Below are 72,089 nucleotides of genomic sequence, written 5' to 3'. Positions count from 1 at the left end.
TTGTTGTGAAGGACATCGGGATGATGCCTTTTTCCTAGTGGGGAAGGATGTCATGTCTCCCCTAAAATCTTTTGTTTTCTTGCTTATGTGGCCATGTTGACTTGGTCAAATGGATTAAAGTTAATCAACTAAAAATGAAAGTTAATATTTAGAATTCCAAAATTGAAATGATTTAGTTTCTATGGATGTGCATGAGATATTCTTTTTGATGATGATGTCATTGATATATGTTTACATGTCATATTTATATCAGTGATTTAGTTATGATGACTACTTAATGATGATGTAATTAAGTTGTGATGCATTAATTTCGACTGATACTGACTCTTTGTTATGGTTGCAAGTGTCTAAGTGGATGCAGGGATCGTTACGACGGAAGTGTGGTTGAGGTAGAGAAGGCTAGCCTCGTGGAAGGGGATGTGTCGGATGACCATGCGACCACACACACACATCACTTAGGATTCATATGGTTGCTTATTTTGCACTACGTTATTAATATTAACCTTGAAATATTGGAATGAATTTAGAGGTATCATTTGATTTATAATGATATATTTTCTAAAAAAAGTGCAAATAGAATGTGAAAATGCTAACTTGTTGACGGAAGAGTTTTTGTTTATACGTTGATTTTGTATATATATGAAAAAGCCTTATTGATGAATATTGGTCAATAGGACCTTATAAGAGCAATTTTTATTTAGTATTCTTCACAACCATATATACAAATGCTTACATAATGAATTATTAAAAAATGTTCTTTGAAAAGAAACTTTGGCAAAACAAATTAGGTATATGAAATAGTAATGGAAGCTATGGAGAAGGAGAAAAATTAGGTCAATTATCATTTTAGGGGTTGTTAAAAAGAAAGAGGGATAGGAGCACAAAGAGGAGTGGCGGAAGCACCTAAGAGGAAGATTGAACAGAGGAGCTCGGGCATTAGCATCGCAACATTTTACCAGGTTCATGAATTATTTCATTGCTTTCATCTTAATGGAATGCTAAGTTGGGTTTGAATTATTTTGGGTATAATGCAGGAATGAAGTCACAGTTCATGTGTGGTGTTCTTATCATTCTCCCGTTTAGTTGCAAATCCATACGCATTCATATGTTCTTTTATCTCCATGTGATAACAAAACCAATATGTTTTAAAACCCTATAGTGTATGCAGCTAGATAATACATGAGAAGGTTTATTACCTACTGAGACTGCCTTGCCTTCAACGCTAAAAAATCCCTTGTTGTGGCTTTTTCCTCTCACCACTGTTAACTGTAAGAAAGGAACTTCAGATAACAGTATAGATGTCGCTAGGTTAAATGAAATGCATCATAAAAGAGTAAAAACAAGTGTAACCATCTGAAATGCAATTTAAAGAATTGAAAGGGATTAGATAATATATTTATTTACTCCACTTAATTTACTGTTATACATTACATCTTTAACGTTGGAACAAGAACCCCAGAAACAAAAAATACATCTTCTTTTGAAACTTTTTGAATTCTCAGAGCATTACTCAATTGTTTGAATAAGTATTTAAATTTGGACTTGGAAAGTTTTCCATCATAGGTATTTTGTTGTAATCTTTATAACTATTGTTTGTGCATGAACCAACTGCCCAGGATGCTTTGAATTTAGGTCATCCTTTTGTGCTGATAGGTGTTTTATCCAAGTGTTTAAACAGAACATTGAGCTGTTCTTTCTGGCTATTTAGTTATGCTGGTTGTTGTTATGAACTATGATTAAACTGAATCAATAAGTTGATCTCCTAAATCAATCCAAAGAAAATGTTTCTTAAATAGGAAAACTCTTCTTTAAATACATAAAAAATTAGTTTCTTTCAGGTATTATAAACAATATTCATTGCTTTCCTTGATGAAATATGACATGTGATTATAAAATACTGCTAAGGTTGAAATACCTAGTAACTAGCAGTGAGAACAAAACTTATGTCTTGAAACTAGTGGAAACCAAATTACATCTTATGGTATCAATGCTAATCCAACAAATACAACATGTCTTATATGTTTGAATGCATTTCTGTTGAGCTTTAAATTGCTGGCTTAAAATAGGTGGCAAGAACTTGACTTAACTGAGATAGATGTTCTCTTATACACTATGACATTGACTTTTTATTTAAAATTCTGAACTCAACCTCAGCTAATAACTTAAATGTTGTGGGTTTCATATAAGCCTTGTATTTGGTGAAGACAATTAAAACTTTTACAACATTTTACTCACCAGCAGTTTGTGATTGATTTTTACATTTAAGAATGATCATATGCATGTTCAGTTATGAGACAGATTATTGAATGTCTCGTTGTTGATAGCATTTAGAATGTATATCCCCCCATGGTTGGGTGTAATATAGTGATTATGGGACAGATAGATGAATATCTTCATGTTCAGTTTCTCTATCTACCAGTTTTGTAGAATGGTTACATGTTGTTTTTGTTTCTTCTACAGGTAATTCTAGATTTTAAAAGTGCTTGGCCAAGCCATTTTGTTTTCCAAATATTGCATATGTGTACATGGTTATGCTTATTTGGTTTTACTACATATGTGTAGATGTGTAGTTTATTTTTATTTCTCAGCTACATTTTGTGTTTAGACTATTAGGCACATGGTTGCAATGTAGAAATGTTACATGGTCGCACCAGATCCTTCCGATCCATCCTGTTCTGGGAAGCTAGGTTTCTCGTGCCAGGGTTGGGGAATTCTTTGTGTTAGGAAGAATCCCAAGGGAGTACATCACTCCGTGGTTGGCAAGGTTAAAGCACCTGGGCCACACTTTCATCTTAGGAAGCAGGTGGGAGACATCCTACATCTTTAGAGACTAGATTCGCAAAAGAACACAATGGAAAAATGTCATATCAGTTTGATTGTTTTGCTCATCATTTGAGATGTACTTAATTATGTCATTGTAACTCAAGTTATGAATAGCTGGAAAGCTAATGTTTAAATTGTAAATACATGTAAATGTTGTATGTTCGATTAGCAAATTATAAATTATATGTAACTATTGTAATGTTGTAAGTTGGATCAGTAATTTGTAATGATGTATGTCATAACATGGATGTATGTAAGAGGAATTGATGATCAACATTGTAATGATGTATTCATAATTTTTGTTAATAATTAGTTTTGACTTTTCCACTTTAATGTTATTGGTTCTTTTTTGCATTTTTTGGTTAATGATGATGTGGCAAAATTAGTCTAGAACTATATCTTTATAGTCTCACTCTACCTGCTCCCGCAACCCATGGATCTCACACTCCTAGTCCGCAATTCGGGCATCCCTCGTAGCTACTTGGATCTCTAGCTCTCCAAGCTATCGGTACGTGACTCATATCCTCTCTCTGGCCCTCCTCAAACCATCTTGAGTCTATATAAGGAGATCTTCGCCTTAAGCTCCCATAGTAGGCTAGTCCTACATCTCCTCATCCCCTTGCTTTGCTGGCTACTCGGTTGACTACTACTCCTCTATGCAAGCTCTCTGCATTCATCTCTAACTTTTTCCACTCCCACCAACATCCAAGTCTAATCCCATCTACCTAGGAGGGATTTGCACTTGTCTAGTCCTATGTCTCACCTACTATGGTTGCTCTGGCTATTGTGGTGGTGCCTGCACTGGTAGTCCAGGAGTTGCCATCCCCATTGGATCTATAAAGCGTGGGAAGGGATGACTCACAAAATATGCCTTTTAAGATAGCTCATCCCTCCATCTACTATTGCAGACAAGAAGTCCCACTGTGTCACAACCAAGTTGCACACATCTATCATGGATCTCCCTGGATCTAATCTCGCAGACCATCCACAATCCAAATCTGTACCTAGTCGTGCATAGGAGCAGTACTCTTGTGAGATATCTTGTAGTCTCCCATAATGTCTCCACACATGTGTCAAAGGAAATCTCTCCATCGTCTACACGGATTGACCTATTAATGGTCATGAAGTAAACATATGACTCAGCTCCCAGGGCGCATCATCCTAGTCCTTAGTCTCTTTGTAAGGCCGCCATACTACGGACACCAAGTCATTGAGACAAGCCCTCCACTTATCAGTCTTCCCTAGAGCTATTTTGGTAAGCTAACCTCTCTATCTGCATATATAAGGCTCCATATGCTACCTGTCATCCTCAAAAATGGGCCTCGTGATTGGCAGATGCTCCCATGTCCAAATTTGGAGAACATAGACCCCGGGGACCATGCTCTTCCTCTCATGATACACTATCTTGTGCATCTCATGATAAATATGTGCGAGCATGTACTGACCCCACCCATATCTCTTCGGGGTCTTTAACATAATCTGGAGCATCTTGTCCCATCCGCACTCTAGTCTGTGTTGGCTCTATTTGGCATCAAGAAGTAGTTGATAAATATTCCCAAAATTGATGCCAACCTATGAGTGGGACCATAGGTATGCACAAGCTCATCCCACGTGATCACTCTGCCCATAATCAAGTCCTCTTAGAAGATGGCTCTTAGTGCCTTTGTACCTACTCATGGAACTATGTCATAAACCACTCTCGGTCTATGGAATGGTATGCGAAGAATCTTGTAGATGTCCTCTAATGTCACTGTCATCTCCCCCTAAGGCAAGTGCAAAGTGTTTGTCTCTAAATGGAAACACTCCACTAGTGTTGTCAGAAGCCTGTGATTCACCAACGCTGGTGGAATCTAGCAAAGATATGATAGACCCAATCTATCTATGTGAGCCATGTCGGCATCATCGAGCTGTTGTAATAGAGTCCCGTAAGGTGGATAGTGTGATCAAAATTTGATATCTAAAAATGTAGCCTACGCACACAACCACAAAAGGAAAACAATTAGCCTCTGCTAAACAAGCACAATGAAATAAAGTACAAAATTGCAACGAAAAAATCAAATTTCAAACTTTTAAACTTGCAATTAAAACTCGTGCAGAATCTCATGTCCTCATGCGAGATTGCACATCTTCACACGAGGAATGATCAAGCACTCAGCGAAGAACACACAAAATCTAGCATTCCTCGCGTGACATGTGAGCATATCCCATGTGAGAATCCTCACTAAACTAGGCGATGAAGTACAAGCCTAGTGCTTCTTCGCGCGAGAAGAGACTGGATTCGCATGAGGAGAGACATCCTCGTGTGAGAACTAACACGACAACAATTAACAAGCCCTAAAACATGCTAAACTACCTCGAAATATGTGAAAAATTAAATGCAAAGCAAGATTATCAACTACTCACTAAAGGTCCATACTCTGCCGGCCGACTATGTCATCAGGAGCGCTCAAATTGATGAGAAGACAAGGGGACCACCATTTTTGCCTCAGAGCTCTATCCTCCACAAAAGACAAAAGCACAAATGATTTGAAAATGACCCATTGGGCCCTTATATAGGTTTTGACCTAATTCTTCAAAGTGCTCTAATTTGTGCAAAAATCACCCCTGGCTAATTTGACTACTCTGAATCCATTTTCAGGATCGAATTTGAAATCTGACACACTTAACTAGCTCAAAATCGCATTTTAAAATTTTGGGACCAACGCGATCGAACACTTGTGTAGTCCATTTTTCTAATATTTTGTGAATCTTAGAATCTATTCAAATCACACTTTCTTCAAATTTTTGAAATTTTTTGGAAATAGTCAAATCTAGTCAAATTTGGTCAAACTTGGTCTTTTGGACCTTGAAATCACTTCAAATTGGCTTCAAAATTTCGTCTGATCAGTATAATCTCTTCTATATTCTTCCAAACCTTGGATTTCTTCAATATCTCTTAACATACTGCAGTACATCACATTTTTGGTCTATCATATTTCGAGTTCGTCCCTAAGGGGCAAGATGATTACATCATTAAATCTGACTTTCAATCAATCTGAATCTTATGTCCTCATCAATCAAGGCATCTTATCACTTGAGGCATCTCGCTCCCCTCTATTTGACATCTATGTCATCTATCTCATCTTTTGATCAGTTGATCACATCTTATAACATTTATGGTCAAAGTTCAATGGATAGGTATTGGGATAGTCTAAACCTTGACTCCTGGGGATCAAGCCTCGTTCTAGGGATGATTCTATGACTCATGATTAGATCTTATTATTTTGTATGGACCAGTATTCAAGTGTTCTATTTGGACTTTGGGTAATTAAGCTTTGTTCTGGAGATAGTTCCAAATTCTTGCTAAGGATTAAGCTTCGTTCTAGATATAATCCTAACTTTTACTGAGAATTAAGCCTTGTTCTGGGGATAATTCTATGAATCGTGATCAAATCTTTGTCATCTTTTAATGGACAGGTATTAGGACAGTCTAAACCCTGACTCCTAAGGATTGAGTCTTGTTCTAGGAACAATTCTATGAAATTTGACAATCTCTATGCTTATCAATCTCGATATCTAGGTGTTCTATCTGGATTCCCTAAGGTTAAGCTTCGTTCTGGAGATAACCTTTAAAAGCTTATCAATCTCGATATCTAGGTGTTCTATTTGGATTCTCGAAGGTTAAGCTTCATTCTGGAGATAACCTTTAAAAGCTTATCAATTGGTCTCTATGTCATCAATTTCAGAACCAATCTCATGTCTTGATTTGTGTATCATACTTTCTGATTTCTTTGAGTTGAATGTGCTACTCACACATTAATTCAAAGAGGGGCAAATGTAATACCCCAAAATTGGCACCATGTTAACCAATTTTGGTCTATCCAATCATTCCTAAGTCCTATTTTACTAGGCAATTTTGATTATGATACTTGCTACTTGACCTAATTGTCAGATGTAGAAAACCCTAATCTACACTAATCACACTCTATTTAATTCCTAAAATTATTGACTCAAATTAGTTACATTAAACCTATTGATTAAATTGAATTGAATTATAAGTGTTCGTACTTTAATTCAATTAAATTACTTCTTTAGCTAATAATGCAAAGGAATTAAATCTATTTAATTTAATAATGTCCTCATTTTAATTATTAAATTTAATTATCCAATTGATTAAAGTTTATGCATTTATGAGGTCATATTTCACTTTATTAAATTAAATAATCTCTTCAAATCTTCTCTTTGGTTCCGAAATGAAAACTTTGAGTGAACTATCTCTCAAAATTAAAATTATATTAGTTAACTTGTTCTCACACTCATGTGAAACTCAGTTAACTCTTCATCACACTCAGATCGGAGATAGTTGACTTCATCTGCACAAGGAAGTTTCCATTTCAACTGAATCTTCTCTTCAATCTTGACTGTTCATTCTGATTAATCTTGACCATCGATTGATTCTAGAACTCTATTTAAGAGGCCTCCAATTCCTCATTACAGAGGTTGGAATTGAATTGCATCAAATTACTATTGAAATACTTACTCACTTGCTTAATATTTTCATAGCTTTCATTTCTTAGCATTAATCTCATATAGATTAAAAATGCAATCATATAGCTTAATTTTATTTTATCTATTATTATAATAAATTACATTCTCATCTAGATTAATTGCACCATCATATAGCTGCATAAATCCTTCATACTAAAAGTTTTGGTTGCCCGCTTCTCAGTCTGAGAGCAAAGACAAAATCCTTCTAGTTAGAAGGCAAAAGGTCACTCTATTGGATTTCTCAGATGAACAATTCAATGTTCATTCCTGGATGATCTCTTAGCTAATGACCATGTTGAAGTGTGTGTGAGGATCTGAGGCCTGTAATTCACATATATAGATTGGGCAAGAAATGTTGATGGCATAAAGAGTATTAGCAGTGGACCTTTCTTTTTGGGAGAAAGATTGGTGACATGGATAAGTAAGAAACATAGTTGTATCTCACAATCTACTACTAAAGCTGAATATGTAACTATTGCAATCATTTGTTCAAATATTGTATGGATCAAACAATTGTTGGAAGGAATGCAAGAAGACATGTAACAATCTATTGTGAAAATACTAGTGTTATCAACATATCAAAGAACCCTATGATGCATGCAAAGACAAGGCACACATATATTAAGTATCACTACTTTAGAGAGAAAGTTCAAGAAAAATAAGTCAAATTGGAGTATTTGAAGTCAAAGGAACAAATTATAGATATATTGACTAAGCCATTACCTAAGGATGCTTTTGAGTATCTAAAAGGTAAACTATGGGCCCCTTCGCTATCTAATATTCACTAAGTGAAGATGCATGTTGCATCAATTTATGGTATATCAAAATATCTTTATGGAGTTGATGCAAGAGTTCACTCTTTAGAAACTGTCCTAGTAATGTGAAAATGATTGTAATGAAGTAGATTTAATAAGTACATGCAAGGTACATGGTATTACTACAAGGTTTTATAAATTTCTACTTGAAGCTTATAGTTACCTTTGGCATTGTTGTCAAAGGGGGAGAAAATCAATAAGGGGGAGTGATGTAAAGAATGGGAAAATGAGGAGATGATACATATGAAACAAAAATGGAGAGAATCGTAAAAAGAGAGAATTTGTAAAATAAGAAAAATTTACTAACAACAGAAGATGTTGTTGAACATGGAATGAACTATATCCTAAGGGAGATTATATGGAGATCATGAATGGACTTACATGTTGTTGATGCAGTGAACCATTCAATACTAGACATGGATTATTTAATAATATGATAGTATGTTGCCACCAATGCCAAAGGGAGAGATTGTTAGCCCCAACTGATAATATTACAGATAAGGGAGATAATGTACATGAAAGAGTCATATCACTTGTTATTTTATCATTAATGTTAAGCCTAAATAGGTAAGACATTTTACTAATTCAGTAAAGTGTTAAATCATTTGAAGGATGTAGTGTTGATTTATGAAGAGGATTTGTAAAGGAAATAGAAGACAATATTGATAAGTATGTGGATTTCAATGGGCACTTAATGAGTTAGACTATGATAGTATAACGTTGATTTTATTATTTTACATAGTTGATTAAGTGTTGAGATTATGTATAAGTAAGGTATGTTAGTTGGAAAAGAAGGAAATAAGTTATGAAGTGTAAAGACAAGGAAATTGTAAGTTTCACTAAGCTAAACAAGTGAGGCCAGTATAAGGACTAATAATTACCAAGTGATCACAGTTGTAACTGAGTACAAGATAAGTAAGTAACAAATGACCAATATTAACCAAGCAAGAATAGTGGTAACCGAGCACAATATTGATCGAGCAAGTATAGTGTTAGCTGAGAAAGGGAAATATGAATAGTTTCTAGAAGAATCAATTCAAGGCAGATATTTGATGAAAATATGGATTGATCAAGAAGTTTCTAAAATAAGGACAAAGTTTGTTATGAGATCTATAGCTAGAAAAACTCAAAGATCCGATGACGAAGATTTAATGATCAAGAAAATAATCTCAAAATTCAAGGAGAAAGCATGATACCCGAGTTTCTAGATTCAACGAACTTAAGCTAGATGAAGATCGAATAATTATGATTAAGTGGCAAAACATTGTAGAATTTGGTGAAGCGACAATAAACTATCGATTTAAGGGATGAACAAGATGTTCATTGTTGCTAATCAATTTATTGTTGAAGTTGATAGCCAAGGGGTCATTAGACAAAAATGTATTGCTAGATAAAACAAGTGAAGTGTAAAATTGATGTGTATGTGAGTGGATCAACCAAAAGGAAGAACAAAAGAGGAAAGATGAGTGAAATAGAGATCTAAAACAAAAAAGGTAGTTGCATAACTTATCAGATCATTTCACTATTACTCTCTAAAAAATGTAGAAGAAAATATCTTAACCGAGTGGACTTAATAGTCTTATTTGTAATTTTTTTTAAAGTGACATTTCATTGAATGTTTGTAAGCCCTTCAGAGTAGGCCACTCAAATGAGGAGTGATAAGGTCTAGATGATACTTTTGTAAATCCCCTAAGAGAGTCACATTTTAATTGGTGTATGTAACTTTTAACAAGGTAGACTCCTAATAGAGCTCACTTCAAAAGAGTGAAGTTTTTGGGTTGTTGGTTCCCAAGTGTTCCCCCCCCCCCCTCCTTAATAGGGTTTCCACATTAAAGTACTTATGTCAAAATATGTGGATGAATTTGTTGCATGTTATTTCATGTTTTACTATTTATTTCCATAACTCGGTATATAGTGTTAAAAATTATTCTGATACTCGATATACAAGTTGATAGTTTACCAGTAAAGATTAAAGTGGATATAATTGTGAAGTTTAGATATGTTACCAAGTTTTTAAAGTAAACGTTTAAGTTATTCAATTTCTAAAATTTATCAAGGACCTAAGGATAACTGATTCACCCCTCCCCTCTCAGTTATCTAACAAAATCCTCTTAAGGCCCTCAATTATGGGTGTTCCTTTTAATACTTTTATCTCCTTAATTTAAAATTAGTCCAACCTTAGTTTTTAATTGAAAACAAATTTAACACACATTTAGTAGTCATATAATTTTGCATACTATAATTTTATACACATAGGTTGTATTATTTTTCTTCCTCTAGAATTTTGGTAATTTTGGGGAGGAGTGGGTTGGGTGGGGCAACTGGCTCTTGAGGTTTTTTCCCAAAATTTAATGGGTGGGATTTGATACTCCTATACTCCCTAAAAAGTTACTTGACGTGAATTCACTATTTTTCTAAGTTGACTAGAAGGTGATTTACCTTTAAGATTTAGCATCTCACAATAAAAACTTCAAGAACACATCCAATTTAATGAGAAACAAAATACTTTAAGAAATCTTCAAGTATTTTTTTAATTTGTGATGTCATAATGTTTGAACATTTTATTACATCAATTCATGGAGAAACTATCCTAAGAGCATTGGGCCAATAATCGTTTCAATTCAAATATTTGCTTTTAGGCATTTCAAATTTATATCTCAATGTATAGTTGAGTTCACTTTGATGTTTGCCGAAGGCAAGCCCTTATATAGCCCCAAATACCATTATTCTCTTCTTGTATGTAGAGCTAGGTTTAGTTGCAATTTTAGAGAGGTATGTTAGAAATAAATTAGATCAATACATAGTTAAAGGTCTAAATTATCAATTTCATTAGATCACCTAGGGTGACCTAGTCCTAGGATTTGGTTGCCTCTAGTCCTTAGAAATTGTTGCTAGGGGTGACAATGTCCTCCTTGAATTGATAAAATATGGTAGGAAACATGTATAGACCTCCATGAGCCAAATTTAGTTCCTAGTGTTCATAACTCATTTGGAAGGTTTAAAAAATCCAAGACAACATTAGTCATCCTATGTTGGCTCAATTTCAGGTGCACCAAATAATTATCCTTTCATTTATGAATTTTGTACTTTCTAGACCAATAAGATAATTTGTTTAAACTTAGTCTCAATCACCTTGTGTGTCAAACTACTACATCAACCACTTTATAAACAACAAATAAATAAAATCCCTAAGAGTATGATATTGAAGTGACTCTCTCGAGAAAAGTGCTCATTTATCATACTTAATTCTTGGTTGCTTTATATCCTAAATGTAATCCGAATGTGACATAGGCCTAGTTTCCTAGTTTAGACAAATAAGCTAGTGAACCCTATATTTCCCTACATCATATAAAGAAAAATCCCAAGTGGACAAAACAAAATGATGTTGCAAAAGGTAACTAAGTCACAATCCGACATGAGCACAAAGAATCAAATACTACAATAGAGATAGAGGACAAGTTTTTTAAGACCATTTAATGTGGATAGGAAAAACCTTCAAATGTTAAGAAGGGATTCTTTTCCAACCACTTAGTCCTTTCAACAACCCTACACATAAATGAGGTCCTTATTTTTCCAGGTGGTGTAAATGGGGGATGAGAGCAAGCCACAACCTGATTGACTTGAACAACAAGCTTATTTGAGGAACTTGTAGCAAGAAGAGAGCATTGAAAACTTTGAGAACACTTATTTCCATTCAAAAAGACACAAATAAGTAGAACTATGGGATTGGAAATCTATGTAGGTTATTTTCAGCTATTAATAATTCAAGTAACACTAAATGGGTGTGAAAGATGGGTTTAAAACATATCAAGTACCAAATAAAGGTAGATAGAGATAATCTCAAAATGTATGATAAAAAACAAATACAATTAGAAACTTTAGCCCCTAAGGAGATTGTATTAGCCTAAACATGTATAATTCTTATTAGATCCATTATTGTGGTGAGTATCTTGAGATATTTGGAAAAAAATAAAGAAAGTTGGAGACAGATAGATGGTTCAAAGTTGTGTGTAATGAGATTTCAAGTGAGGGAAAGAGCCACAAATGATGCAAATCAATAGGTGAAAAGAGAAATGACCCATTCACTAGAGTTTGTGTCCTAACAATAATAAATAAATAAATCCATTTATTGTAAAAAACTTGTTAGGGAGAAAGAAAAAATATCGCCTTGAGGAATTTTAACACACTTTTGTACATTAAAAAAAAAAGACCTTTCAGGGAATAAGTTCATGTCTTTTGTATAGATAAAACAATGAAAATGTAATCAATTTATTTTTGAATGAAAAAATTACAATATTGTTTAAGTACACATATAGTCTAGTAACAACCTCACTACAAAATCTATTCATGAGAAGATAATTAAGAAAATAACAATATTCTTTAACAATTAGAAAACTAAAAGATTAACATTTTAAAAATAAAAAAAGGTAATGAGTTCTTATTTATTTTTCTAAAGTGAGTTTAGATTTTTATACTTTTAATTAGTCATTATATACCACTTATTAGTACTATTGTGATACTTTTCGAATTTTATATTTTAACTAGTGATTAATTTTTTTGGTTTGAGTTAGAATTAATCATTTTAAAATTTTCTTATTAAACTAATACTTGTGCATAGCATAGATGCAATATTTTTAACTTTACATTTTTCTCAAAATATTTTTCTAAGATTTGATTAAGTGAATTCATTTAAAGTTGTCAAATTTGATGGATTGTAAAACTAATACTTTTTATTTTTTATTAAGCTGATTGTAATTCATTAATGTTTAATATTTTTTTATTTTAGGCAAAAGTGGCAAGCCACTATAATATTTATATAAATCTGATTCAAAATAGGTTAACTAGGAAAGAATTAGTAAGAAAACCCAACATCATCCCTTATAATTACATCAATATATTTTCCAAAGTTACAATTTTGAACACCATTAAAAGTGTATCAAAAATACATTAAGGAGTATCAACTACCTCCCAAGATTACGCTTTCAATTTACAAAAACTAATTACCATCACATCCGATGTTCAAATTTATAAATTAACCAGCAAAAAACAAAAAACCATAACTCCTTTCATAGTTCACTCCTCCATATCATCATAGCCTCAAAGACCCCTTTGTCCACCCTATCTTGGTGATGTCCACACTCTGAGACACCTTACACTCTTGAATGTGTGCATTCTGTTGAAGCCCAACCCCAACCATGAGCACCCACAGGGTCCCAATCAGAACACACCACCTCTGATAATTTTGGACACCAGGCGGACCTAGCTTGTATTGTGTTATGTGATGATGATATTTCTAGTGCAACTAGAGAGTCCCAAGCATTCCATTCGTCAACCTAATAATTTGTTGTCCTCGTGTTTGGACCCTGATTGTGAAGCAAATTAGAAAACCTTTGCAAGTCTAAGAGAGTATACCCAACTTTCTTTACTCTCTCTTTTAATTGAAAATGTAATGCATGGGAATGGTCTACAATGCAACTTTCATTTGGGAGGAGTTGCGCTTATCAATTGCCTTTTTAAGGGCTTCAAACATAACAAAAAATTCATGCTTGTGATGCAATTGTTAATGCAAAAATAAACCCCCCACTAGAGCCAATCCACTCCAAAGATCATAGTTTTGCATAGCCACAAATAATTCATTTTATCAACAATAAAATGAGGCCATATTACCTTGTGAGCCAGTGACTGAAGAAGTAGAGGAGATTGCATTAGAGAGGAAGATGGATACCATGTTCGAAGGATATAAGAAATGCGACACTGAGGAAACCATAAGTTCTTCTCCAATAACTTGTCTGATAGCTCTTCAAACTGTAGGGGAATGGATAATAAACATCAAATCTAGCACTGTATCATCCACATCAAATGGCAACACAATTTCATCAAATCTCAGAGGAATCCATATGCGATAATTCTTTGGCAACAAAACACAATGTTGTTTGTGACAAACTTCACAGGAAGCAGAGACATCAATCACTTTTGACATGTTCATAACAAATGAATAAAGTGCAGACTGGAGCCAAATTAATAACTAGGAAAAGTATGCTATGTTGAAAGCACTTATTAGTGGATATGGCAAATCCCTAATTGTATAAAACTAATGTGAAGTGACACTCTGCCTTTAACTTTGCACCTGAGAGGCCATGTGAATATCGCATGAAATGTGTCCTTGGAAAAGTCTACAACCTTTACTTCTAGATGTAAACATTATTGTCCAAATATTCCATACAAAACACTGACGACATTCCCATTGAATAATTATTTTAGCATATAATGACTAAACCAAATCGTGCTCATATTAATGATGCGAACAATCTTTTAAGAACACCATACTTTCCAATCATAGAATATGGTTGTAATGATGAAAATAACAACCCATCACAACCCAAACTTGAGAGATAATCGACTACTTGGTTACCTTCCTGAAATGTATGAGAAATGCTAACATCTTAACATTCATCTAGGAGCCTCTAGAGTTGATTGAAGATATAGTTTAGTTTCCATGAGTATGCTTTTCTATGTATACAAGCATCTATAATTATTGATGAATCTCCTTCAAGATGCAACATTTGATAATTACCTTTCTTAGCAAGAATGAGGCCAACGAGTGGAACTTGAACTTCTGCCATGTTATTTGTACTAGTAGGTAAAGGGGAAGTTGTAATAGCCACTACTGTTCCATGGGAGTCCTTGATACACACCCCCAAACCAAATCTTCTTGTGTTTCCTTTAGATGCCCCATCAAAATTCAATTTCCAATATCGCTCAGATGGGGATCTCCAATAAACCTTCATTCGAGACATAGAAGATGATGTTATATTATTAATTTTCCAAACATTGGGAATGATTAACTGCCTCCAATTCTGAATCACTTTAGAATCCCATGAAGTAACAAGAGGATTAAATTTGTAATTTCTCTGACTCATATTAGTCACTTCTGATATTGCTCTCTCAATTCCCTCTTGAACTTTGTCTATTGCAGATACCTCATTTCTGAAAATGCGATTATTTCATTCCCACTATATAACCCACACAATTGATGCCAGTATACACTTCCAAAGATTTGCAAATAAAGAATTTGGGTAGAGGATTGGCCAAGATTGAAACAAGTTCCATATATTATTTTGGAGTGGAGTACTATAATTTAACTTATTCATTATGTAACTCCAACATTGACTAGCAAATGGACATGTAAGAAGGAGGTGATCCACTATTTCTTCACATTCATTACAAAAAATGTAGTTAAATGACGGGGCAATGTGAAATCTGCTCAATCTGTCACTAGTCAAGATCCTATAATTTAATGCAAGCCATGTGAAGAAACCTACCTTTGGAAGAACAACATGATTCCAAAAAAATGAAAATGCTTTACTAGAAACTTTATCTATTTCATTTTGCTGCAAGATTTTATATCCCTCTTTTATTGAAAAGTGGCCATCCTTAGTTGGAGCCCAAATGATTTTATCTACAGACCCAGATATGAAGACTTGTTTAGAGGCCAAAATTTCTTTGAATTGATTAATTTCCTGAGATGTCAATGGTAACTTATCTAGACTTTTCCAATTCACTTTACCTGAATTTTCACATACATTAGCTACATATTGATTGAGTTATGTGCCCCAATGATTTTCTAAAACCATGATAATGTTATGAGATACCCTAGTTTTTGATAAAGGAGGTTGACCATTCCAAGAGTCCCTCCAAAAGCTTACCCTACTGCCATTATTCACTTTCCAAGTAACATATTTTACTACAATATCTTGTGAAGCCATCATAAAATCCCAAATAATGGAACCTTTTGGAGGATCCAAGATATAGATAACTCTTGTGGAGTCATTATTGTCCAAATATTTTTGTTGCATAATCTTGCAACATGTGGAATGAGGCTTACTGTACATTTTCCAAACTAGTTTACACCAAAAGCTTCATTTCTTTTAGTTAAATCATGAACTCCTACCCCTCTGATTGCCAGGATATGTGCCATATCTTGAATGGAAACAAGTGGTATTTTTCATGAATAATTCATATTACCTATCTAGAGAAAACCCTTAATCATCTTTTGAATTTGAAGTAATATTTTAGGGGGGCTTTGAGAACTACAAGAAAATAATTTGGAATTGTTGCTAATACTGACTTAATCAACAAAATTATTCTTGCTAATGATAACCATCTACCTTTCCAAGCAACTATTCTACTCTGAATACGTTGAAGGACTAAAGACCAATAACTAGATTTATTTGACCCCATAAAAAAAGGAATTCCCAAGTATATGGATGGTAAGAAATCCACTGTGAAGCCTAAAATCTGAATTATTTTGTCAGATATCACTTTGTTAGTATTAAAGAAATAGATTTTTGACTTTTGCACATTGATAGCTTGCCCTGACACCTCTGAATAAAGTTGCAGTACATGTTTTATTTGCCAGGCCTCCTGAACTTTTGACAATCCAAATAACAAAGTATCATTCACAAATAATGAGTGAGTGATAGATATATTTGTACTCGAGATATTTGCACCATGCCACTTACTTATCTCATGCTGAAATTTTATAGTCCTATTGAATGCTTCAGCCGTGATGATGAAAAGTACTAAATATAGTGGATCTCCCTGCCTAATTCCTTGGGTTGATGGAAAAAAACCCAGTGGTTTTGCATTTACTAGGACCAAGAACCAAGCACTCGAAATACATGCCTTAACCCATTTACACCATCCTTTAGAAAAACCCATTTTTTTAACACTTGAAACAAAAATTTCCAACAAACTCTGTCATATGCTTTCATCATGTCTAATTTGATTACAAAATTTGATGTTTGGTTTGAGTTTATAGAATGAAGAACCTCATGTGCCACTAATGCTCCTTCCATAGTTTCTCTTCCCAGGACAAATCCACCTTGCTTTGATGAAATGATGAATGGGATAAGATGCTGCAATCTTAAGCATATAGCCTTAGTTATGATCTTATATGTCAGATTACATAAAGAGATTGGCCTAAAATCAACAAATGTTTGTGGATCCTTGATCTTTGGAATTATTAAGATATTTGTAGTATTAAACTACTTAAGCATACTCTTGTTCTTTCTAGACTCCTCCACAACAACTAATAGATCCCAACCAATGATATCCCAACAAATTTGATAAAATAGAGCAGAAAATCCATCCAGCCCAGGAGCTTTATCTAGAGGAAAGGAAAAAATCACCTTCAAATTTCTTGGATGGTGAAAGGTGCCATCAACATGTCATTTTCTTGAGATGATACCATGTTTGGTATAGACTCTAGAATCTCATTGACTTGTGAATCACTAGGAGAAGGCGAAATATCAGTTGCAAGTAGATTCTTAAAGAATTTTACCGCTTCATTTTGAATGAGGTTTTCATTTGTGATAAGATTTCCTGTAATAGCATCTTTGATTTGAAAAATCACTTTAGAGACTCTCTTTTGTTTGGTTGATGCATGAAAAGATTTTGTGTTTCTATCTCCTTCTTGGAGCCATAACTCTCTTGACTTTTGTCTCTAATAAGTTTCCTTTCTACTACACAGTTCCTCCCATTCTTGTTGAAGATTTATCTGTTGTACATAAGTATCTTCATTCAGATACTTATATTTTAATATTTTAATATTATATTTTTTATAATATAATTTTTGTCATTCAATTAAAAATATTTTAAAAATGATATATTTTTTGGATCGATAAAAGGCAAATGCTCTATATATTATTATAATTTTTTTTTACAAAATTTTTTAGGGGAAAAAGAATAGGGCTAAGAAAACCCCCGCATTAAAAAATGATATTAGTTATATTTCATAGTTACACCACCTTGGAGGACGGGGGAATGACAAAATGGGTGGACAAGTTTCTAGGACAGAGGGACCTTAATTTGGGGATGGTGGGGGGATGACGTGGGGATAGGAGGGGGTGTGAAGTTATGAAAAGATGTATTGCAATATAAGATATAAAGATGTAAAAGAGTAAATACTTGAACATTGGATGGAATTGGAGCATCAAACATTGAACATAAATAGTTGAATCAACAAATAGTCAACATCTAGACGTCCCCCATCCTCGGCAGAGGTGGCAGAATTTGCTGGCGCCGCTAGGGACGGGGGACGAAGTCCCCAAGTTCTCGATGCGTCCAAATCTCCCAAACGTGGGACAAAAAAGAAGGGACGCATCTCCGTGTTACTAGTTAATATATTTTATAATCATTTAAGAAATATTGTTATATATTATTATTTTTTCAAATTATAATTTATTTATAATATAATAGTATATATGATATATATGCAATAGAACATATCAATAATTATATTTATAAATAAAATTTAAATTTAAATTAATATCATTATAGAAAACTATAATATGTAACAATTCTATTAATTAAAACATTTTATACACTAGAATAAATTTATTAAATTAAAACTACATTTATATAAAAACGAAAGGCAAGTGTCAAGTAGTAAAATATGGAATTTTAAATTTTTTAATGAAAACACTAAACTAAGGGACGACAGTGCCATAGGCTATTTTTAACCAAATGGCATTAAGAAATCTTCCACTCTCTAATATTCTCGTTTCTTCTATAATTATCATTTTGTAAAACAAAAACTATGCATAAAGTAAGATCGGAGGTTTCGTGTTAGGTCTGGTGAATGTGTCCATGCGAGCGTGGATGCTTGCGTTGGTTTTATTCCCTTGGAGCCCAAACAACACAATTGCTATGAAAGCCAAAGCGTTGACAGAATTGTTGAGATATTAAACAGAACAAGAACGCATCTTTAAAACTGTATATTGTGTAACTTGTGCCTGTGCCATCGTCTGTCAGAGATGGAATTAGCGGAGCTGTGGGCGATGTTCGGGCCAGGGCTATCAGGGGCAGTTTTTGGTGCAGGATGGTGGATCTGGGTGGACGCCGTCGTCTGCAGCTCCTCCAAAGTATCGTTTCTTCATTATTTACCGGGCATATTCGCTTCATTTGCAGCGCTCATGTTCAATTGCGTTAGCAGAAACGACCTCCATGATTACTCGCCCTACGACGACGAAGCCTGCAGGTCATTCTTCTTTTTCTTCTCAATTTTCCATTTTATTTTGTTTAATTGCCCTATATTCTTCTTCTCAAAATTTTAAAGCTTATTCTATAAATTTCCCATCTAATTACCGTCCTCAGACGGAGAGTAGCATTTCTTAAGACTTACATTTCGAATCTACATTTTCCCCGGGGGTAATGTTCAGGTTATATAGCTCCAATTGAGTGTTATCTTTTCCGTCAAGTTAGCTTGTTGTCACACTTATTGTGGGTATGAATACAACTAGCTGGATGTCTCATTTCAATCTTATTGAACCGTCTCATCTTGTTTGCTGGGATGACTCTCCTGCGAAAGATTGATTTGAATGTGGTGTTTTTCCTGATTGCAACACTTAATTATGTGTACCGTGAATTTGCAATTAATTTTAGAAAGCCTCTTTATCTTGCCTCATCGCTCTCGCTACATTTACCAGCCTGCAGGTCCATATTACGCTTTTTCTCCTCTATATATATTAAAAAATTACTTCTTTGTGGGAAATCTTTTATAGCGGCCCCGTGATTAAGCGGAATCCATATTATAAAATTCACAGAGCACAAGAACTACACTTTTGTGGTGTGGTTCATAATTCCCGAAGTATGATATGTTTCGCCCAATTTGACACATGAACAATTTTTCTTTTTGTAACTGAAGCTGGGACTCCTTACCAGAGCACCAAAAATAATTACCCGAGCTCATCCCCTTACATCCGAAACCAGGCGTTGAAATTGAATGAGGTATGGTACACCCAGAATTGGATGTGGTACGCTACTGAATTTCCATGCAAACATGTATGATGGGAATTTGAGCGTAGGGCTCCCATATGGAAGCTCTATTATTTTATCAGTTGAGCTTTTCGTATGTCTGAGATGTACAATTAGCTTTGTGGGAATCTTTTTGATTGTTTGTGGAAATCGCATGCATTGAATACGTCTTTATCTGCTGTGCATTGTGGAAGGGGATATATTTACTTGTCTTGTGCACTGCGGTCAGGTATGGTAGGAGAAACCTGAATGGTCATTTTTCTCTCAAGTATATCTATTGGGTTTTCATTTCATAAATGAAGAAAAGAGAAATGTAGAATACGTTTTGTAAGTGAAGCTAGTTGACAGTTAACTCAAGACTGTAATGGCTATGCCAAACGGGTTTTTGGTCACTAGCTGCTCTGGAGGAATTTTATGCAGGCTACAAGCAAGTTTGGGTTTATTCCTCCTGCAATTAGGTTTGATGTCACGTTGGGTAATTTGATTTTCTCCTATTATTGCTGGGATTGCCTAGAACATCAGTTGGATAATCTCCTTACCTGAGATTTGAATCGGGGCATCATGAAAAGTATGGGTGAGCATATAAGGCTGAGCTTTCTGGCTCAGAACTTTAAAATAAAAATCTAGTTCTGATTTCTACTACATCCCAGTTATATGTAGATGTATGATTCCCCAAGTTTTTGGGAAGGGGGATGGGACGTGCTAAAAGTGGGGGGTACCTTTTGTCCATTTTTTAGGTGACGGCTATTAAAACATTAAGGAAAATTTTAAAATATAAGGAAATAATGTTCATACAAGATTACGGATATAGCATTCTTCATAGGCATTAAGAATCATTGTGAACATATGGGTAATTGAATAGGATCTATGATGCTATTTATGTATACATACAAGCATGAGTTAATAAAAGACACGCCTGTCTTGTGTGTATACTCAAGTGAGGGATTAATATGAAAGCTTTCCCAAGGCCTTCAAGACCATATAATTTGTGGTCAAACTCGTTAACAAAGAGGAATGGTTAAGTTGAATGATAATTGATTTTATTTTAGTTTGACCTTAGACAGGATTGTTTTATGCATTATCTGCACAAATTTTTGCATTATGATAATTACACATTTCTTTTTTTTGCCAATTATGACAACTCATTTTCAACAATCTAATGACTATAGCTGCATAGCATGCCAACTTTGTCTGTGACAGTTCTTGTATTAAATGAGTTGTCCAATGTATGAAACAAGATAGTCGTGGATTATGTTTTTTCATTATGAAGATGTAGAGGTTTGCAATATGGGATTCATGTTCTGTAGATTTTGTTATTACGATTGATCTTTGGTCTATTCTGGGTTAGACTTATAGTTTAAAACTTTAATGGAGGTCTATTGGGGTTCACAGGCAGTGCCCCTCACAGTTTCTGTGGGTAGCACCCCCAGCTGTGTTGAGGGATAGCACCCCTCACAGGGTCTAGGGTCAGCTCCCTGGTGCATTACCTAAACACAGCAGGGGAATGGAACCCACCACCAAGCTCAAATTGACACCTTCAAAACCACACATATCTTCATAAGAAAATAAGTCTGGATGAAAGCTATTGAAAAATAAAATTGTGGCAATTTTTTGTCAAAATAAATTGGCACTCAGGAATGAAAGATAATTTTAAATAGCTAGAAAGTAGCATTCCCTGGATTCTCATGTTCTCAAGTATGTGTTGCCTTGATATTTTCTTTTTCACAATTTCTAGGCAGACTTCTCCAGAATATATGCTTGCTTAAATTTACATCCATGTTAAAACAAAGTCCATTATTGGTGCACGCTGCAGATCCTAAAGGTGCAAAATTCTAACTATTCAGATAATGAAGCAGATCCTAAAGTGCTCAATTCTAATAATGCATATAATGAAGCCAAGGGTACACAGGGATGTACCCCTTGCCCTTTTGCAGGCTCCCAATATATGGATGTTCAGAGGACACAGGGATGCCTCAGAGAAATCCTCTGACCATTCTTTTGTTAAATTCTATAAATCATGTTAAATAGATTCACCACTTGATGTTTAATCCTTTAGGAATAAAATTGAATATTAGACCTATTATAAGAAACTTTTCTTAGATGCAAGAATATATTCAACACATACTTTAGAAAATGGTAAACAAATATCAATGAATGATTATCAAATGTTATGACATTTTCCATTAATCTAAATTCTGAACACAAATCTGCTACACAAAATAAATCAAAACTTCTCCTACAAAATCTTACCTCTGCCCTTTCAGTTTACAAATCTGAGAATTGGTGTAAAGAAAAGTTGTGAGTCAAAATCTAGGGAGGCTAGCAGGCTGCCTCCTGCTCCCAAAACTAATCTACCTTCCATAGAACCAATGGTAGGTAGAGCAAAGCAAGCGAAAGTTGAGTGGTGCATTTTTAGATCATAGCCATTAGTTCCAGCTCCAGCTCCAATTTGAGTTGAAGCAGCATCCCGTTCTGCTTTTCCATATTTTCCAACAGCAGCAGAAGCATAGTTAATGTAGGTAGGAGCAGGATAACTTCAAATTAAAGATCTGCATGATCTGCCTGAAGGGATTAGACTGTGTTGCAAGAGGTAGTTAATTGTCTCTTGGAATCTGTGGCCTAACTTAGACTTAAACAAGAGAAAACTAGACGGAAGATACACTTCACTAAATTACGGTGCCTGAGAAACATTTTTTTTAATTTGACTATCTAAAGCTTTTGCTTTAGACTTCAACTCAAGTCTTATTTAACAGCTATCTGAACCTGGTGCTGGGAACTTGAACTCCAAACTTATTTTAATAGCTATCTAAAGCTGGTGCTTGGTACTGGAAATCCAACCTTATATAACAGATGTTGCATCCTATCTGGAATTTCTGTAGAAGACTATCCAAACACATATTCTGACATCCATAATCATTACCTCTGCTTGAAAATGTTAATGCTCCAAACTTCAACGTTTTTTGTCAAACCAGGCACATGGCACCTGCCAATCTTACTCAAAATGGATGCAAAATACATCAAGGCAGTGAACTCCTGATTTTTTGTTAACAAATTTACAGACACAAGATAGTGAAGAGCACATGAATATACTGAGAGTGGGGGGGGGGGAGTGAATCGGTATATTAATAAATTTGTCAATTTGAACTTTTATCCAAACAATTATTTCAAATGCTGATATGAACAATTATTAACATGAGCACAATAACACAAGATTTACGTGGAAAACCAATGCAGGAGAAAACCACAACAATAAATGCTTTTATATAAACTTTGTTCTTTTACAATGTATTGTAGGCTACGACCTACTAGAGGCTCCGACCCCTATGTTATGAGCAGCAATTCATTGGAAGCTCCAACTCCCACACTTCGCAGGCACTGACCTACTGGAAGCACCAACCCCCACTTCTTGTCTTCATGAGCACTGACCCACTGCACACAAACTATTCTTCCACCATGATGATGTTGCTAACTCAATTGATGATGGAATATCAAACCACTCTTTATTTTCATTCTCCTCTATTATATATCTCTATAAATTTATTCACTCTTCAACTTCCTGAAGCTTGTCTTCAATAGAATATACTGTTTATTTTCTCCACATAGATATTTATATATACATATCTCAGATTTTCAATCTGATTATATATATTTGCTTTCTAGTTCTCTCACTTATTCTTCATTCAATATTTTTATTTTTCTCACACTATTCACACTCTTTTATTCTTCATCTGCACAATACTCTTTCTTGTCTTTTCAAATGTATCTTACCGCTCCAATCTGCTTACTTTCTTATTTCGTTTTTTTAATTCATTTTTATCATCCATAAATTTCTGTATTCTGCTTTCTTCTACTCACATATATCTCATATTCATCTCTTTCAAATGATCTATTTATCTTCTTTATATATTTTCCAAATATAAGAGACATAACTTTTTGAATACTAATGAATGTGTCCTTTCATTAAGTTAATAATTATTCATCTGATTAATTCATTTCAAAGATTATTGTTTATTAATACATGAGCTTACTCATTGTTATTTTTTCCTCCTTTTTTAGACCTTCTTCGAAAAATCAAACATACTGAAGTGGTTGTCTCCCAAATAATATTTAATAGGCCTTGACCCCTCTCCATATAATATTTACATAACATATGAATTTCACATATCTTCTGTCCATGTAATTTGTACTCAATCTTTTTATTGAGATACACACTTAAATCCAAACTTGCTTTCTTCTCCGATATTAAATACTTTGAAGACTCTTTTCTGACATGGCTTTCAACTTTATCAGTGAACTGTAACATATTCTTCAACATTCAAATGTCTTTTGAATTATGGTAAATACTTGCTTGATATTAACAGAGATCGAAAGCTCAATATATGCAAAAGAATGAGATGATGTTTCATTAAGAAACGATCGTAAATAATAGAAACATTCTATTCTAGAGAAAGCAAAAAAACAAAACAAACTAAAGCTTAAGATATTTACAATAGATAACCATTAACTAATAATAGACGACTTATCTATTATTGTAATACCCTCCCTTAATGATTAATCTATCTAACACACCAAGCTGTCCTCTGAATTTGACAAACTTATAAGGACCAAGAGGCTTGGTGAGAATCTCTGCAGTTTGATCTGTGGTAGGAATATACTGCAAATCTATAGTCCTGTCTTCAACCAGCTGTTGTATGTAATGATAGTGAACATCCACATGCTTGGTTCATTTATGGAGGACTGGATTTCGTGCTAACTTGATAATGCCTTCGTTATCAACAAACATAGTAGTCGGTCCTGCTGGTGACATCTGCATATCCCTGAGCATTTGACGAAGCCAAACAACTTCACATCTTGCCTTAACAATCCCTCTGTATTCAGCCTCTGTAGAAGAGAGAGAAATTGTCTGCTGTTTCTTATTGGTCCATGTGACTACATCGGATCTCAAACTGAACACATATCCAGATGTTGACGTTTTATCATCAATAGTGCCTGCCCAGTTTGAATTTGTGAACCCACTAAGTTTAGGATTAGAATTTCGAGAGTACAGAAGTCCGTAATCTGAAGTGCCCTTCACATAACGAAGCACACGCTTTGCTGCCATCCAATGATCAGCCTTAGGAGCTGTCATAAAGCGTGAAATATGGCTGACTGCGAAGCTGATATCAGGCCTAGTAGTAGAGAGGTAGATGAGGCTGCCTACTAGTTGCTTGTATATAGTATCATCAACGGAAGGAAAATCAGATTTTGCTGATAACTTCAGACCTTTCTCCATAGCTGTAGATGCAAGTTTGCAATCTTGCATTCCGAATTTGTCTAATAGGGCCCTGGCATATTTGGACTGAGAGATGAATAAACCAAAAGACTGTTGCCAAACTTCAACACCTAAGCAATAATGCATGAGCCCAAGGTCAGTCATATCAAAAGGTTGGCATATACTGAGAGTGGGGGGGGGGGGGGGGGTGAATCAGTATATTAATAAATTTGTCAATTTGAACTTTTATCCAAACAATTATTTCAAATGCTGATATGAACAATTATTAACATGAGCACAATAACACAAGATTTACGTGGAAACCCAATGCAGGAGAAAACCATGACAATAAATGCTTTTATATAAACTTTGTTCTTTTACAATGTATTGTAGGCTACGACCTACTAGAGGCTCCGACCCCTATGTTATGAGCAGCAATTCATTGGAAGCTCCAACTCCCACACTTCGCAGGCACTGACCTACTGGAAGCACCAACCCCCACTTCTTGTCTTCGTGAGCACTGACCCACTGCACACAAACTATTCTTCCACCATGATGATGTTGCTAACTCAATTGATGATGGAATATCAAACCACTCTTTATTTTCATTCTCCTCTATTATATATCTCTATAAATTTATTCACTCTTCAACTTCCTGAAGCTTGTCTTCAATAGAATATACTGTTTATTTTCTCCACATAGATATTTATATATACATATCTCAGATTTTCAATCTGATTATATATATTTGCTTTCTAGTTCTCTCACTTATTCTTCATTCAATATTTTTATTTTTCTCACACTATTCACACTATTTTATTCTTCATTTGCACAATACTCTTTCTTGTCTTTTCAAATGTATCTTACCGCTCCAATCTGCTTACTTTCTTATTTCGTTTTTTTAATTCATTTTTATCATCCATAAATTTCTGTATTCTGCTTTCTTCTACTCACATATATCTCATATTCATCTCTTTCAAATGATCTATTTATCTTCTTTATATATTTTCCAAATATAAGAGACATAACTTTTTGAATACTAATGAATGTGTCCTTTCATTAAGTTAATAATTATTCATCTGATTAATTCATTTCAAAGATTATTGTTTATTAATACATGAGCTTACTCATTGTTATTTTTTTCCTCCTTTTTTAGACCTTCTTCGAAAAATTAAACATACTGAAGTGGTTGTCTCCCAAATAATATTTAATAGGCCTTGACCCCTCTCCATATAATATTTACATAACATATGAATTTCACATATCTTCTGTCCATGTAATTTGTACTCAATCTTTTTATTGAGATACACACTTAAATCCAAACTTGCTTTCTTCTCCGATATTAAATACTTTGAAGACTCTTTTCTGACATGGCTTTCAACTTTATCAGTGAACTGTAACATATTCTTCAACATTCAAATGTCTTTTGTATTATGGTAAATACTTGCTTGATATTAACAGAGATCGAAAGCTCAATATATGCAAAAGAATGAGATGATGTTTCATTAAGAAACGATCGTAAATAATAGAAACATTTTATTCTAGAGAAAGCAAAAAAACAAAACAAACTAAAGCTTAAGATATTTACAATAGATAACCATTAATTAATAATAGACAACTTATCTATTATTGTAATACCCTCCCTTAATGATTAATCTATCTAACACACCAAGCTGTCCTCTAAATTTGACAAACTTATTAGGACCAAGAGGCTTGGTGAGAATCTTTGCAGTCTGATCTGTGGTAGGAATATACTGCAAATCTATAGTCCTGTCTTCAACCAGCTGTTGTATGTAATGATAGTGAACATCCACATGCTTGGTTCATTTATGGAGGACTGGATTTCGTGCTAACTTGATAATGCCTTCGTTATCAACAAACATAGTAGTCGGTCCTGCTGGTGACATCTGCATATCCCTGAGCATTTGACGAAGCCAGACAACTTCACATCTTGCCTTAACAATCCCTCTGTATTCAGCCTCTGTAGAAGAGAGAGAAACTATCTGCTGTTTCTTACTGGTCCATGTGACTACATCGGATCCCAAACCGAACACATATCCAGATGTTGACGTTTTATCATCAATAGTGCCTGCCCAGTTTGAATTTGTGAACCCACTAAGTTTAGGATTAGAACTTCGAGAGTACAGAAGTCCGTAATCTGAAGTGCCCTTCACATAACGAAGCACACGCTTTGCTGCCATCCAATGATCAGCCTTAGGAGCTGTCATAAAGCGTGAAATATGGCTGACTGCGAAGCTGATATCAGGCCTAGTAGTAGAGAGGTAGATGAGGTTGCCTACTAGTTGCTTGTATATAGTATCATCAACGGAAGGGAAATCAGACTTTGCTGATAACTTCAGACCTTTCTCCATAGTTGTAGATGCAAGTTTGCAATCTTGCATTCCGAATTTGTCTAATAGGGCCTTGGCATATTTGGACTGAGAGATGAATAAACCAGAAGACTGTTGCCAAACTTCAACACCTAAGCAATAATGCATGAGCCCAAGGTCAGTCATATCAAAAGGCTAGCATATACTGAGAGTGGGGGGGGGGGGGGTGAATCAGTATATTAATAAATTTGTCAATTTAAACTTTTATTCAAACAATTATTTCAAATGCTGATATGAACAATTATTAACATGAGCACAATAACACAAGATTTACGTGGAAACCCAATGCAGGAGAAAACCATGACAATAAATGCTTTTATATAAACTTTGTTCTTTTACAATGTATTGTAGGCTACGACCTACTAGGGGCTCCGACCCCTATGTTATGAGCACCAATTCATTGGAAGCTCCAACTCCCACACTTCGCAGGCACTGACCTACTGGAAGCACCAACCCCCACTTCTTGTCTTCGTGAGCACTGACCCACTGCACACAAACTATTCTTCCACCATGATGATGTTGCTAACTCAATTGATGATGGAATATCAGACCACTCTTTATTTTCATTCTCCTCTATTATATATCTCTATAAATTTATTCACTCTTCAACTTCCTGAAGCTTGTCTTCAATAGAATATACTGTTTATTTTCTCCACATAGATATTTATATATACATATCTCAGATTTTCAATCTGATTATATATATTTGCTTTCTAGTTCTCTCACTTATTCTTCATTCAATATTTTTATTTTTCTCACACTATTCACACTCTTTTATTCTTCATTTGCACAATACTCTTTCTTGTCTTTTCAAATGTATCTTACCGCTCCAATCTGCTTACTTTCTTATTTCGTTTTTTTAATTCATTTTTATCATCCATAAATTTCTGTATTCTGCTTTCTTCTACTCACATATATCTCATATTCATCTCTTTCAAATGATCTATTTATCTTCTTTATATATTTTCCAAATATAAGAGACATAACTTTTTGAATACTAATGAATGTGTCCTTTCATTAAGTTAATAATTATTCATCTGATTAATTCATTTCAAAGATTATTGTTTATTAATACATGAGCTTACTCATTGTTATTTTTTTCCTCCTTTTTTAGACCTTCTTCGAAAAATCAAACATACTGAAGTGGTTGTCTCCCAAATAATATTTAATAGGCCTTGACCCCTCTCCATATAATATTTACATAACATATGAATTTCACATATCTTCTGTCCATGTAATTTGTACTCAATCTTTTTATTGAGATACACACTTAAATCCAAACTTGCTTTCTTCTCCGATATTAAATACTTTGAAGACTCTTTTCTGACATGGCTTTCAACTTTATCAGTGAACTGTAACATATTCTTCAACATTCAAATGTCTTTTGTATTATGGTAAATACTTGCTTGATATTAACAGAGATCGAAAGCTCATATGCAAAAGAATGAGATGATGTTTCATTAAGAAACGATCGTAAATAATAGAAACATTATATTCTAGAGAAAGCAAAAAAACAAAACAAACTAAAGCTTAAGATATTTACAATAGATAACCATTAACTAATAATAGACAACTTATCTATTATTGTAATACCCTCCCTTAATGATTAATCTATCTAACACACCAAGCTGTCCTCTGAATTTGACAAACTTATTAGGACCAAGAGGCTTGGTGAGAATCTCTGCAGTCTGATCTGTGGTAGGAATATACTGCAAATCTATAGTCCTGTCTTCAACCAGCTGTTGTATGTAATGATAGTGAACATCCACATGCTTGGTTCATTTATGGAGGACTGGATTTCGTGCTAACTTGATAATGCCTTCGTTATCAACAAACATAGTAGTCGGTCCTGCTGGTGACATCTGCATATCCCTGAGCATTTGACGAAGCCAAACAACTTCACATCTTGCCTTAACAATCCCTCTGTATTCAGCCTCTGTAGAAGAGAGAGAAACTGTCTGCTGTTTCTTACTGGTTCATGTGACTACATCGGATCCCAAACTGAACACATATCCAGATGTTGACGTTTTATCATCAATAGTGCCTGCCCAATTTGAATTTGTGAACCCACTAAGTTTAGGATTATAACTTTGAGAGTACAGAAGTCCGTAATCTGAAGTGCCCTTGACATAACGAAGCACACGCTTTGCTGCCATCCAATGATCAGCCTTAGGAGCTGTCATAAAGCGTGAAATATGGCTGACTGCGAAGCTGATATCAGGCCTAGTAGTAGAGAGGTAGATGAGGCTGCCTACTAGTTGCTTGTATATAGTATCATCAACGGAAGGGAAATCAGACTTTGCTGATAACTTCAGACCTTTCTCCATAGCTGTAGATGCAAGTTTGCAATCTTGCATTCCGAATTTGTCTAATAGGGCCTTGGCATATTTGGACTGAGAGATGAATAAACCAGAAGACTGTTGCCAAACTTCAACACCTAAGCAATAATGCATGAGCCCAAGGTCAGTCATATCAAAAGGTTGGCATATACTGAGAGTGGGGGGGGGGAGTGAATCAGTATATTAATAAATTTGTCAATTTGAACTTTTATCCAAACAATTATTTCAAATGCTGATATGAACAATTATTAACATGAGCACAATAACACAAGATTTACGTGGAAACCCAATGCAGGAGAAAACCATGACAATAAATGCTTTTATATAAATTTTGTTCTTTTACAATGTATTGTAGGCTACGACCTACTAGAGGCTCCGACCCCTATGTTATGAGCACCAATTCATTGGAAGCTCCAACTCCCACACTTCGCAGGCACTGACCTACTGGAAGCACCAACCCCCACTTCTTGTCTTCGTGAGCATTGACCCATTGCACACAAACTATTCTTCCACCATGATGATGTTGCTAACTCAATTGATGATGGAATATCAAACCACTCTTTATTTTCATTCTCCTCTATTATATATCTCTATAAATTTATTCACTCTTCAACTTCCTGAAGCTTGTCTTCAATAGAATATACTGTTTATTTTCTCCACATAGATATTTATATATACATATCTCAGATTTTCAATCTGATTATATATATTTGCTTTCTAGTTCTCTCACTTATTCTTCATTCAATATTTTTATTTTTCTCACACTATTCACACTCTTTTATTCTTCATTTGCACAATACTCTTTCTTGTCTTTTCAAATGTATCTTACCGCTCCAATCTGCTTACTTTCTTATTTCGTTTTTTTAATTCATTTTTATCATCCATAAATTTCTGTATTCTGCTTTCTTCTACTCACATATATCTCATATTCATCTCTTTCAAATGATCTATTTATCTTCTTTATATATTTTCCAAATATAAGAGACATAACTTTTTGAATACTAATGAATGTGTCCTTTCATTAAGTTAATAATTATTCATCTGATTAATTCATTTCAAAGATTATTGTTTATTAATACATGAGCTTACTCATTGTTATTTTTTTCCTCCTTTTTTAGACCTTCTTCGAAAAATCAAACATACTGAAGTGGTTGTCTCCCAAATAATATTTAATAGGCCTTGACCCCTCTCCATATAATATTTACATAACATATGAATTTCACATATCTTCTGTCCATGTAATTTGTACTCAATCTTTTTTATTGAGATACACACTTAAATCCAAACTTGCTTTCTTCTCCGATATTAAATACTTTGAAGACTCTTTTCTGACATGGCTTTCAACTTTATCAGTGAACTGTAACATATTCTTCAACATTCAAATGTCTTTTGTATTATGGTAAATACTTGCTTGATATTAACAGAGATCGAAAGCTCAATATATGCAAAAGAATGAGATGATGTTTCATTAAGAAACGATCGTAAATAATAGAAACATTCTATTCTAGAGAAAGCAAAAAAGCAAAACAAACTAAAGCTTAAGATATTTACAATAGATAACCATTAACTAATAATAGACGACTTATCTATTATTGTAATACCCTCCCTTAATGATTAATCTATCTAACACACCAAGCTGTCCTCTGAATTTGACAAACTTATTAGGACCAAGAGGCTTGGTGAGAATCTCTGCAGTCTGATCTGTGGTAGGAATATACTGCAAATCTATAGTCTTGTCTTCAACCAGCTGTTGTATGTAATGATAGTGAACATCCACATGCTTGGTTCGTTTATGGAGGACTGGATTTCGTGCTAACTTGATAATGCCTTCATTATCAACAAACATAGTAGTCGGTCCTGCTGGTGACATCTGCATATCCCTAAGCATTTGACGAAGCCAAACAACTTCACATCTTGCCTTAACAATTCCTCTGTATTCAGCCTCTGTAGAAGAGAGAGAAACTGTCTGCTGTTTCTTACTGGTCCATGTGATTACACCAGATCCCAAATTGAACACATATCCAGATGTTGACGTTTTATCATAAATAATGCCTGCCCAGTTTGAATTTGTGAACCCACTAAGTTTAGGATTAGAACTTCGAGAGTACAGAAGTCCGTAATCTGAAGTGCCCTTCACATAACGAAGCACACGCTTTGCTGCCATCCAATGATCAGCCTTAGGAGCTGTCATAAAGCGTGAAATATGGCTGACTGCGAAGCTGATATCAGGCCTAGTAGTAGAGAGGTAGATGAGGCTGCCTACTAGTTGCTTGTATATAGTATCATCAACGGAAGGAAAATCAGACTTTGCTGATAACTTCAGACCTTTCTCCATAGCTGTAGATGCAAGTTTGCAATCTTGCATTAGAATTTGTCTAATAGGGCCCTGGCATATTTGGACTGAGAGATGAATAAACCAGAAGACTGTTGCCAAACTTCAACACCTAAGCAATAATGCATGAGCCCAAGGTCAGTCATATCAAAAGGCTGGCATAAAATTTGTTTGATTCCCTGAATCAAAGATGCCGAACTGCCAGTAATGATCATATCATCCACATAGATAACCAAAAGGATGATGTCACTGTCAGTAGTTATGATATGTAGATTTGAGTTTGAAGAACTCCTCTTGAAGCCTTGATCACTGAGGTACTTATCAATCTTGATGTACCATGTCCGAGGGGCTTGCTTCAAGCCATAGAGAGCTTTTACCAATTGGAGAACTTGATGGTCTTTACCAAGAACCTTGAAACCAGGACGTTGCGTCATGTAGACCTCTTCATGGAGATCACGATTTAGGAAAGAACTCTTGATGTCGATTTGATGGACCTTCCAGCCAAAGTGTGTTGCCATAGATAGGACCAATCTGATGGTGCTCATCTTTGCAGTAGGAGCAAAGGTCTCCTCATAATCAATGCCCTGTCGTTGAGAAAAGCCCTTTGCCACTAAACGAGCTTTGTACTTATCCAAAGTACCATCCGATTTGTATTTTATTTTGTAGACCCATTTGCAGCAAATGGGTTTTTTCCCTAGTGGAAGATCAGAAAGGACCCAAGTGTTGTTCTTCAGCAGGCTCTGGTGTTTAGATGTCATGGCTTGTTCCCACTTTGGAATTCCTTTAGCCTCAGAATATGTTTGAGGTTCAAACGCACTATGAATGTTGACCATAAGAGCAAAGTTAACAGAATCTGTAGTTTTGCTATTTTTTCGAGGAGTTCTCCCATCAATAAGTTCATCATCACGAAGATCAGCAAGTGTCTTAGCCCACCACTTAGGCTGGATAGGAGAATGACCAACAATAGTATTAGGAGATGCTTGATCAGTAGGATCCTCATCAAAAGAAGCTGGATCAAACTCTGGTGAAGCATTGACAAAGCGAGGTGAACTTGCAGGAGAAGCTAGAGGAGTCTGTACAGGTATCACTGAATAACTAGAGCTGCAAGAGCTACTGAAGCCCTCCCATTAGGTGGACCTAATGGAAGCCAAACTCCCAAATTATGAGCCATCATAGGCTGGTCTGCTGGATTAGGAACAGGAGAAACATGCATGAATGGTCCTCACTGCTCATCAAAGACTACATCACGACTTAAGATGAGATGAGATGTCTCAACATCGATCAGGCGGTAGTAGGCTTTGTGACGATTGCTATATCCAGCAAGCGTCATTTTCTGACTCTTGGCATCCGACTTGGTGAGTGAAGCATCAGGGATCCAAACAAAAGCAAGAGAGCCAAAAACCTTCAGGTGACTGATTCTGGGCTTGTGAGTTGACTAGGCCTCTTCTAGAGTTTTACCTTTGATAGCCACTGTGGGTGACCGGTTCAACAGATAAACTGCAGTGTTAATTGCTTTTGCCCAAAACTGCTTCGGAACATGTCTGTGTGCGAGCATGGAACGAGCCATCTCAGTTATTGTCCAGTTCCGATGTTCAACTACACTGTTTTGTTGTGGCGTGTGGGGTGTAGTTAATTGGCGTTTGATGCCATGTGTATCCAAGAAATTGGAGAAAACATTAGAACAAAATTCCCCCCCATTGTTTGATCTAAGAGTAATAATAGACTTCCCAGACTCTTTTTCAACTAAGGTTTTAAACTTTTGAAATACAGGAAATGCATCTGATTTCTTTTTAAGGAAATACACCCACATTTTTCTACTGAAATCATCAACAAACAACAAAAAATACCTAGACCCAAGAACAGAAGGAGTGGCCATAGGGCCGCAAATATCGGCATGAACAAGCTGAAGTACTTGAGAAGCTCGCCAATAATCGCCATTGGTGAAAGGTGTGCGATGTTGCTTCCCAACCTGGCATGCGTCACAAACTCCTAGGTGTTGAGTCTAAATCTCTGGCAATCCAAGAACAAGCTCATCCCGAGCAAGTTGTGAGAGATAATGCACATTTAAGTGCCCATATTGTTGATGCCTAAGGGTGCAGACAAAAGATTGCCGAGCAGCCATAGCTAAGTCCTAAGAATCACCAAAATCAGTAAGTCTGAAGAGACCATGATCCTCAAGACCCACTGCAACAGTAAACTTAGTTGCCCGATCAGTGATGGTGCATTGATGTGAACTGAAGGTGACTGTCAAGTGTGGAGAATGTCGCAGTAGCTAACTGACTGAGAGTAGATTTGGTTCCATCCCTGGAACATAGTACACATCAAGGAATATGAGATTCCTCCCAATAGACTGAATCTGTATGTTGCCTATACCGACAACCGTGTACTCTTCCCGCCACCAAAGATAACAGAGTCTGAATAAGGTTGGTAGTCACTAAACTAGTCTCTGTGGTGAGTGAAATGACGAGAGGCACTTGAATCAATGTACCAGGCAGATGACTTCACATGATCTGCAGGTCTTTTAGCCATGAAGGCATAAAAGGTAGATTCCGCCTGCTCAGTGTGCTCTACACTATTCGCTTGGGGTTGTGAACCTAATTGCTTAGATTGTGCAGCTAAGCATTTCCAACATTCAACCTTCATGTGACCAAACTTGTGGCAGTAGTTGCATTGAATGTTCTTCTTTCTGGAACCATCGGATGTTGGAGCAAAAGACTTCTACTGAGATGGTTGTTGAAACTTGCCCTTATCCTTTTGAAAGGATTTCGTAGCAAAGGCTTGCTCGGTGGAGGTGGAACTAGAGCTGCTACCGAACTGTTGTTTCCACCGATTTTGTTGAAGCAGTGGGGCGCAGAGATCAGTGAACTTCAAATCAACACCAGAAGATGTGATGTTGAGAGTCTTGATAAAATGCTCATAGGATTTTGGTAAACTCCGAAGAGTGATAACCACAATATCCTCTTCCTCCATCTTGCGACTGATGGCAAGTAATTGATCACGGATTTCCTGAATCCAATTTAGGTGTGCCTGGTGCGAGGTGCACACATCCATGACAATAGAAAACAGAGTTTTTCAAAAAGAAGGCTCTGCTCTTGTCAGAAGTCTCATGAAGACCTTTGAGATGTGTCCAGATTTCGGTAGTTGTCTTGTTGGATGGAATCTGAGAAAGCTGATCATCAGCTACAGATAATTTGAGAAGCATAACTACCTCTCGATTATTCAGATCACATGTATCTTGATCAGGACCCAGAGAAGTCGGACGCTTTGTAACACCCAAAACAAGTTGATCGGTGTTCCAAAATATTCAAAAATTGCGATGATGCGTTGCTTCCAGGGGCCATAATTGCGACCAATGAATTTGGAGTTATGCTTGAGCAGAATATTTGTCAAAGATGCCATGGCACATTTTTCAATGAAAAACTATGAAAATCTGTAAAGGCACATTCTTCGAGTCAAAAATCCGGAACACCCAGTAGAATTAGAGAGTGATCTAGAAGAGAGCTCGAAAAACTCAAAAGGAATATGTTGTCGTTTTTTGGATCCGCTGGCTCGAAAATTGAGACACTTGAAAAAAACGGACGACAACCCAGTTGAGCTCTCGAAAAACCCAACAAGAATTTGCAAACAAAAGTTTTTGCGGACCCAAAAAGTAGGGTTTCGGGCAAAACCCTAGCCGTCAGCTTTGAAGGTCGATTTTGCAAAAAAAATGGAGGTTTTACAGTCAACCAGTGCTGGAAGGAGGTCACTACAAGATGGAGGGAAAAATGCAGAGAAATGCTGAACACCGATGCCTGGATTGCACACGAATGGGCAAAAGAAACGACCAAAAACTGACGGATGTTGGTCCTCCAAAAACACGAAGATGCAGTCTAAAAATGCAGGGTTTTTGCTATGGATTTTCAAGATGTGGATGACGCCTTGAACCAGCAAAGAAAATCGCACAGGATTCCCTATAAAATCGCAATTTGTAGACGAATTCGGCGCCAAATATATCCGTGATTTTCCAAGAAAAAACCTATGATTTTCCAACACACAAAAAAAAGTGAGTTGCAAATAAAATCGTTCACGATTTCCTTCGATTTACAGAAAAGAAACCTTGCTGAATTTCGAAAAATTTGAGCAAATAATCTCGAATGAAATTATAAATTTTTCAAAAAAATTCAAATATTGGCTCTAATACCATATTATGGTAAATACTTGCTTGTTATTAATAGAGACCGAAAGGTCAATATATACAAAGGAATGAGATGTGTTTCATTAGGAAACAATCTAAAGAATAGAAACATTCTATTCAAGAGAAGGCAAAAAAACGAAAGCAAACTAAAGCTTAAGATATTTACAATAGATAACTATTAACTAATAATAGACGACTTATCTATTATTGTAATATTCTGATCGACGGTATATCTCTAACCCATATGGTATGTGGATGTGTTCACATACTTCTCCCGCTTAGTTTTTCTTTGCAAACTCATTGCCGCTGATGTGAGCTGCTTGTTTGTCCACCTACGTCACACGTGTGGCCTATCGCTGCATTCACTATAATTACAAGCTTTGATGAATTTACTTCTATTAATTCCATATGTCATCATTTCTTACATTGTCAACCAAATTTGAACAATACTCGTACTCGTTGATCATGATATAAATGAAACATTTCTCTGTTCGTTAACATCTGATCATGGTATAACCTTTCTTTTACTTCTTTGTATCTGAAGTTTGGATTTCCTCTGCCGTAAGTTATTATATATTTATTTCCTTATGTTTATATTCGTTTCATAATGATTCCATTGATCTTTGCAGTTATGTCATTCACAATGTCTTTACTTCGTCCAACTTCGAGATCCATTTATATTTGGTTGAACTCCACTCTGGATTTGTTTACGAAATTGTTCCATTATTCATAATGATTATACTGTGCAAATTTTATTACAGTATTTGTATCGCAGTATATATCGATCACTGAATATAATAATATATAGCTAATGACTCTGTTTTTACACTTTGCAATCTTTGTTTGAGGGGTGACTCTTCATGTAATTTTTGTATTTGGTGGGTTGTGATGTAGAAATAAATCTTTTGCAGGTCTGATACCTTTTGAACTCTTTATATTATTGCCTTCATTGATATTTATACAATATATATTATTGTGAGTAGATGGTACAATGAACTTGTTATTTTGCAGCTTCTATATAGTTGTATTTCAATCCCTTCAATGAATCCAAACATTATATCCGTTTATATATCTCTGTCATGAATTCTTTGACTTATATTATATTGACACATCTCCTTGATGCTGCTGCATTCATAGGGAATTTGTTACTGTCTCTCTTCTTCATGCTGCATACTTCTTGCTTATTTTTCTCTTCAACACACAATCAGACTATACTTCATATTAATGCTGATAGACAAACTGTTCAATGCTAATAGCTTCCTTGACTTGTGCTGATTATTATTGTCTTCTTGCTCGATTATGTCTTGCTAACATGGATGCTTTAATATTCATATTTGATGTTTCTTTCCATATTATTGCTGCACAGTCCTCAATCATATTAATGAGACCCAAGAGGTCACTCTTCCTTTCTATCATGTGTGTTGCTAAAACATAACATTTGTTCATTTATATGATCTACTTTTTCAATTTATCATTGTATCATGTATCACTTTTAGCCGATACTATACTTCAACCTTTGACATTGATGATGGATACTAACAATCGTGTCCATTCCTGTGAAGCCCTTTGACATCAATGACAATAGGTCCATCAGACATCTCTAACAGTTGAGGCAAAAATTTCAAATTATGTTACAACATATACTGGAATTTTATCAGTGTCCACGCATATGCACAGGAGACAAAGACGAATGTGAGAGATGAATTTTTTTTTTGCATCTAAGCCAATTTGAATCTGTCTAAAGTGTAATATTCCCTTTCTGAAATAGGATTTAATAAATTAGTAAAGTTAAAATGTATAATATAATATAATATACTGTGCTGTGCTGTGCTCTTCTCTACTCTACTCTTAAGTGTAATATAACATAATAAAATATAAGTAAATTAAGTTTAATGAAAGGTCAAAATGCATGCAATGAAGAGCTTTGACTCCCTTAAAGATGAGAGAGAAAAGAGGGAAGACTTCATTTAAAAGGGAGATATGGAGGAATGAAGAATGAAAGATGTGAATCAAGAAATAACTAATTTAAGAGAAAAGAGGAATAAGACGAAAACAGGAACTCAACTCCTCCAAAAAGCAGAAAGGATGAAGGGTTGCGACCCTTCAAAGGGTGGTAATGATGGAAAGCTGTGATTCTTTCAAAGGGCAGAAATGATGAAGGGTTGTGACTTTTCCAAAGGGTGGTAATCATGAAAGGTTGTGACTCTCTCAAATGGCAGCGATGATGAAGGGTTGTGACCCTCTCAAAGGTCAACGGCGATGAAGAATTGTGACTCTTCCAAAGGGTGGTAATAAATAAAGGTATTCCCTCTCTTAAATGGGAGAAATGATGAAGGATTGCAACTCATACAAAGGATTGTAATTATGAAAAGTTGTGACCCTCTCAAAGGGCAACAATGATGAGGGGCTGTGACTCTTCAAAAGGGTGGTAATGAAAGGTTGTGACTTTTTCTAAGAGTAGTAATTATGAAAGGTCGTGACTCTCTCAAAGAGCAGAAATGATGAAGGTTTGTGAGTCTTCTAGAGGGTGGTAATTGTGAAAGGTTGTGACCATTGCAAGGGGCTGACATGATGAAGAGGTATGACTCTCCCTCACATTGGAGGATATAATATGGTAAAGGTTTGATTTGAGAAGGAGATCTAAGGGAGATCAATTTGGGAAATAATATATTATTCTCGAAGGCAACAATGCAAAGCGATGACTTAATTCATATGAAGGGTAGTGACCCTTTCACCAATGAAGTATAAAGTAGATCACTTTAGTCATTCAAGGATCACTATCAGTCATCACTCATGAATTCATCCAAACAAACCCTTCATCCATCAATCATTAATCCCTCAAGAAATCAAGCAAACAATCAATCAGCAAGATCAAGCAAACAATCATCAAATCCACATTAACTATCACTTCATCTTGGGAGCAAGAATCAAACAATTGAGCAATCAGATCAGCATAAAGTAGATCATTCTAGTCATTCAAGGATCACTATCAGTCATCACTCATGAATTCATCCAAACAAACCCTTCATCCATCAATCATTAATCCCTCAAGAGATCAAGTAAACAATCAATCACCAAGATCAAGCAAACGATCATCAAATCCACATTAACTATCACTTCATCTTGGGATCAAGAATCAAACAATTGAGCAATCAGATCAGCATACATTTAATCATTGCTCACCAATATATCAAACCAACATTCATTACATCACAACTTATTAATAATCTAATCAACAAATACTTAATTATAACTCACCAATACCTCGAATCTTCAATCGAGGAAGATCAAACAAGATCAGTACTTATTAGAATATTATAATGTTTTTTTAATGGTCATCTTAGTTAATCTTTAGTTTATTAAGTAGTTTCTATTTTGTCTTTAGTTCATGATTGTTTCTTTTAGAAACATCGTCTTTGTAAATCTATATAAGGTGCTTTCATCTCCTATGTTTAAAATAAGAACTACAGCAACATTGATTTACCATAACTGTATTGAGTTCAAGGGATCAACATTTCTACAACCATCTTGTATTATAGCAAGTATTGTGGTTTGCATTATAAAAATGTTCTGTAACCTGTATTATTTCATGAATTCGGCATAGTTAATGACGTGAAATGCTAGCCAACCAATTTAGATTCTTATTTGTTTATTATATCTACTTTCTATACTACGAACAATCATGTGGAGGTAAGGAAATACAAGGAGGGAAATAGATATGAATTTTCCTTCTTCATGGGGTGGTGTCTTGCCACATGTAGGCCAAGGGGAAGTGTTGCCTCTGCCCTTGGGGCTTAGATAAGTGAAATATTCTGAGTCTCCCTATTGCGCTTTTTTTCCTCCAACCTCTACAATGGCTAATTGTCAGAATTGATTCAAAAGTGGGCGAATAAGGTGACACAAATTGGAGTAGTATGATGCCCCCTTTTAGATAATAAATTTTATTTTATAAATAAATATTATTTAAAAGATTAATAAATAAATATTATATCACAATCTATTATTAATATATTATTTATATAATAATATAATATAATATTAATGAAATAATATATTAATTTCAAGTCAATAAATAAACATGCTGGTCAATGTAATGCAGAGGGAACAATAGATCAGATATGATTAAATAAACAGAACCCATACGTCAAGCACCAATATGTTACTAATTATATATAAGTTGAGTTCATATCAATATGAACGATTAACATCAGTAACAGATGTATATTGACTTATGGAGAAAGCATAGTTGGCATATGAAAAATAATTAGGAAAAAATAATATGAGCCATGATCTTTTGGAGACCCTCCCAATGGCTTTAATAGACACCTTAATTGAAGAGATAAGATCTTTGGGAAGGAGGAGAATATAAAGAACATTTAGCATGAAGGGCAAATTTTCACCAAATAGGCAATAAGAGACTATTATATATATTTGGGAACCATAAAATATAATACACATCAAAGAATGGAAAGGGAGGAAATTAGACAGTTTATACAGGCTTGAATAAGTCAGCAACAGCAAGGATTTCCTTGCATTCAGGAGATGGAGATTATAAAATAATGTTAGATATTGATCGATGGGAAAGGAATTATACAATGGATCATACTTTTGTTGGCTGGCAGGCTACAGTAAGTTAATATTGATTACAATAATTTGAATCCAAAGTATATACATAGAGATTAATACCCACACACACATATATTAATAATAATTAATCAGAATCATTTATATTACGTTAATGTATTCAGATACGTATAACAATAATAATGATAGGAATTATATATGTTAATAAGTGGATATATAATACATACGATATATATATGGGTATATATCTAGTAAATATATATTCAAGAGTCATAATTATAATTATATATAGTTCTATATTATATGATATATGTATGTTTTGTAATAGAAGAGATATTAATATATCTGTAACCTTTTCTTTAATCTCTTGCTATAGTCTTGGGAGATTTATTGGTGTTGTGTAGGGAGAGGCAGAGTAAATCCTCACAAGATAGGTGAATTCCAAGATGGGTAAAGATATGTATTTCCAATGCCTTGAGGGAAAATTCTGAGGTAGGTATGAATATGCAGTCCCAATGCCTTGAGGAAGCCTATTTGTAGGTTAGTGTCAAGCGCCCTACAACAAGTAAACCCATGCTCTCCTTAGGAGAGAAATAAGGAATCGGGTTTCAATATGTTAATTACCAAATGTGTTATGAAACATTTGTCATCGCCTTGAATTAAATTGATTTGATTGCACGGTAATATGTGTAAAACATTGTAAATTGACAACATCCTAGAAGGAGACAGTACAAGTAGAGGCGAGCTTCCCCACTAACTAGGCCACTCCATGTTGGATGGATGGCATCCTGCCACATGTGGGCCAAGGGGGAGTGTTATATATGCCCTTGGGCTTAGTGTGAGGAATGCTTTGGGCAACCTATCACAATTCCCTTGTTCAACCCCTATTATGGTTGAATTCTATAAATATGAACTATAGATATTACATGATTTATCCAAATGGATTAAGATAATAATAAATATATATATATATATATATATATATATATGCACTTATATGTTCCTTAACTGTTAGAGAAATAATTAGTCTTGTGAATTATATTGTCTCACATAATTCTAGGACCTAGGCCAGGATCTATCTTGCTTAAAACATTTTAATTGGTAAGTCATAACTCTAACTATTTTACAATTCTTTCTTTAATTGAATTTGTGATTTTAGGGTAAGATTTAATGCAATCACTAAAGGGGATGTTGAACAGATAAAAATACCCCTTAAAATCGAGATGCTGAGTGCCCTAACTGCTGCAAATTTTATGACCTCTGTCTTAGTTTCTGAAGGCTTTAGAGTTATTATCCTAGGAATTGGTGTATAAGATGACTGAGAAAATGATTTGAAAGTTAATCCAACTGTCATTATTGGAAATTTGGAAAAATAATTAATGTGAAAGAAAGGTTCAGATTTTCTATCAAAGGATCTGTTTTAACATTGTTTTACTTTTCAGTTATTACAATTGTTATTTGGCACCCATAAAAGGCTTGATTTGAATAATCACAATTGAACTGTCAAGTTATTCTTGGAGATCTTTGTTATATTTCCTGTTTATGAGCTAATATTTGTTCAAAAAGGAAATTGAGTTATATTTGATGAATAAAGAATACATGGAAAGTGAAAATTCAATTACTTTTAATGCATAAGAAACACATGGTGTATAATTGGTGGATAAAGTCGAACCTTGCAGAACTAAATAAATAAATAAAGTGGTAGGGATAATCAACTGGAATACATCATAGGGCATGGGATAGGGGACTTTGTGTCACACTAGTTACACACAACTAAAAATTCAGAAGAAACATATAATCATTATGAACTGATTAAGGTACAATAAAAAAAAAAAATTCTTAATATCTTTCAGAAACTCTCAGAGTTAAAACTTATAATGTTTCCATTTGTATGTTGGCTCGTGAATTCTTTATTCAGCTCAAATATTTCATAGAATGGTTGTAGTGCATATGGTGAATGTATTGTATTGACATAATGAAATGCTGAAATTTTCTACATTTTTTAGATTTCTCCTTTTTGTTAACAGTTCTTACCCCAATAATTGTGTTATGCTCCCTGCTGTCCTGGAAACTTGTTTCTGCCTTTCCTGTGTGTAACATACAAAGGTATTTGACATGGAAATAGGGCTATCATGACCAGATAAATCATAAATAGAACATAATTGAATTTGTTTTGTATGGCTTGAACCTCCTTTTTCACCTGGTAAACTGATTGACTCTTATCTATAAAATGTTAAAACTAGAGCTTAGAAATCCATGAAGATAATCAGCAATAAAAAAGAGAGAAAACTGAAACAAAGAACACCAGAAATATCTTGGGAAAACCCTTCGAGAATGAAGGGAAAAAATCCAGCCACACAACACAAATAAATCTTTATTGATAATGAAATGTTCAAGTGTACAATACCTATCGCTTAATGCGATATAAATAACTTAAGGAGAGACTCTTCACATTCCAACTGAAGGTCTCTCCAAATTCCCAAAACAATATTCTTTTATTACAAATACAATAACAACTCTTTGAGTTTCCATGCCTTAATGCATGTCGAATGACATGTCATTACATTTAATATTATAATTTAAACATAAGTGTCCATTTCAGCTGAACGTAACAATAATGGTAATATTCATATTTCTAGAGATAAAGATCTCTATCGCAGCTACCATCTTCAACACTCCCTCTTAGCCAGAGAGAGATCTTTAGCTGAACAAGAACACAAGACTGCAACCAAAATGTTAATGATAAAATCTCATCTCATATATCCTATAAGATTCATGAAAACTTGTAACAAGCAATCGCATTCATGGAATCACTCAACATGTAATCCTGTAACAATTAATCACATTCATGGAACCACTCAACATGAACTGTAACAATTAATCGCATTCATGAAATCACTCAACATGAACTGTAACAATTAATCACATTCATGAAATCACTCAACATAAAATTCTGTAACAATTAATCACATTCATTGAATCACTCAATATGAAAACCTGTAACAATAAATCATATTCATGGAATCACTCATCATGACAGATTTGTAAGACTCACAGCTAAGCCTTTAATCATGATCTCTTGAATTGTCATGGAATCTCTCAACATGACATCCAACTCCCATCATGGAATATCTCAACATGATGACATCATGGACTCTCTCAACATGATGTTCACTATCGCATAGTGAAAGAGTTATCATAGCTGATCTTACAATCTTATTTATTCACACAAGAATAGAAATAGGCATAGTAAATAAGACTTAGTTCCATTTAAGTCTCAAATTTTACAAATAACATAAGCATCACAATCATACATGAGAATTAAGGGAATTCCAAAAAGCCTTTTTAATTATGAAGCCTCCCTCTGAAGCTAAAAAAATTCCCTCTAAGGCTCAACATCTCCCTCTTAATTAAAGCAACCTATTGCCTTTGTTGTTGCATCCTTGCAATGATAAGAGATAAAAGATCAATCACAATTTATAATCAATATTCATAAATACTGAAGGGTAATCACTATTTTTGATTATAACAAAACTTCAAAAAATCATAGGATACTTATCTCTTTTCAAGTGACATCCATAGCCATTGACTGAAACGATGATAACCCCCTTGACAACTGATACCGTGTCATTCTCAGTTAACTTTGCTGGAACTTGTTACTGATCAACTCTAAGCTCTTACTTTAGCAGTGGCATCATAGTCCCATTCCCTTGGGCTTTGACCATACTCCATCAACAAACCCAACCCAATCGTAAACAAAATCCCCACTCTCTGTCTTCAACCTGATAAATGAAGTAACAAGCTGAGATGCTATTTAGGAGCCTAGGTAGGGCCTCGTGCTCTGCTTCAGGCATATTGATTCATATTGCCACGTTAGACCCATCCGCTTACAGAGCCTGCAACTATTTAAACTGAAGATTCTTCTTGCATCAATGAGCAGCCCATGTCTCTGATTTACTTCTTTCCCCATTACTGAATTTTGTCCAATAATCCTTTTCGAATATAATGCTGTTGGAAGAAAACTCAATCTCTGGTGAAAAATCTTTCGTTTGACCCCACATCAAGCATAAATGTATCATGTAATCAATACACACAAAAGTGTTCAATGCTCAAAGAGGAGTTATGCAGATCATGATGATAGTAATAAAATACCACGTGTAGGAGATAGAATGGCACAGTATTAAAATACCACGGAATGATACTCCACGATGCATATAGACGTCCATAGTTTGCAAAATAACTCCATGGTGGATACCCTTCACACATGAAATAAACAAGAAATGACGACAATGTAAAGTTCAAAATGGCAGTCGCAATAACTCCCGATAACCAAGCCACACAAAAAAAACAGGAGATTGATTTTGAACAGTCATGGCAGAAATGTAGAAGAGTGATACAAGCATCAAACTTATAAAAGAATAAGTAACGCTTGACGCCTGAATGGAAACCAATAATGATAAAAGGAAAAAAAATAAAAAATAAAAAATAAAAATCGTAAGTCCTCAAAACTTATAAATACTGACTGCAAGAAACTTATCTGGCAGTGCGGAATGAAAGATATAGATACTGCAGGAAGAGTCACGGATTTGACACAATGTCTTTAATCGCGAGAAATATAAGGCAGATAAGAGCGATTCACATCACACAAGCCGCATGATTCCAACTGCCGCTGAAGAGAAAGCTCAACACTTATATTTCTTTGGACTAGATTAATACCTAACTTTGATCATGGTAACACCAGAACCGCTGAATAGAATAGCAGAACGCATAAGCTAAAGATGAATATTAGAAGAGGATAACCGGTACACAATGAAGAGTCTCCCAGCATGCCAATAGACAGATGTACAGAAAATACTCAGTCACTTGGGATAGGAAACAATGCCTTCATAATAATGACCATAAACGTGAACATGAAAACCGATGATTACAAAATACAAACCACCAACACATACAAAGGTATTACTTGACAGTAATCATTGCCAGCAAAGCACAGATATAGAATGTGTGATACTCTTCAACCACAGCTTAAATAGTTCGATAACAAGAAGTAAATAGAACAACGCACAGCAATAAGAAGACTTCAACAGCTTGGGCCTCAAAGATAGGAGGCTCGTATATATTAAAGAACATATGCAAAAACATAGAAAGAATGGCAGTATCCAAGTTTCCATGAATCTCTTTAATGGGACGATTGCCGCTGGAGAATAAAGAGACCTCTACTTTGAGACACATGACTCCACTGGCTGAAGGAGATCAGGCAAGATGATCTTACATACAAGCTGCTAGTGATATGGAGTAAATGAGTCTTACAAAGATTGATTCACATTTACTTCCATTCGACTACTCAACTACTTCTACTTCACATGTAATAAAATCAATTGTAAGTGAGGATATGCAAAAACCATGCAATACTCAAAAATACTACAAGTAATTCGCCTTGAAGACCAACAATGAATTATGAACAATTTAAGTAGTATTATTGCAACAATCTCAACAAGCATTCCATTTTTACAAATGACAAGACCTTGCCTTTTATTGCTTTGCCAATTACAATGGATGGCCAAGATCAATTCTAGATTATGCCAACAAAGCTCTAATCCAACTAACTACTACAAGCATTAAATGCTGGACCAAATACATGACAGCACCACTTTGTGGGTCCATGAGAAAATTACAATGCTTTGATTGACCAGTCAAAAAATTAGTTAGTTGGAAGTATTATGTGGACTCCACAAGTACACATGGCAGGATCTGATTGAATGAGTTTGGACACATGCAACTAAAGCATTTTGATTGGTTGAAGATGAATGGGCACTACCTTAGCATGCTTGTCTCATATACTTGATCATCTCCTTGGTGATGAGAAAATATCTCTTGATACTCAATGTTGTATAGTCTTTCATCCTTTGAAGTTCTTCACTTTGGAGCCTTCACATTGTCATGCTCTTGAATTTGCTTGCACCAGTACCTCACCTTGATTTTGCTCTTGTAAAAGTGATGTAGTTGAACCATTCCAAGCGAACATGGATTTCTGAAGGACATTCAAGTGTGTAATGATTTCCTTATCTTTGACTTGTTCATTTTCTCTGTGCAACTTTCTCTTCGAATCTCATTTTTGATGCCTTGTACTTGATTTGGGACCTTCAAACTCAAACAATCTTTGTGCTCATCCCTTTGGTAAATAACTCGCTATAGGCAGGTACTCTAAATTTTTCATGTTGTACTTGCTTGAAATCTTGGATTGGAAGCGGCCTTTACCAAGATCACAATCCCTCCCTCTCTAAGCAATCTTAATCTTTCAAAATTGCCTTGCAAAACAAAGGAGCCAATTTTATTAAGTTTGTTAAATGTTGATCATGGACAAGATTAGAGTATTGTGAAGACAATTTCAGCATGATGCTTAGATGAAAGAAACCTCTCTTAAAAACCATCTTAATAGCATTCAATCAGGTTTTTTAATTTCAGACCTGATTTGTGCCCTGATTTTTCTTTCTTTGGATTTTCTTTTTTTCTTAACCACTTTTATATCTGATTTCTTTGTAGGATAGAAGCTTAGTTACAATCAACATGGCAATATTCATCAAGGAAAACATTTTAGATGCAATATTTGACCAAAAACAAAGAACGGGGTTTATTAGAATATTTTTAGTATTCTTAGTATTCTTAGTATCTCACTTGTTCTAGAGCCTTAGTTAATGATTATTTAGGCTTTTTGTATTAGTTTGCTTATTCAGTTATTTATTTAGATGTCTTTATTTGGACAAATTGCCTTTTTATGTTCACACTATTATTAGCATGTGCAAACTTTATTTGAAGAGTTCATTGTTAATACAATTATTATTCTGGTTTTTAACAATTTCATGGCATTAGAGCGATTAAGGTTCTTGGGTAAATTTTCTTGAGGTGAAATATTAGAAAATTATTTTAAAATCATCTTTTGTAGTTTGTGCATAAACTCGATTAGGGTTTTACTATGAAATCAAATTCGTGCACCTTTTCTCAGGATTTTTACTGTAGACGTTGCGATCTTTTTGCATCCCTGATTGTAAGCAAGTTGTGATTAAAAAGTGTGACTTTTGTGCGACATCTGAAAATTGCATGTCAAACTCCATTTGCGGCATTTTTCCCTTGTTATCTGTTGTTGCGGAGTCTATTTTTTTGGTCCATGTAGTTTCCATCCCTTAGGCTTACCGCCTCCCGCACCAGACAAAATGCCCGAATAGGTGAAAAAAGGAACTTGCATTACCACCTATGACCAAATGGATTTTTTGTCAAACCAACAACATTCTTTTTTCTGATGCCTGCGTGATTCTTTTTTGAGTTCTTTTTTTTTGACCTCACACTAAGACAACAATTTTTGTTTCAGGGCTGCTTTTGACTTAGGCGTGATTTGTTCGGTCAAATACAGCTCAAAAAATCTAGCCTTTTTCATCTGATGGAAATTTTGGGATTTTTTATTCCAATATTTTTTGAGTTACTTTTTGAAAACTTTTTTCAAGCAAACCCTAATATGTTTTTTCCGATTCTATGTTTTTGGATTTTTAACCCGAGTTTTTTTATATTTAAAAAATTGCAGATTCATCCAATCTTTTTTTTTTCCAGCGTGTTCTATCTGCCTCGATTTCCATTTTATCACTAGGTTGACTAACAACCTCTGTTTCAGTGAAGGCCTCTTTGATCAAATTTTTGTTGGAAGGGAATCAACAAATGGACGACTACAATTACGACAGTTAAAAGCATCGCATGATGACATTATTTGAATATTGTTGTCTTGCTAAGATCGTTTTGGGTACGAAACCATGTCTTTATGACAGTCCAAACAAATCCAGATAAATAGGATGATCGTACTCGGGAAGCAGTCTGTAATGTCCCCTTCTCCGCATTAAGCTTTATTGGCGCCTTGTTGGTCTATGTTTCCATCCAGATAGGCTAACGACATTAATCTTGAGGATGCCAGCCAGTCACAGGAGTTTATTTGTTTTCGTTGGGGAAATATTTAAGTGGAGAAGCTTTTCTTTTGTTAAGTCACTTTATTTTATAAAGTGGATTTATGAAGTTACTTTATGGACTTAGTCATATAACAAAAGTAATTTAAGTGACTAAAAGACAAAAATGGCTTTTATCCCACATTGCCTAGTTGTTTGTACTTCCCCTCATATTGAGGTTATAAAAGCAATGAGCTTCCTTGGGATTGTCAAAATGAAAAATATGATATTGTTCAAAATACAAAAGGTTGCTTAAATGTGACTGGTTGCTTTGAGGACAAAACCCCTTAAGGCAGTGTGAGGAGTTGGACGTAGCCCTAGCTGCTCTTGGAGACTACATTCAATTTGATGTAGAGATTGGAGGAGTGATACTTTGTTCTTATCGGGTCTGCCTCCAAGAATCAGACTATCATCACATATATGTAGAGGTGGGAGTCCATAGTAATAGCCAAAGTGTGAAGGATAAGTCTGCGGAAGGTGGACAAATATGACAACCGTAGGGAAGGTCGTTTGGACAACATATTACCAGGTTTGCAGGACATCAGTGAAGTGGAACTCCAGATTGCTGTACATGGTTAGGAAGGAGCACTGTTTTATGAGTTGTGGGTTAAGTCTAAGATATCGCGGGTGATCTGCCGGAGTTGGGTGTGTTGAATGACGGTAGCAGTCATAGGTACAGTGCTGGAGTCAGCAAGGAGTCTCACCATTCCCTTATTGCATGAGTAGTAAGCAAGTCACGGGTGCTTAGACAGTCATCCTCCATGGCAAAATGAGGTTTCAATGCTATCCACTTGGGACTTGTTTGCCATTAATTAATGTCTGTATTTCAGGATTGCACATAAGTGTATGGCGTTGCCAGTTTGTTGTGTATCACAAGCTATCTAATAGATAAATCATGGACCTGTTTTCAAAGCAATTTTGAGGGTGATGTGAATTTCTTTCTTCCAAGCATTTCACATTTTATATAGTTTGTTAACCATTGTTTTGCTCTACGAGTTCGGATTATTACAGTCATGCTTCTCAAACTTTCAGTTACAAATGATCAACTCCCGCAAGGTGCCTTTTTGTAAAACATATAAAGAAATCTGGGATCTTTTGAAGGACTGTTATGAGACTTTCGACAAGAATTGTGCTTTCTTTCTAAAGAATTTACTATTTTCTATTTTGATAGATGAGAAGACATCTTTCCAAGCACATTTGCTGAAAATCAAGGATCTATTTGACCAATCAGAGGCTTTTGGCCATAAGATGGAGGAAGAAGATATGGTAGTGATCACGTTGAAAAGATTGCCCCGATCCTACAAGCACTTTATAGAGATGCTTGATATCACTTCTACTAGTGCTGCTTTGACATTTTCTGATCTCTTCAAGAAGCTTTTGCAACAAGATAGATGGAAGAAATAGTTTGAAAGTCATGCCACTTCCTCCTCTTCTGAATAGGTGGCTTTCATAGTTAAAGCCTATGAAAAGAATAAAGGTAAACCTTAGTCCACCGCATAGAAAGGGTCAAGTAAACCTTTGACTTCTAAGAAGAATAGTATTTAGTGTAATTCTTGTTACTAGTTTTGTCACCTAAGATAGATTGCAAGAAATGTTTGGTAGCCACACATTCTTCATAATGAGGGTCTTACCAAAAGGCCCAAATTGCTACACATTCTGATGAGGAGCCTCTCTCCTATGTGTTCATGGCCACATGCCCATTAGATTATGACACATCCTCAACCTGGTACATTTTTTAGTGCCTCTTGACATTTCACACATCATTAGGATTGGTTCACAGAGTTCACACCCTTCTCTGATTCAGCTGTTTTTGGAGAAGGCAAGGACTATATAGTTGTCGATAAAGGAAATATACAAATTTCACTTTGTGGGAGGGCTGTGACATTTCATAATGTGTACTTTTTTTGAGGCATGAAGCTCAATTTACTGTTAGTCAATCAGATTATGCATAATTCTCCTTAGTTGGATGTTGTTTTTAGTGCACACAAGTGTATTATTGTTAATAGGGAGTCTCAATCTATAGCTGCAGTTGGCCATGAGGATCATGGTCTATATAGACTCATTATTACAAGCGATTCTCTTGAGTAGGCCATGTAAGCCAAAAGTACTTCCATCAACAATCTTTGGCATCAACGATATGGGCATCTGAATAGCCACTATCTCTCTCAGTTGATTCAAGATAGTCTAGTTGATGGCTTACCGGAGATTCTGACATAGAATCATGGAATTTGCAGAGCATGTCAATTTGGAAAGCAGCATTAACTCCTTTTTCAAACCACAGTTTGATCGTCAAGTTACATAGTAGGAGGTCAGACTTGGAAAAGAATTTGGAGTTAGTATAAGGCTGTGATCCTGTGGTCCCTTAGACTGTTTGGTCTCATGGACGTCATTAAAATTCTTCATTCATTTAGTGGTGATGCTAGGAGGGCATCAAAGCCCTTGCAGTTGATGCATGCAGAGGTTTGTGGGCCCACGATAACTCAATGAGTCACAGGTAGCAAATATTTCCTCTTGTTTGTTGATAATTTTAGTAGGAAAATGTGTGCGTATTTTCTTCAACAAAAATCAAAGGTGTTCAACATGTTTCAAAAGTTCAAGGCCTTAGTGAAAAAGAGTTTGGTTGTTAGATTGTCACTCTAGGGTTTGCCAATGGTGGGGAATTTTGTTCATTGGAGGTCTCCAACTTATGTGTATCACATGGGATTAAGCATCAATTTACTACGCCTTACACCCCATTGCAGAATGATGTTGCTGAGCACAAGAATTGTATAGTTACTGAGATGGCTCAATCGATGTTGGAGTGTCACAATATTTCAAAGAAGTTTTGTATAGAGAGTCAAAGACAGTCTTTACAGTTGTCTATCTTCTAATTCAATCATCCATATAGGTCATTAAGAAGGCAACTCCAAGGGAAGTTTGGTTTGGATGGAAGCCCTGTTGATGTCATTGATGTCAAGAACATAAAATGATTGAATAATTATAATTGTTGAGGTAATACTATTTTGAACTTATTTTAATTAACTTTGAATATCATCAATCATAGTTCATAACTGCATATTATAACATTCTACATCTTTTTTTTTTTTTTTGTGTTCTAATGAAAACTTGGTGAATGGTTCTATTCCTTGCACTCCATTGCAATACCTTGTTCAAAATAGAAGGCTATGTTTGTGGATTTGGCTTAACTTCCATCCCGTTGCTAGATGACATTGAATCCTCTACCCCATCAATGTCAACAAAAGACAATCCAGTAAACACTTTTGCTACAACCACCTCCTTTATTGCATGCCTCACAAAATCAAGAGCCTTGTTTGCAATAAACTATTGTGTCTACTCATCTTGCCTTTTCTAATCATTTTAAGGATCAATGTTGTCCAAATCAATTAACTCCTTTGATTTTATTACGAAAGTAATTGGTAAAATATTTGCTTGTTATTAACAGAGACCGAGAGGTCATTATATACAAATGAATGGAACAATGTTTCCTTAGGAAATAATCATAAAGAATAGAAACATTCTATTCTGGCTGAAAGAAAGCTAAAAAAGCTAATAGATAACTACAACTAACTAAATATTAAAAACATTCTAATATCTACAATCGATTACAAATAGACTACCATTAACTTATAATAGACGTTTATCTATTATTGTAATACCCTTCCTTAATGGTTAATCTATCCACAACACCAAGTTGTCCTTTGAATTTGACAAACTTACCAAGACCAAGAGGCTTGGTGAAAATGTTTGCAGTCTGATTTGTGGTGGGAACATACTACAAATCTATTGTCACGTCTTCAACCAGCTGTTGTATGTAGTGACAGTGAACATCTGCATGCTTGGTTCGTTCATGGAAGACTGGATTTCAGGCTAACTTGATAACACCTTCGTTATCAACAAACAAAGTAGTTGGTCCTGCTGGTGACATCTGCATATCCCCAAGCATCCGACGAAGCCGAACAACTTCACATCTTGCCATAACAGTCCCTTTGTATTCGGCCTCTATAGAGGAGAGAGAAACTACTTGTTGCTTCTTACTGGTCCATGTGGTGATACTAGATCCCAAATTGAACACATATCTAGAAGTTGACTTTTATCATCAACAGAGCCTGCCCAATCTGAATCTATGAACCCACTGAGTCTAGGAGTAGAACTTCGAGAGTAAAGAAGTCCATACTTTGAAGTGCCCTTAACGTAACGAAGCACACACTTTGCGGCCATCCAATGATCAACCTTGGGAGTTGTCATAAAGTTTGAGATGTAGCTTATTACGAAGCTAATGTCAGGCCTAGTAGCAGAGAGGTAGATGGGGCTGCCTACTAGTTGCCTATATGTAGTATCATCAATGGGAGGAGAATCAAACTTGATAATTTGAGACCTTTCTCCATGGGTGTAGATGCAGGCTTGCAATCTTGCATACGAAATTTGTCTAACAGAGCACTAACATATTTGGACTGAGAGATGAATATACCAGAAGACTGTTGCCAAACCTCAACACTTAGGCAATAATGCATGAGCCCAAGGTCAGTCATGTCAAAAGACTAGCATAAGTTTTGTTTGATTCCTTGAATCAAAGATGTCAAACTGCCAGTGATGATCAAATCATCCACATAAATGACCAAAAGGATGATGCCACTGTCAGTAGTCTTGATGTACATATTTGAGTCTAAAGAAGTCCTCTGGAAGCCTTGATCACAGAGGTACTTATCAATTTTTATGTACATTGCCTAAGTGGCCTGCTTCAAGCCGTAGAGAGCTTTCACTAATCTGAGAACCTGATTTTCTTTTCTGACAACTTTGAAACTAGTAGGTTGTGTCATGTAGACCTCTTCCTGGAGATCATTGATGTACATATTTGAGTCTAAAGAAGTCCTCTGGAAGCTTTGATCACAGAGGTACTTATCAATTTTTATGTACATTGCCTAAGGGGCCTGCTTCAAGCCGTAGAGAGCTTTCATTAATCTGAGAACCTGATTTTCTTTTCTGACAACCTTGAAACCAATAGGTTGTGTCATGTAGACCTTTTCCTGGAGATCACCATTTAGGAAAGCACTCTTGACGTCTATCTAATGGACCTTCCAGCCAAACTATGCTGCCATGGTTAGGACTAATCTAATGGTGCTCATCTTTGCAGTAGGAGCAAAGATCTCATAATCAATGCCTTGATGCTGAGAAAAGCCCTTCGCAACTAAAGGAGCTTTGTACTTATCCAAAGTACCATCAGATTTCTCTTTGATTTTGTAAACCCATTTGCAGCCAATGAGTTTCTTCCCTGGTGGAAGATCAGAAAGGACCCAAATCTTACTCTTCAGCAGGCTCTAGTGTTCAGATGTCTTTAGCCTCGGAATATGTTTGAAGTTCAAATGCACTGTGAATGTTGGCCATGAGAGCAAAGCTTTTTCCAAGTAGTTTTCACATCAATGAGCTCATCATCACGAAGATCAACAAGTGTCTTAGCCCACCACTTAGGCCGGAGAGGAGAATGACCAACATTAGTATCAAGAGATGCTTGGTGATTAGGTTCCTCATCAGAAGAACTTGGATTAAACTTAGGTGAAGCATCTACAAATCGAGGTGATCCTGTAGGAGAAGCTAGAGGTGTTTGTACAGGGATCAGTGGTATAACTGGAGCTGCAGGAGCTATTGGAGCCCTCCCATTAGGTGGACCTAATTTAAGTTGAACTCCCAAATCATGAGCTTTCATAGGCTGGTCTATTGGATCAGGAATAGGAGAAACATGCATGAATGGTCCTCGTTGCTCATCAAAGACTACATTACGACTGTGCAGGAGATGAGATGTCTCAATGTCGATCAAGCGGTAGGCTTTGTAAAGACTACTATATCCAGCAAGCATGAGTTTTTGACTCTTGGCATCCAACTTGGTGCATGACATATCAAGGATCCAAACAAAAGAAAGAGAGCCAAAAACCTTCAAGTGACTGATTTTGGGCATGTGACTTGACTATGCCTCTTTCAGAGTTTTACCTTTGACTGTCACTGTGGATGACCGATTCAAAAGATAGACTACAGTGTTGATTGCTTCTGCCCAAAACTTTTTCGAAACATGTTTGTATTCGAGCATGGATCGAGCCATCTCGGTGATTGTTCTGTTCCGATGTTCAACTACACTGTTTTGTTGTGGTGTGTGGGGTGTGGTTAATTGACATTTGATGCCATGCGTATTGAAGAAGCTAGAGAAGCCATTAGAACAAAATTCCCCCCCCATTGTCTGATCAAAGAGTAATAATAGATTTCCCAAACTCTTTTTCAATTAAAGGTTTAAACTTCTGAAATATAGAAAATGCATCGAATTTCTTTTTAAGAAAACACACCCACATTTTTCCACTGAAATCATCAAAAAACAACAGAAAATACCTGGACCCAAGAATAGGAGTGGCCATAGGGCCGTAGATATCGACATGGACAAGTTGAAGTACCTAAGAAGCTCGCCATGAATCACCACTAGTGAAAGGTGTGCGATGTTGCTTCCCAGCCTAGCATGCATCACAAACTCCAAGCTATTAAGTTTGAATCTCTGGCAAACTAAGGACAAACTCTTCACGAGCAAGCTGTGAGAGATAATGCACATTTAAGTGCCCATATCCTTGATGCCAAAGTGTGCTAACAGAAGACCGCCGAGCAACTATAGCTATGTCCTAAGAATCACTAGAATCAGTAAGTTGGAAAAGACCATGATCCTCAAGACCCATTACAACAATAGACTGAGTTGCCCTATTAGTGATGGTACACTGATGTGAACTGAAGGTGACATCCAACTGTGGAGAATGTTGTAGCAATTGATTGGCTGAGAGTAGATTTAGTTCCATCCTTGGAACATAGTACAAATCAAGGAAAATGAGATTCCTCCTTCCAGCAAACTGAATCTGAATGTTGTCTTTGGCGACAACAGTGTACTCTTCTCCACCACCAAAAATAACAAAATCTGAATAAGGCTAGTAGTTAGTAAACTAGTCTCCGTAGTGAGTGAAATGATTAGAGGCACTTGAATCAATGGACCAGGCAGACGATTAACATGATTTGTAGGTCTTTTAGCCATGAAGGCGTAAAAAGCAGATTTCGTTTGCTCAATGTGCTCTGTGCTATTTGCTTTGGGCTGTGAATCTGATTGCTTAGATTGTGTAGTGAAGTGTTTCCGACATTCAACCTTAATGTGCCCAAATTTGTGGCAATAGTTGCTTTGAATGTTCTTCTGAAGCTGGAGCATAAGACTTCTGTTGAGATGACTATTGAAACTTGCCCTTATCCTTCAAAAAGGATTTAGCAGCAAAGGCTTGTTCTGTGGAGGTGGAGCTAGAATTGCTACTGAACTGTTGTTTCCACTGATCTTGCTGAAGCAGAAGTTTGCAGAGTTCAGTGAACATATCAACACTAGAAGACATGATGTTGAGAGTCAATAAAATGCTCATAGGACTTTGGTAAACTCTGGAGAGTGATAACCACAATGTCCTCTTCCTCCATCTTGCAACTGATGGTAAGCAACTGATCACAGATTTCGTGAATCATGTTCAGGTGTGCCTGGAGCGAGGTTCGCTCATCCATGATAATAGAAAACAGAGTGTTCTTAAAAAAAAAAAGCTCTGCTTTTGTCAAAATTCTCACGAAGACCTTTGAGATGTGCCCATATCTCAACAATTGTCTTGTCGGATGGAATCTGAGAGTTGATCATCAACCATGGATAATTTGAGAAGCATCACCACCTGATCCCATGTATCTTGAGCTGTACCAGGAGCAGTCAGACACTTCATAACACCTAGAACAATTTGATCAGTATTCCGATATTCAAATATTGCTATGATCCGCTACTTCCAAGTGCCATAATTTCGACCTTTGTATTTTCAGTTGTGCTCAAGCAGAATGTTTGTCAGAGATGCCATGGCATGTTTTTCAATGAAAAAGCATGTAAATCTGAGTAGGCACGTACTTCGAGGCAAAAAAAATGGATGACCCAAAAAATTTGGATAGTGACCCAAAAGAGAGCTCAATAAACCCAAAAAGAATATGTTATCGGTTTTTGGATCCGTTGGCTCAAAAATTGAGGCACTTAGAAAAAACAGATGTCAACCCAGTTGAACTCTTGAAAAACCCACCAAGAATTTGGAACCAAAATAATTTTGAGGTAAAAAAACTAGGGTTTCAAAGAAAACCCTAGTCGGCGGCTATGGAGGTTGGATTTGTAGAGAATATGGCCGATTGCTGGTAAAGTAATGCTCGGAAATGGATGATTTTGTTCTAGAGAGAGGCAACTAGGTTGGATCAGGCAAAAAACGACACCAAACATTGCATGAAACTGCAATTTTATAAGACGTTGCAAGCAAAAATCACGATTTGACTAGACGTTGTAGGAAGAACTCGCGATTTTACCAGTCACACGAAGCCCCTTCAGTGATGTTTAATGGGCACTTGTGGTTTGCAGAGAAAGCGACCAGAGAAAGCACGAACTTGAAGTTGTGAGTGTCCTAGTAACAATGAAATTGCGAGTTGCAAACGTTTTTTTTTTTTTTTTTTCAGTCGGGAGCTAGAAAAAAAATCTTGATTTTGCAGAGATCCTTAACAAACCCTAGCCAAAACTAGGAATAATGAAGTGGATTTGTACAGAAAAATTTCTCAAAAATGGAAACCCTAGACGGGCTGTTGAGAAAAATGCCTTTGAAATTATTTCGTAAAATTTGAGCAAATAATTTCAAAAGAAATTATAAATTTTTCATAAAATTTTAAGTATTGGCTCTGATACCATAATACGGAAGTAATTGGTAAAATACTTGCTTGTTATTAACAAAGACTGAGAGGTCATTATATACAAATGAATGGAACGATGTTTCCTTAGGAAATGATCGTAAAGAATAGAAACATTCTATTCTAGCTGAAAGAAAGCTAAAAAAGCTAAGAGATAACTACAGCTAACTAAATATTAGAAACATTCTAATATTTACAATAGATTATAAATAGATTGCCATTAACGAATAATAGACGTTTATCTATTATCGTAATAGATTTTTCCTCTACGCTTATTGTGCAGAGCTGAACATTATTTTGATAATAATAATGACATTTCAATCATTAATGTTGATAGTATGATACTCATCATTTATCAATAATATTGTAATTTGTAATAATGATAAAGATAATTGTTTCAAGTTCCTGACTCTAGTCTCCACTCCCAAACCCAGTCATTTAATCAAATTTCTTATATTACAAGAGATCCCATTAACCAGTGAGGATCTGATAGTGGATACCTAAATGGGTTTTAGGGGCAATGCTCTACGTGGAGGTTTGGGGGCAGCTATGAGTCTTCCTAGGTCCAACCAAGGTACTTCCTAGGCAACTGCGCACACAGATAGACCTTGGATGCCACCTATCCCAGATCTGAAACATGTATGGGAGCCTGATTGGGGAGTTCAGTGAAACTTAGTCACAGACAGCAGATCAAATATACAAATATTTCCCAAATAGAATCTCTCTACAGCAAGGGATGCCATACTGGTAATTGTCAAAAACACTTGGAACTAAGTCCATCCCTATAATGCAATTCTCTGAAAGAACTATCCCCACTTTTCTTTGCCCACTAGTGATATAGTGGAACATATTTGTTTTTTAAAGTATTGCGTTGTCATTTAAATAGAGATAAAAAAAAATTAGGATTAAAAATGTCAAGAGGGGCTTATACATTAACCAACGTTGAGAAGCCATAATATCTAATTGTCTATCAAAATTTGTGGACTTGTATTCTATTTAAATGAAACCTAGGATTTACAGACATATAGGCTTTGGTAGAATAAGAGAAATGAAGGCTTATTGTGGTGAAGTTTTTAGCCTGAATTTTAGTTCTGGCTTAAATTGGCTCAGAGCATTATTGTTAGTATGGAGATAAGGGAGTACTTGTTGGGAGTCAGAAGTGACTTCACTTCTCAGAATGAACATGTGATTCTGATGAGCACTCTCTTACACTAAGAGGTGGAGAAGGTGGTAGAGGTGAATTAGTATTGGACAAACTTTGCTTTTGTAAAATATAATGACAATAATAGCAAGTATACAAGATCCACATATTCAAGAACTCAAGATTAATGTGGAAACACTTTCGGAGAAAGCCATGGAGGACTACCTGGATTTACTATCCAAATCCAGCCACAGCTAAAATAAAATGATCTTACAATATTTGCAGGCACCAATCTCATCTGCAACATCTCACCTTCTGGATTTAGCTTCTTTAATCTCCGTTCTTGAATAAAACACTTCGACATCAGTGACAACATTTCCAACAAATTCTTTGTTGACAATATAAAGTTTAAACTTCAAACCACATGGCTTTTCAATGCAATGCTTAGGGCAACCCATTAAATGTTGGATCTGGTTATGATGTTTGAGGAAAGTTACCTTATGATCTATATATTTCCAGTTGAAGATCCATTAAGTATTTAGAAATCTAAAATAAAAAATGCATTTAGTGTGAAATACACACTAAAAACATCAATGACTGATGGTTGTTCTGTTGTTCAGTCAATTTTTGTTGCTTATTAGCATATTTTTCTGTAGGCTATGATTTTTTAGGTGAAACGTGCATAAAAGTTCTGTAAACTGTCAAAGATGGAAAGCTTTTCTAGAGGGATGGAATTTCTGATATGATACTTTAAATTTCATAACAAATATTAAATCATAAATCATCATTTCTAGACTGGCTGTGGAGCAACATAATATTGATAAAAAATGGTATAGGGAGTGGGTGTTACTGATTCAATAGAATGTCTCGGAGCGGCCTGCAAGTTTCTTAATTTCTGATCTTCATGATAGGAAGCTGATTTTGAGGAGCATCTACATATTTTCTTAAATTGTTCACACTAGACTAGGTCTTACCTCTGAACACTCATTTTTCTCCCAATTTTCTAGGGTTGCAGCTATTTAAGTAGAAATGCCATCAAGCAGGTTTGTGTTTAACCTTCTCCAGGCATGTTTGCATTATACTCCCATTATACCGTACATGCGACATTAGAACATGGTGGTGGTTTAGCTCAGTTGTCATGTCATTGATACAGCTCAGATTTGTTGAGTTGGGAAATGACAGGGTCCGTTCTTTTGGATGGTTGACAGAAAAATTCCACGAGAAAAGCTTCCCAACAACTCCTTGTGCATTTGCACATTTTCATAATAGAAGAGCAGATGATTATTATTTGGAAACATGGAACAATATCTAGAGTTTTATGTTTCTGAGTTTTGTTCTGCAGCCTTTCTAACATCAGCTTACACATTACTTTTTTTACCATTGCAGATCAAGAACCTGGCTATTCTTGGCCTACGTTATATCTTTTGTCTCTTTAGCAGGAGCAGTTGGCTTGTTGGTTCAGGATGCTCTCAGTAAATCTGACTCATCGTGGACTGGTGTTGCAGGTGTTCTGCAGTGCTTTTTTGTTCTCACAAGGTACATTGAAAAGGGCATATAATTTATAAACTTGAGGAGGATTTTTTGAAGCTTAATTTTGCCTCTAAGATTTTTTTGGTGTAAAAATGCAGTGGATTGATCTACTGGACTTCTCGCTGCGAATCTTGAATAAATTCCCTTGTAAAAGTATGAGCCTTGCAGATGGAGGATGAAATAGAATATATGTTCTTGCCAATGGCCTGTATTGACTTTGGACATTTTCCATTTTGCACGACAAGTGTTCGAGGTTATTGTGAAGGATTAGCACAGATTAAAATCTGTACGTAGTGTACTGCAAAGTTGAAATTGTGTGATTTGTAAATGAACACAACTTTTGGTTCTAAAGTATGAGTTGTACCAGCATGCTTGATGTCATATTGAATAGGATGATGTGAATCCTCAGCATGTGATTTTCTTTTCCATGGAATTTTTTTTGGGAATACCATTTGATCTTGGGCTATACCTCCTTTAAGCAGATCAAAATCCCCTTGTTTGCTATTGATTCTATTTTTTGATGAAAGATTGAACAGTGTATATGCCAAGAATATGTTTCTGTTGATTAATATGAGCTGTATTAATTGGTTAACCATGTATTCCCGGATTGTATCCTTGTGGAAATATTAATAGTGGAACTGCTCTATCAATGCCATAGAATATACTTAATACAATGAGTGAATTCGTAATTTGTTATATTTAGAAAAGGAGACACCCTATTTGGTCATAGATCCAGTTTTTTATGGGATTCAAACTGTTTTGTTAGTTTTTCATATTTACAATTACCAGGCACTGTGGATTATCATTTATAGGACTGTATTTTGAGATCGATGCACACATAGACTGATACATTATATTCACTTCTTGCACATTTGTAATATGGCAGGAGAGTTATATTATATTTCTGATTTACTTTGTTGAACAAGTTAGTAAATCTATCTGGAATTAATAATGTCTACCATTTTAATTGGCATGTAGATCCCTTTTCTAGGTCACTTAGATGGGACAAGAATGTAGACGGAAGTTTGCACCATACTAGCATTGGGTTCCTTTTCATTTTTAACCAATCTAACTTGTATGCCCGTATTTTATACTATGAGGATGACTTTTAACATCCCTAAGTATTGTAACTATTGTTCAATCAACCAAAGATGTTATTGACATTCTTATTATATATTACTTACTAGCATTTAAGAAGAATTTTTTTATGTCACTGACAAGCAAAGTTGGACTACCCTTGTTTCAAATCTTAACAAGTCTTGATGATAATATCATTTCGAAGAGATATTAGGGTTTTGCAGGTATTTTCAATGGTTAGGTTTTTCAAAAGTGGATCTTTTCTAGAGAATAAATCTGTACGTTAGAAGAACTGTTAGCAATGTCTTCTTGTGAGTCTCTTAATACCTTTGTGTTCCTTGCTAATGAGGTAGATCAGACAATTATCTGATTTCTTTGTGATATAGAAGATCGAAGAATATACAGGCTGAATGTCTTGAGACCGATGACTGCTGGAAGATATACAATGCCTTGGTGATTAATTGTGTTCTCCCACAGCCATCGGCCATTATAGCATAATGCTGGGGAGTCATGGTTATGAACGGTGGTGACTCCTCCATGGCTCTTGTCACGGGGGGTCACACCCATTCATAATCATGACTCCTCTTAATCATAATCACTGAAACTGCTGATGCACTAAATGTGCCGATTCAGATTAGTTAAGGATAATTTCACATAAATGATAGATAATTAATACTAATATATATATATATATATATATATATATATATATATATATATATATATATATATATTTGACAACCTCAATTTATATATGAGTGATCGTCCATTATTATGACTGCTTCAATCCGATGAAGCTATGTTCTTAACACCCTCTTAGAAGGAGCATTGAATGCATACTTCCTAGTAATGCACTTGAATCAACCATTATCACGATGCATATCTATTTTGGATTTGAATGCAATGATAATCACCATATCAAGATATTCAATACATTCTTGGGTTTTAACCCCCAATGTAATCAACCTTGCTACATACATCATTATGTGTTCCATTCATTAGGAGACACATAACAATAGGTCAAACTATTGTTAAGATTGTCACCTTATAATAGTGACCTCAACCGCATGAAAGATCGTCACCTTTCTTGCCACAACATATCCACAATATTGCAATATTGATTTTATTAAATATTCAATAACAATTTTACAAAATATTGAATTACATTTTGATCATACCAAGTTTGTTCCTGAAGTATTCAAATTTCAACCTACTAAGAGGTTTAGTGAAGACGTCAACCTTTTGCTCTTTAGTGCTGATGTATATCAGCTTAATAAAATTTTTGTCCAACATATTTCTTATATAATGATAAAGAATCTCTATGTGCTTGGACCTGTTATGAAAAACTGGGTTAACTAATAGTTTAATGCAACTTTGATCGTCACAATGAATTATAGTGGAGTCCAGTGGTTTTCCAAATAGTCCATATAAGAGTTTCCTTAGCCACACTGCTTCACATGCTCCTATGGAGGTTGCCATATACTCTACTTCCGTATAGCTTTGAGCAACTATTGACTGTTTTCTAGCTGAACCAAGATATCATAGCCGAACCAAGACTAAAACAACATCTAGTCGTACTCTTGCAATCAATAGAATCACCTGCCCAGTCTGAATCAGTATACCCTTGAAGTTGTAGTTCAGTTTTTTCATACTTTAGCCCTAGTCCAATTGTTCCTTGAAGATACCTTAGAATATGCTTTGCTGCCATTAGGTGAATCTTCTTGGGTTCACACATGAAGTGACTTAACACATTTGTAGCATAGCAAATATCTGGTTGAGTGTTTACTAAATACATAAGATAGCCACTAATTTGTCGATAGTGAGTAGGATCTATTGATTCTGAGTCTGTTGTTTCACTTCAATTTATGAAGATTAGTTTTCATTGGAGTAAATACTAGTTTACAATCCATCATCCCAAATTTGGTCAATATATCTGTAATGTACCTCTCTTGATTTAGGAAGATGTGATCTTCCTTCTATTGAACTTTTAGACCCAAAAAATAATGTAGAAGACCTAGATCCTTCATGTCAAATTCAGCTATGAGATCATGTTTGCATTTGGCTATAAGATGATCTCCACCTGTTATCAACAAGTCAACATAAAAAACAAGTATCAACTTGTCATTATTAGATACTTTGAAGTATATATTTGAATTTGCTTCATTCTTTGACTATCCCAACTTGAGAAGATAGTTGTCTATTCTCTCATACCAAGCGTTGGGAGCTTGCTTCAACCCATAGAGAGCTTTCTTTAGTTTACAACGTAAAGTTTCTGATCATATGTAGCAAATCCTTCTAGTTGTTCTATATATACTTCTTCAATGAAATTGTTCAAGAAGGTTGTCTTTACATCCATTTGATGTATTTTCCATCCTTTGGATGCAGCAATGGCAATTATTGTTCTTACTGAAGTATAATGTGCAACTGGAGTGAAAGTTTCTTCATAATCAATTCCGGCCTTTTGAGAAAAACCCCTTGCAACAAATCTTGCTTTGTGTTTTTCAATACTTCCATTAGGTGCGTACTTGATTTTAAACAACCATTTCGAGTATATAATTGATTTGTCTTTAGATCTAGGAACAATATCCCAAATATCATTTTTTAGAATAGATTGATATTCTTTTACCATTGCATCTTTCCATGCTTGGCATTTTAAGGCATCCTCTACATTAGTAGATTATTTTTTTGTGAGTTCTATCAATAAGGCAACATAACATTTTTGATTTCTTGTTTTCTTATTTTCTTTAGAGACCTCGTCTAGTTCCACATTGTTTTCTTCAATCATTTTCCTTGCCCATAGTGGTCTTTGTTAAGTATATTTAACCAGATAACCTACAGATTTGGGAGTGTAGACTGCACTTCTTCTTCTTACCCTTATATATCTTTAGGTTGGCATTAGATTATTTTCCTTAGGAGTCGGTGACTTCTCAAGAAGTGAATTGATAGTCCTTAACTAATCTAACACATTGTGTGTGTTAGATGTTATTATGTTTATTTTTCTAAATCGCTAACTTATAGGAATATTAATTATGTTAACTTACGAAGGGATATGTCTCTTTAAGGGACATACCCTTTAGGAAGGATATATAGGGAGATTATCGGTGCAGATTGAGGACACACAGTTACAACAAAGTTTGCTCCTCTAAGCATCTATATCTTGTGAATTAATTTAAGGATACTCCCATTCAATCAAAGGTTGATTATTCATTATTGTATTGGCATTAAAGATAGGTGTCAACTTCCTCAATATTCAGATTCTTAGAAGACTATTCTCAGCAATCAAAACTAAATTAAAAGTTTGATTCACAGAATAAAGAATTTTCAAAATTTTTACATGGTATCAAAGCTTTGGTAGTTGAACCTAGGCTCTGCAAAATTCAGTAATCGAACTCCGTATATATCTAGCAACAATCTCCTATCTTCAATGGCATACACAATCAAACCTCAGGATAGGTGTGATGGGAAGGAACATTTTGATGCCTGGAAATTCAGAATCATGATGATTCTTAAAGAGAATGATGTAAAACAATTTGTTGATGGAGCGACCTCCAGTTGAACCTCACAAATCTATCTGGAGCAAAGGAAATAGAAAAGCTATTCAAATCATCTTAGATGGAGTAAAAAATGATATCGTACATATGCTTACAAAACATCAAACTGCCTTTGATATGATGAATGCATTACGAAATGCATATGAAGGAAACAATGCAATTAGGGTTCTCGCACTAAAGAGGCAACTGAATCACATTCAGATAATGAAAGGAGAATCGATAAATTCTTACTTCCTAAGAGTTGCTGGCATTAGAGATGAACAATCAAGCATAGGAACCACCATTAGTGACATGGAATTAACGCTTATGGCTATAGATGGATTGTCAGACTCATGGGAGACATTTGCACAAGAAATAAGTGCCAGAGATAATCTTCCGAACTTTAACAGACTCAAGAATGATTGTCTTCAAGAGGAATCCAAAAAACTAAAGAAAGGAGGGAAACCAAAAGTAGAAGATGAAAAACTTCACGTTCTTAATACAAACTCCTATAAGGGCAAGAAAAAGCATTTCAAGAAGAAAAAGGGAAATCAAAAGAATGGAAAACCCAAGAAAGATCTATCTAAAATAAAGTGTTTCAAATGTGAAAAATTTGGACACTAGAGATCTAATTGTCTTGAAAATTCCAAACAAACAAACTTTACAAATGTTATTAGAGAGAATACTTATGATCCTGAGAACCGTGTTTTGTATTTCTTTCTATCAAATGAAATTTCAAATAAAGCATGGCTAATTGATAGTGGATCTTCTAGACATATAATGCGATACAAAGAAACTCTAGACTCTTTATTGGAGAAGGTTAATAGTGAAGTTACCATTGGTGATAACTCAACACACTCCGTTGAAGGAATTGGAAATTGTACTTTGAAACTAAAATTAGGAAATACTCTTCTTCTTAAAGGTGTACTCTTTGTACCAAGAATTAAAAGAAACTTAATCTCAATTACAACACTTGAAGATGATGGGCACAATGTTGCATTCGTGGATGGCAAAGTATTAACTTGGGCTAAGAACTCCTCCATCAAGAAAGCAAAGTTAATTGGTCAAAGAAAAGGATATTTGTATGAATTGAATACAAAATCTAGTCGATCTATTCAAGCCCTAGTTCATGAAGCTACAAATATAAATGAAATATGACACAGAAGATTAGGGCATCTAAATTTCAAAACTTTATCAACTATGGAGAAGATGGTTACTGGATTACCTAAACTTAATAAAGACCACCCAAGTATTTGCAAAGGGTGTGCTCTGGGTAAGAACAATAGAAGTCCCTTTCATGATAGTACTAAGAAAACAAATAATGTATTAGAATTAATTCATTCAGAGTTATGGGGACCTATGTTCGTTCCTTCTCTTGGAGGATTCTGGTATTATATCTTGTTCATAGATGACTTCTCTAGGAAAACATTGATTTTTTTTTTTTTAAATGCAAGGAATCAGGAGAAATCCTACAAAGATTAAAAGAATTCAAAACATTAACTAAAATTTTTTTAGGGCATAAAATTAAAACCCTTAGAATTGATAACAGAGGAGAATATACCTCAGACCTGTTTAAAATGTTTTGTAAAGAATAAGAGATTAAGAGGGAGTACATTGTTCCTTATAATTCAGAACAAAACGGGGTAGCAAAAAGAAAGAATAGGACAATTATAGAAGCCGCTAGAGCTATGATTTTTTACCAAAATCTAGAATATTATCTTTGGGTAGAAGCCTCTTGTATTGCTGTATATATTCAAAATAGAAGCCGCTAGAGCTATGATTTTTTACCAAAATCTAGAATATTATCTTTGGGTAGAAGCCTCTTGTATTGCTGTATATATTCAAAATAGAAGCCCTCACTCCTATCTTAAAGATAAAACCCCTGAAGAAGTATTTACTAAAGTAAAACCCAATATAAGTCATCTTAGAATTTTTGGGTGTCCTATATATATCCATGTTCCAAAAGAAAATAGAACCAAATTAGAACCCTCTGGGACGAAAGATATTTTTGTATGGTATAGCGAAACATCTAAGGCATATAGGATTTTCGTACTTGGACAAAAAAGTATTGAACTTAGCAGGGATGTAATCATTGAAGAAGATCTTGCATTCAAAAGAGCCATAAGTTCTGATGAACCTTCTCCTTTATCTAGTTCTGAAAGAAATAATGAATCTGGGTCCCAAAGGGAGAACTTAGAAGAAATCAAAGATGAAATTCAAAATATGAACTTTGAAGAAAATTCAAAGAAAAGATCACTTTGGGTCATTAAAATAGTTGAAGCAGCTCAAGACTTTGTTGCACCTTCCAGAACAGTCAGAGAAAGCAAAAGACTTAAAAGATTCTGTAGTTATACAACAAACATGAGTGATTTATCCAAAATAGAACCAACCAATCCTTCTGATGCTATTAAACATACAACTTGGAAAGAAGCTATGATAAAAGAATATCAATCTATTATGAAAAATGATGTTTGGGAAATTGTTCTAAGACCTAAAGGAAAATCTGTTGTTTCTTCCAAGTGGATATTTAAAATAAAGCATGTTGCTGATGGTAGTATTGAGAAGTATAAAGCCAGATTTGTAGCAAGAGGATTTTCTCAGAAAGAAGGGATTGATTATGAAAAAACCTTTGCTCTTGTTTCCAGATATACCTCCGTAAGAGTAATCTTAGCAATTGCTACATCAAAGGAATGGAAGGTGCATCAAATGGATGTAAAAATTGCATTCATAAATGGAAAGATTTCAAAAGAAGTACATCTAGAGCAACCTGAAGGATTTGAAACTCATGATCCTAGCGCTTTTGTTTGCAGGCTCAAGAAAGCTCTCTATGGGCTTAAACAAGCTCCCAAGGCCTGGTATGAAAGAAATGATAAGTATCTCACCAGCTTAGGATTCTCCAAGAATGAAGCTGATCCAAATTTATATTATAAAAGAGATAAAGATGATATGGTAATTCTGATACTGTATGTCAATGATTTACTAATAATATGTGATGATCATCTTGTAGATTAGTGCAAGAAAGATCTAACTAGAGAATTCAAAGTGAAAGATTTTGGGACTCCTTCATTACTTCCTAGGACTTGAAGTATGACAGAATTCTGACAGTATCATACTTAATCAAGGAAAGTATACATCCGATATTTTGAAGAGATTTGGAATGTGGAATTGCAAACCTATGTCTTCTCCAATGGAGACTAATCTACATAAACTTAAGGAAGTAGCAACAAAATTACCTTCCATAGATTCTACTCTCTACAGACATATGATTGGGTCCCTTATGTACTTAGTAAATACAAGACCGGATATTTGCTATGCAGTTAATGCCTTAAGTCAATTTATGTGTGAACCAAAGGAGATTCACCTAGTTGTGGTTAAACCCATTATGAGATACTTACAAAGCACTCTTAATTTTGGACTCAAATATGAGAAAGTTACTTTAGACTTACATGGATTCATTGATTCAGATTGGGGTGGAAGTGTTAAAGACGTGAAAAGTACTTCAGGATGTTATTTCAGTTTAGGATCAACAATGATATCTTGGATATGCAAAAAGCAGTCGTCAGTAGCTTAGAGCTCCATAGAAGCTGAATACATTGGAGTAGTGATGGCCTCTCAAGAAGCAATCTGGCTGCGGAAGTTACTTGTGGCATTATTTGGGCAAGCCATGAATCCTACGATTATTCATTGTGATAATCAAAGTTCTATCAAGCTCTCAGTGAATCCAGTTTTCCATGACAGGTCCAAGCATATTGAAATTCCTTACCATTATGTAAGAGATATGGTAGACAAAAATTCTATAAAATTGGAATACATTTGCACTGTAGATCAGACAACAGACATACTCACCAAACCTCTATCTAGAGTGAAGATAGAAAACACTTCAGGAGGAGGCTTGGTATGGTCGAGTCATAATCCATTTGTACTCTTTTGATTATTAATAAAATAATTTTATCTTGTCAGGCTATTGACTGTTATGGACTCCACCATGTGTATTCATTATTTAAAGAGGTGACAATCTCTAAAATAATGAACACTTGTATAAAAGACATTATGAGAGATGACGATCTCTTAGATAATGTACCAAACAATACAGTTTTACTATATGATCTAGATGAGTTTTAGATCATATTGTGATGTTGACATTGCTATGTTCATGAGTCACAAATTGGATAAAGGAAGAATCTTAGTATTCTCGGGGTTTATCCTGTATTCTGGTAGATCTTAAACTCAGGATCTTGTTGTGATATAGAAATACCAGTTTCTATGAATCACAACTTGGATAAATGAAGAAATTACTCTTTAGATTTATCCTGTATATTATCACTAGTAGTAGTGATTTGTCATATCACAGGTTTAGTAATATGACTTTGTATCATGTGTTCTATGATACCACATACTAAGAAGAATCATACAGATATAGAGTATTAATTCTTGCTTATTCATATGTATTGGTGTTGCTAGATATAATATCTCTCTGTAGGATTATCAGGTTAAGAGGGAGTGTTAAGTATATTTAACCAAATAAACTACAGGTCTGGAAGTGCAAATTGTACTTCTTCTTACCCTTATATATCTTCAGGTTGGCATTAGATTATTTTCCTTAGGAGCCGACGACTTCTCAAGAAGTGAATTGATAATCCTTAACTAATCTAACACATTGTGTTAGTTAGATGTTATTATGTTCATCTTTCTAAATTGTCGACTTATAGGAATATTAATTATGTTAACTTAAGAAGGATATATAGGTGAGGTTATCGGTGTAGATTGAGGATACACAGTTACAACAAACTCTGCTCCTCTAAGCATCTATATCCTATGAATTAATTCAGAGATACCCCCATTCAATCAAATGTCAATTATTTATTATTGTATTGGCATTAAAGATAGGTGTCAACTTCCTCAATATTCAGATTCTTAGAAGACTATTCTCAACAATCAAAATTGAATTAAAAGTCTGATTCAAAGAATAAAGAATTTTCAGAATCTTTACAGTCTTTTCTTGTGGTTTAAAACTTCATTGCTCTCAGTATTGGTTGTAGGTGTGTCTCTGTCTTTGGAAAGGCTCTCCCTCAGATTTCTAGTTGGATTATCTTCTGTAGCATTCTCCCTCTGATTCTCAGTATTATAATCATCTTCTATAATGAAATTCCTTTGGTTTTCAATTTCCTCATCTTCTTTCTTTAAAGATGTTTTGAAGGCAATTTCTTCATCAAATTGAACATCCCTGCTGATTTCATTAAACTTTTGTCCTGGAATATATGGTTTGTATCCCTTAGTTGTTTCATTGTAGCCGACAAATATCCCTTTCTTTTCGGAAGGTTCAAGTTTAGACCTTTTCTCTTTGGGAGTGTGAATGTAGAATGGACAACCAAAAATTCTTAGATGACTAAGATCTAGTTCGATTTTGGTGAAGGCTTCTTTAAGAGTTGTATTTTCTAATGTTACATAAGAGTTTCTATTTTGAATGTAAACTGTTGTACTTGCAGCTTCGGCCTAAAAAGACAAGGAGATTTTGATCATGAATCATGGATTTTTATGCTTCTATAATAGTTCTATTTTTTCTTTCTGCAACCCCATTTTGTTGAAGCTTATAAGGTACTGTAGTCTCCCTCTTAATCCCAACAGAAATACAAAATTCTTTAAAGATGTCATATGTGCATTCACCTCCATTATCTGATCTTAATGTTTTTATTTTCTTTCCAATACAGTTTTCCACTAGAGCTTTAAATTCTTTGAATTTTAGTAAGACTTCATTTGATTCTTTAAATTTTAGAAAGTATATCCAAGTTTTCCTAGAGTAATCATCAATGAAGATTACATATTACAATAACCCCTCGAGTGAAGGTGTTGACATGGGTCCACACAAATCAGTGTGAACAAGTTCTAGTGCAAATTTCTACTTGTGTTTACTTAAGGGAAAGTATCCTTGCTTATTTTTTCCTAGAGCACACCCTTTACAAATTCTACCATGATCAGATTTGACATTAGGTATACTTGTAGTGATTTTCCCTATGGTAGGCAAAGCACTAAAGCCAAGGTGTCCTAATCTTTTATGCCAAAGTTCATTTGAATTATGGATTGCATGATTTAGTGCTTGATATGGAAATTAGGTTTCTTTTTATCCTTGGTACAAATAGTACATCTTTTAGTAGAACAAATCTCTCTTGATTTTAGTTGTAAGGAGCAGGTCCCAATTCCTTTTACCGAATGAGTAGAATTATCTCCAATCGTGACTTCTCCTGTGCAGTACTCTTTGAATGTTTCAAATTGATTTCTGAACCCAATTATGTGTCTTGAAGCTCCACTATCTATTATCCAAATATTATTACTTGCATTTAATTCACTTGATAAGGCTACATAGAATAGAGGATTTTCTACTTCATGAGATTCCGATATGGTTACTTGAATTTTCTTTCTTTCAGAACAATCTCTTCGGATGTGACCAAATTTATCACATCAGTAGCATTGAACTTTGGATAGATCCTTTTCTTTGTGGTATTTAGAATTATTTCCTCTTCTTCCCTTTGTTTTTGGTATGCAAGGCTTGAATCTCCCCTTCTTGATTTGAGCATATTCCTCTAGAGATTAACCGAGATTCTTCTTGAATACACTCATTCTTGAGTTGATCAAACTTTGGAAGAGAGGGACAACTTACACATTGAATGAAAGGTTCCCATGATATAGGTAGGCCTCTTAGAGCAATTAGAGTAAGTTCCTCGTCATCTACAATATTTCCAATTGTGGCAAGTTGGTCTCTTGTCTCAGAGATTCGTAAGAAATAATTTTTCATAGACTCCCCTTTGTTTATTTTTATGTTCAGGAGTTGATGTTTTAATGTCAACATTCTGTTGGCATTGTTTATTTCAAATGTATCTTTTATAGTTTTAAACACTTCATATGTTGTTTTCAATCTTGCTATGGAGGGAAGTTTATTGTTTCATCTTTTCCAAGTTATTTTTTCTGATTCTTCTTTAGGCATCTTAGTGTCTATTTCTATAAAAGACTCTAATTTGAGTTCTTCAA

General features: G+C 35.1%; 1 protein-coding gene across 1 annotated transcript; it reads left to right on the top strand.

Annotated features, from left to right (window-relative positions):
- The first annotated feature begins 18,746 nt into the window (after positions 1 to 18,746).
- LOC149565202 (transmembrane 50A-like protein) lies at positions 18,747 to 61,051 on the top strand. Its single transcript, XM_089818750.1, has 3 exons — positions 18,747 to 19,206; positions 60,316 to 60,465; positions 60,558 to 61,051. Exons 1-3 carry the CDS (start codon positions 18,983 to 18,985, stop codon positions 60,592 to 60,594), a joined length of 411 nt encoding a protein of 136 aa, XP_089674876.1. The 5' UTR covers positions 18,747 to 18,982; the 3' UTR covers positions 60,595 to 61,051.
- The last annotated feature ends 11,038 nt before the right edge of the window (positions 61,052 to 72,089 follow it).

The sequence above is a fragment of the Cupressus sempervirens genome, chromosome 3 (assembly GCF_028749045.1).
Source record: "Cupressus sempervirens isolate cs-2001-9-10 chromosome 3, ASM2874904v1, whole genome shotgun sequence".
NCBI classification, from domain to species: Eukaryota; Viridiplantae; Streptophyta; class Pinopsida; order Cupressales; family Cupressaceae; genus Cupressus; species Cupressus sempervirens.
Note: the sequence above shows the minus strand (reverse complement) of the source record. Positions and strands in the feature narration are given on the sequence as shown.

What these genes read in the sequence shown, in the direction of transcription:
- LOC149565202 (XM_089818750.1), top strand. Translation starts at nt 18,983, where the DNA reads ATGGAATTAGCGGAGCTGTGGGCGATGTTCGGGCCAGGGCTATCAGGG. An exon ending in TACGACGACGAAGCCTGCAG is followed by an intron (nt 19,207 to 60,315) that starts GTCATTCTTCTT and finishes TTACCATTGCAG; the next exon opens with ATCAAGAACCTGGCTATTCT. An exon ending in TGCTTTTTTGTTCTCACAAG is followed by an intron (nt 60,466 to 60,557) that starts GTACATTGAAAA and finishes GTAAAAATGCAG; the next exon opens with TGGATTGATCTACTGGACTT.